The sequence below is a fragment of the Pelobates fuscus genome, chromosome 8 (genome assembly GCF_036172605.1).
Source record: "Pelobates fuscus isolate aPelFus1 chromosome 8, aPelFus1.pri, whole genome shotgun sequence".
Taxonomy (NCBI): Eukaryota; Metazoa; Chordata; class Amphibia; order Anura; family Pelobatidae; genus Pelobates; species Pelobates fuscus.
The window spans coordinates 72,990,706-73,062,794 of record NC_086324.1 but is presented as its reverse complement, the minus strand read 5'-3'; the positions used below and the strand labels follow the sequence as shown (position 1 = coordinate 73,062,794).

At 43.4% G+C, this 72,089-nt stretch overlaps 1 long non-coding RNA gene across 1 annotated transcript; it reads right to left on the bottom strand.

The window, feature by feature from the left end:
• Nucleotides 1–46,586: 46,586 nt before the first annotated feature.
• LOC134571609 (uncharacterized) lies at nt 46,587–60,691 on the bottom strand. The gene is made up of 3 exons (XR_010085206.1): nt 60,615–60,691; nt 56,214–56,243; nt 46,587–46,792 (listed from the first exon to the last, which is right to left on the bottom strand). It is a non-coding gene; the product is annotated as an uncharacterized LOC134571609 (long non-coding RNA).
• Nucleotides 60,692–72,089: the final 11,398 nt, after the last annotated feature.

The following is a 72,089-nucleotide window of genomic DNA, read 5'->3' as shown; positions in this document are numbered from 1 at the left end:
AATAAGGGGGGGACCTAATGTCTTCCCCCTGGCCCCCACCCCTGAGCGGCGGGTGGGGGCCCTAAATTGGAATAGGGGGGACCTAATGTCCTCCCCCCTGGCCCCCACTCCTGAGCGGCGGGTGGGGGCCCTAAATACTAATAGGGGGGGGACCTAATGTCCTCCCCCCAGCCCCCAACCCTGAGCGGCGGGTGGGGGCCCTAAATACTAAAAAAGGGGGGGACCTAAGGTCCTCCCCCTGGCACCCACCCCTGAGCGGTGGGTGGGGGCCCTAAATACTAATAAGGGGGGACCTAAGGTCCTCCCCCCTGGCCCCCACCACTGAGAGGTGGGTGGGGGCCCTAAATACTAATAAGGGGGGACCTAGTTTCCTCCCCCCTGGTCCCCACCCATGAGCGGCGGGTGGGGGCCCTATAAAAAATGTCCCCCCCAGGTGACTAGGGGTCCCCAAACCCCTATTCACCTCCTCTCTCCCCCCCAAAAAATTATCCCCCTACCTACCCCCCTCACCCTAAAAATAATGAGGGGGGGACCTTTAACTAAGAACCTGTAAAAAAAAAAAAAAAAAAAACAACTTACCATTCAATGTTTTCTTTCTTCTAAAATCTTCAGGCTGCACAATTTCTTAATAGTACACTCCTTGGAAGTCAAAAGTCAAATTTCTAATGAGACAGGAAGGGGTGCTGCCCCTACATACTTGTAAAGTCTTAATAAGACAAACGTGGGGAGGCTGGCAGCAATGTAACATAGCTGTGTGATACAAAATTCATATACAAACACAAAGATAAAGCACCGCGCTTACAGCAGCAGTAGCTTAGTATCCAACAGCTTAAAATACATAGTAAAACCAAGAAAACGTTTCTCATTAGATAAATTTGCCTTTTAGCTGATACCAGCAAGGTGATTTGTATGTGTTATAGAGTATGTAGGGGTTTATAAAACACCCCTTCATGTCTCATTAGAGACGTTAAAACTTTGTCTGATACCAGCAAAGTTTATTGAATGTTTGAAGCCCTATAAAGGGTTTATAAAATACCCCTTCCTGTCTCACTGGAGATTCTTGGCTGATATCAGCATATCTAATGGCCAGTGGTGTATCCTGGTTTTGTGCTGCCCTAGGCAGGACAGAACTCAGGCGCCGCCCCTCCCCCCCCCGCGCCACCCCCACCCAACCTTTCCCCCCGCCCCGCATTCTATATACACACACACACACATTCACTGACAGATACGCATACACTAGCTAACAGAAACACACACTCGCTAACAGAAACACACACACACTAACAGACACACTCACACTCAGTAACAGACAAACACACTCACTAACAGACACACACACACTAACAGACACACACTCACTAGCAGACACACACACTCACAGGCAAACACACACTAACAGACACACACACACTAACAGACACACACACACACACAAACAGACACACACACTAACAGACACAGACACTAACAGACACAGACACTAACAGACACAAACAGACACAGACACACACTCACCCACCCACATAAACACATTTTTTAAAATTTATTTTTAACACATTTTTTTACAATTTATTTTTAACACATTTTTTTTTATTTATTTTTAACACATTTTTTAAATGTATTATTAACACGTTTTTTGTAAAATTTCTTTTTAACACTTTTTTGTTAAATTAAACACCCCCCCCCCAGCCTCCTTACCTTTGGGAATGCTGGGGTGGGGGGGGGTCTCTTCCTCCCTGGTGGTCCAGTGGCTGCTGGGCGATCGGGCGGCACGGCGAGGGAGCACTTCCCCTGAGCTGTCTGCTCAGCTCCCTCGCGCGCCTCAGAGTGAGGCTGGGAGCCGGAATATGACGTCATATTCCGGCTCCGCCTCCCAGCCCCACTCTGCGGCTGGCGAGGGAGCTGAGCAGACAGCTCAGGGGAAGTGCTCCCTCGCCGTGCCGCCCGCCAGCGCCGCCCGACCGCCGGCATGTCTGTTAGCCGCAAGGCTAACAAGACATTTGCCTTGGGCATTTGGGGGCGGCTTTTTTTGCCGCCCCCTGGAAAATGCCGCCCAAGGCAAATGCCTTGTTTGCCTCGCGGCTAATACGCCCCTGCTAATGGCTAGTGTAGGAACTCACCTATTGAGGCTTGCCTTGACGTGGCTGGTGAGCTTATATATTCAAATGGCCATTGGAATAAAACTAAAGAGCCTCCATTTTGTTTAAATGCACATGGGGATTTAGGCCAGAGCGCAGGTAACGTTTTCTTGGTTTTACACTTTGCTTTCTATCCCTTACACAAAAACACACTGCTTCCACTACACAAACAGATATCCCTATACACTACATTCCATAAGCACACCCATTAGATCCACTACATTAACACATAACATCCCCAAACACTCCACTCCATGTGAGCAAACTCATGGGTGGAACATGTAGGACTTATGGGTGGGCCTATGGGCATACTCACAGTCAGGCCCTGGGGCAGTGGCGTACACATGACCCATGGTGCCCCGGTGCGAAAATTGATCCGTGGGCCCCCCCAACCCCCTGCGCTTACTCTGGCGGGCCAGGGCCGCAACACATTGCGGCGGGCACCTGGTCGCAGGGGTTGCAGGGCTGCGAACTCTGCGACCGCGGTATGTACGCCAGTGCATGCAGATGCACACACACTTAAAGGACCACTACAGACACCCAGATCACATCAGCTCAATGAAGTGGTCTGGGTGTCAGGCCCCTCTAGTTTTAACCCTGTAGCTGAAAACATTGAAGTTTCAGAGAAACTGCTATGTTTCACTGTGGGTTAATCCAGCCTCTATTGGCTGTCTCACTGACAGCCGCTAGAGGCGCTTCCGCGATTCTAACACTGAACGTCCATAGAAAAGCATTGAGTAATGCTTTCCTATGGGCGGTTTGAATGCGTGCGCGGCTCTTGCCGCGCATGCGCATTCGGAGCTGAGAGGCAGAGGGATCCCCTGCGCCAAGGGAGTCCGGCGCTGGAGAAAGGTAAGTGCTGAAGACACACACACACACTCACGAACAGACGCATACACACTAGCTAACAGACACACACATTTACTGACAGAGACACACTCAGCAACAGACATACATACACACTCACTTACAAAACATACACTCTCACTGACAAACACACACTCACTAACAGACATCAAACAGACTCACTAACACACACACAAACACACTCAGTAACAGACACACACAGTAACACACTCACTGACACTCACTAGCAGACACACACTCAACAGACACACTCACTCAATGACACTAGCAGACACACTCACACTAACACTCACACACACACAAACACACTCAGTAACAGACACACACAGTAACACACTCACTAGCAGTCACACACTCAACAGACACACTCACTCACTGACACTAGCAGACACACACACTAACACTCACACTAACACACACACAAACACACAAACACAAACACACAAACACACTCAGTAACAGACACACACAGTAACACACTCACTGACACTCACTAGCAGTCACAAACACACACTCACACACACTCACACTAACACACACGTTTTTGTTTTTTTTATTTAATCCCCCCAGCCTCCTTACCTTTTGGAGTGCTGAGGGGATTCCCTGGGGTCCAGTGGTGCTGCTGGGCCCCCTGGGGGGCAGTCAGGCTGGCGGGCGCGCGAGGGAGCACTCTCCCCTGAGTGCTTCCTCTTCAGCTCCCTTGCGCGCCGCGTACTGATACCGGCGCCGGAAGATGACGTCATCTTCCGGCTCCGGTATCAGTGCGGTGCGCGAGGGAGCTGAAAAGGAAGCACTTAGGGGAGAGTGCTCCCTCGCGTGCCCGCAGGGCCAGCCTCGGGGGGCCCGGAGGTGGCCGGCTCTAGGGCCCCCCAGGAGAAGAGGCTGGCCCAGTGGCTACATACCGGGTCGCAGGGGCGGCCGGGCCCCCTGGGGGCCGGGCCCGGTCGCAGCCGCGACCCCTGCGACCCTGGTATGTACGCCACTGCCCTGGGGCCCAGACCTTGAGCTTTGTAAGGGGCCCCAAAAAATAGAGCTGCTTCCCGTTTTTCCAGAACATCGAATTTTGTGACCACAGTTACAAACAGCCTCCAGAGATCCTGTTCTACACCAGACCAGTGGAGCCAAACTGCAGCTAGAGCCCATCACCATCCTCATCTGGTTGTAAGTAGGCAATCTAGTATATTATTATACATTAATCTCTAATTTACCTCAAATTAAAGGGACGCTATAGTCCCCAGAACCACTACAGCTTAATGAAGTGGTTCTGGTGTCTATAGCCTGTCTCCGCAGGCTTTTTAATGTAAACACACACTGTGTGCAGCCCTGGCGTTAGTTCATATGGCAGCTCATATGGGTGGGGCATTGTGATGTCACATGGGGGGGCAAATTTTTATTTTGCCTAGGGCGGCAAAAATCCTTAGAGCTCTCCCCTGTCCTTTAGTGGTTTTTCCTCAAACCCCACCCTCCCCTACTGGTCTCTTTTAAACCACCCATGTTCTCCTCACCCCCTCCCTGTGTTAACCTAATCTCCCCTTCTCCTCACCCCCTACCCTCCTATGTTCTTCTCACTCCCCCCTCCCTGTGTTCTTCTAATGTCCCCCTCCCTGTGTTCTCATTTCCCCTTCTCCACGTCCCCCCTCCCTGTGTTCTCCTCACCCCCCTCCTGTGTTCTTCTCACTCCCCCATGTTCTTCTCACCCCCCCTCCCTGTGTTCTTCTCACTCCCTCTGTTTTCTACTCACCCCCACCATCCCTGTGTTCTTCTCACTCCCCCTGTGTTCTTCTCACCCCCACCATCCCTGTGTTCTTCTCACTCCCCCCTCCCAGTGTTCTTCTCACTCCCCCCTCCCTGTGTTCTTCTCACCCCCTCCCTGTGTTCTTCTCACCTCCTCCCTGTGTTCTTCTCACCCCCCTCCCTGTGTTCTTCTCACCCCCCTACCTGTGTTCTTCTCACCCCCCTCCCTGTGTTCTTCTCACCCCCCTCCCTGTGTTCTTCTCACCCCCCTCCCTGTGTTCTTCTCACCCCCCCTCCCTGTGTTCTTCTCACCCCCCCTCCCTGTGTTCTTCTCACCCCCCCCGTGTTCTTCTCACCCCCTCCCTGTGTTCTTCTCACCCCCTCCCTGTGTTCTTCTCACCCCCTCCCTGTGTTCTTCTCACCCCCCCGTGTTCTTCTCACCCCCTCCCTGTGTTCTTCTCACCCCTCCCTGTGTTCTTCTTACTCCCCCCGTGTTCTTCTTACACCCCCTCCCTGTGTTCTACTTACTCCCCCGTGTTCTTCCTACTCCCCCTCCCTGTGTTCTTCTTACACCTCCTCCCACTATGTTCTTCTTACCTTCCCCATGTTCTTCTTACTACTCCCCCATGTTCTTCTTACTCCTCCCCCCTCCCTTCTTACCCCCTCCCCCTACCTCCATATGTTCTTCTTACTACTCCCCCATGTTCTTTTTACTCCTCCCCCCTGTGTCCTTCTTACTCCCCCCATGTGTCCTTTTTACTCCCCTCCCCCCATGTTCTTCTCACCTCCCCTTCCCTGTGTAGCGTGGGTAGCCAAGCTCCTCTCCGATCCACGGGACAGGAGCTTCTGTTTCCTGTACCCAGCCGGACTGACAGGAAGTGCACACTAAGAGCTACACAGGGAAGGGGAGGTGAGGAGAGAGGCAGTGCTGCAGCCGTCTGAGGCTCTCTATAGAGCGCTCAGGCGGCTTCAGCATTTAAAGGGCCAGCGATGGGGGCACTGGGCACCCCCTCCTATATGGCGCCCTAGGCGCCTGTCTAGTTCGCCTTATAGGAAGCACCGGCCCTGCATGTGATTTTGGTTATAGAAAGGGAATTATTTTACAAAGAATAGTTTTTGATACTCAATGAAATGAAGCACACTTTTGTAGAGCTTAAGTCAAAAACTGTATTTATGTTGAAGTAATCTTAGTGTACGAAGAGGGTTACAATGTAATTAAAATGTTTTTAGAGTTCCTACAGATTTTGGGGGGGTTATATTGATTATGGTTGTAAATGGAGGCTCTATTCTATAAATGTTTTAAAGGATAAATGTGATTAGGATTATTATTATTCTTTTATTGAAAGGGAGTAAATGTCTAGTTATCACATTGACTGTATTATTGTCTATTATTGCCAATTGCCCAAATGAAGCTCACTAAAATTAACTACTTACGCTGTTTGGACTGACTATCAATATTCTCACATAATTACAGTTTACAGTTTGATACAGTTTGTCTTTTCAATGCTTTCTTTAGAACTCTGCTGCCACATGCTGGCCTTTTAAATTCTTACATTTTTTCAACATTATGTTGCAAATTAGTTCTGTCTAGCCTTTGACATTGCAGGCGAAGTTATCTGTAAGCGCACATACAAGTAGACATGAATATTTTCTTTAACCCCTTCCCGACCGCGGACGTATCAGGTATGTCCGGCAAAAAACAGTCCTTAAGGACCTCTGACGTACCTGATACCTCCGCGGCTATTTTGAGCGCTGTAAGCGTTCTTGATCGCTTCCAGCTGCTCTGATAGTATTGCAGCGATGCCTCAATGTTGAGGCATCGTGCAATACTGTTCATTTCTGCCGGACACCCGGAGAGCACTGGGTGATCGCTCCCCCCGGTTGCTCCACGTAGCGCCCGTCAGTTAAGCAGAGCATCGGAAGCCATCGGGCAGGCTTCCAATGCTCTGCATGTGCTGAGTGCCTCGAGGGGTCGAGGCACTCAGCGAAGAAATATATAAATATTTTTTAAAATGAATAAAATAATAGATATTATGCCCCCCTCCCTCCTCCAGTCATGTGGCTCCCAAGATGGTGCTGCCTTTCTAAAGGGCTTCTGGGGGTGCCTTTAGGGTTTCTAAAGGGCTTCTGCGGGTGTTCCTAGCCTGCCTCATCATAGGGGCAGGCTAGGGTCATCCAATTACAGCTTGCCCCAATAACAATTTTTTTCTAAGTATGATCCCCATTTGTCTGATCAGGTCAATATTAGTAAATATTGACACTGATCACTGTGGATCTCCCTCCCTCTCTTTACTTGTGTTTTAGTGAGAAAGGGAGAGAGATCTGTCTTTTAGCTAGAGAGATTTTGAGAGATTTTGAAATTTAGGTAGCTTTAGGTAGGGATTTGTAAAATTGTGAGACCCAAAGGCTCTTTTCAGAGCCATTAACCCCTATCTTGCCAGTGCTCACTATAATCACTGGCTCTCACACAGCAGCACTTTTTTGCTGTCTGTGCATTTTTTTAGGGGTTAATTTCTTTGTGATTTTTTTTTTTTTTGTGAGACCCAAAAGCTCTTTTCAGAGCTATTAACCCCCCTCCTGCCAGTGATCACTTATTTAGCTGTTTGTGCATTTTTTAAGGGTTAATTTGTTTGGTGTGTTTTTTATGTGACAGATTACTAAGTAAAGTGATTGTGATCATGTCACAGGGGTCACAGAGGTCGTATAGCGCTGAGCAGGTGTATGCCATCCTTGCGCTAGAGTCTGAAGCGTCTATGTCAGACTCCTACCCTGATTTTAACCCTGCCAGGTGCTCAGATACAGTGGCTGCTGCTAGTGTTGTATCTGTGCCTGCTAGTCCCCCTCCCAGAAGGATAGGTGCTGCTCCAGCTGGCAGTACTGCTAAGGAGTGGATAGTGCCTCATCGCCAGAGGCCAATTATCCCACCCTTCACTGCAAATCCTGGCATCAATTTGGATGTCGCAGGATTTAGCCCTTAGCAGTTTATGGAGGTGTTTCTGGGCGATGATGTATTGGGGAACATTATCTCCCAAACTAATTTATATGCCGGAGAGGGGGGTGCTGGTGAGAGGGAGAGGGGGGTGCTGGTGAGAGGGAGAGGGGGTGCTGGTGAGAGGGAGAGGGGGGGTGCTGGTGAGAGGGAGAGCGGGGGTGCTGGTGAGAGGGAGATGGGGGGGTGCTGGTGAGAGGGAGAGGGGGGGGTGCTGGTGAGAGGGAGAGGCGGGTGATGGTGAGAGGGAGAGGCGGGTGATGGTGAGAGGGAGAGGCAGGTGATGGTGAGAGGGAGAGGCAGGTGATGGTGAGAGGGAGAGGCAGGTGATGGTGAGAGGGAGAGGGAGAGGGGGTGATGGTGAGAGGGGGTGATGGTGAGAGGGGGTGATGGTGAGAGGGGTTGGTGGTGAGAGGGGGTGGTGGTGAGAGGGGTTGGTGGTGAGAGGGGGAGGTGGGTGATGAGAGGGAGGGAGAGGGGGTGATGGTGACAAGGAGAGGGAGGTGATGGTGTGGGGGGTGATTGTGAGAGGGAGATGGAGGGGAATTGATGTGAGAGGGAGGGGGGTGATGTGAGAGGGAGGGGGCTTATGGTGAGGGTGGGGGGCTTATGGTGAGGGTGGGGGGCTTATGGTGAGGGAGAGGGCTGATGGTGAGGAAGGGGGGTTGATGGTGACAGGGGGGGAGGTGATGTGAGAGGGAGGGGGTGATGTGAGAGGGAGGGGTGATGTGAGAGGGAGAGGAGTGATGTGATGGGGTGATGAAGAGAGGGAGAGGGGGTGATGTAAGTGGGAGGGGGTGATGATGAGAGGGAGGGGGAGATGTGAGGGGGTGGATGATTAGAGGGGGTGATGATGAGAGGGAGATAGTGTTGTGAGGGAGGTGATGGTGAGAGAGAGAGGGAGTGATGGTGTGAGGGAGAGGGGTGATGTGAGGGAGGGGGTTGATGCTGAGGGGTGATGCTGAGGGAAGGGGGTCTGATGGGGAGAGGGGGGAGACAACCTGCCTTGATTTATTCCCTGGTGGTCCAATGGGCTCCCTGGTGAGCCGGTGGCAATCATTTCCGGTCTGCAGCTCCGCAGAGCTGCAGACCATGTATCTTGCGGGACCATCAGAGTGTTGCCGTGGTCACTGCGGAGCTGCAGACCAGTGTCAGATGGCTGGCAGGGCAGCCAGGAGGAGCCTCGCACCCGGCGGCATACCGGGCAAGTCGCCGCATCCCCTCCTGGTGTCGGGTGACCAAGGACCCGATACAATCTGCCTACAGGTGGTTTAGGCGGCCGCGAGGCCCCAGCCAGCGCAAGGAATACAGGGAGTGCAGAATTATTAGGCAAAAGAGTATTTTGACCACATCATCCTCTTTATGCATGTTGTCTTACTCCAAGCTGTACAGGCTCGAAAGCCTACTACCAATTAAGCATATTAGGTGATGTGCATCTCTGTAATGAGAAGGGGTGTGGTCTAATGACATCAACACCCTATATCAGGTGTGCATAATCATTAGGCAACTTCCTTTCCTTTGGCAAAATGGGTCAAAAGAAGGACTTGACAGGCTCAGAAAAGTCAAAAATAGTGAGATATCTTGCAGAGGGATGCAGCACTCTTAAAATTGCAAAGCTTCTGAAGCGTGATCATCGAACAATCAAGCGTTTCATTCAAAATAGTCAACAGGGTTGCATGAAGCGTGTGGAGAAACCAAGGCGCAAAATAACTGCCCATGAACTGAGAAAAGTCAAGCGTGCAGCTGCCAAGATGCCACCAGTTTGGCCATATTTCAGAGCTGCAACATCACTGGAGTGCCCAAAAGCACAAGGTGTGCAATACTCAGAGACATGGCCAAGGTAAGAAAGGCTGAAAGACGACCACCACTGAACAAGACACACAAGCTGAAACGTCAAGACTGGGCCAAGAAATATCTCAAGACTGATTTTTCTAAGGTTTTATGGACTGATGAAATGAGAGTGAGTCTTGATGGGCCAGATGGATGGGCCCGTGGCTGGATTGGTAAAGGGCAGAGAGCTCCAGTCCGACTCAGACGCCAGCAAGGTGGAGGTGGAGTACTGGTTTGGGCTGGTATCATCAAAGATGAGCTTGTGGGGCCTTTTCGGGTTGAGGATGGAGTCAAGCTCAACTCCCAGTCCTACTGCCAGTTTCTGGAAGACACCTTCTTCAAGCAGTGGTACAGGAAGAAGTCTGCATCCTTCAAGAAAAACATGATTTTCATGCAGGACAATGCTCCATCACACGCGTCCAAGTACTCCACAGCGTGGCTGGCAAGAAAGGGTATAAAAGAAGAAAATGACATGGCCTCCTTGTTCACCTGATCTGAACCCCATTGAGAACCTGTGGTCCATCATCAAATGTGAGAAAACAGTCCACCTCTCTGAACAGTGTCTGGGAGGCCGTGGTTGCTGCTGCACGCAATGTTGATGGTGAACAGATCAAAACACTGACAGAATCCATGGATGGCAGGCTTTTGAGTGTCCTTGCAAAGAAAGGTGGCTATATTGGTCACTGATTTGTTTTTGAATGTCAGAAATGTATATTTGTGAATGTTGAGATGTTATATTGGTTTCACTGGTAAAAATAAATAATTGAAATGGGTATATATTTGTTTTTTGTTAAGTTGCCTAATAATTATGCACAGTAATAGTCACCTGCACACACAGATATCCCCCTAAAATAGCTATAACTAAAAACAAACTAAAAACTACTTCCAAAAATATTCAGCTTTGATATTAGAGTTTTTTGGGTTCATTGAGAACATGGTTGTTGTTCAATAATAAAATTAATCCTCAAGAATACAACTTGCCTAATAATTCTGCACTCCCTGTATATGCGTGGATGAATCCCTGATGAAGTATAAGGGAAGGCTGGGATTCAAGCAGTATATTCCTTCCAAGCGCTCTAGGTATGGTGTAAAGGTGTATAAGCTCTGTGATAGTGAGACTGGGTATACTAAGGCCCTCTGGGTGTACGAGGGAAAAAATAGCCACCTTGACCCTCCAGGTTGCCCAGAGCAAATGGGAACCAGTGGCAAGATTGTCTGGGACCTGATTTTCCCCGTGATGAACAAAGGGTACCACTTGTATACTGACAATTTTTATACAAGTGTCCCTTTGTTCAAGCTACTGTACTGTTTTGATACAGTAGCTTGAGGTACAATCAAAAGGAACCGCGCAGGTTTCCCAGGACAACTTGCACGCACCTGGCTACGAGGGGGGGAGACCTCTGCTTTGCGCCAAGAGGAGCTGTTGGCAGTTAAGGGCAGAGATGAAGGAGGTGTACCTTCTTACCACCATCCACACTGAGAGGACTGTGGAGGTCTCTGTACGTGGCAGAGATGAGAGCACAAGGAAGCCAGTGTGCATCAAAGCCTATAACCGGCATATGGGTGGGGTTGATCTGGCAGATCAGCTGCTGCAGCCCTACCTAATTATACGCAAGACAAGGATCTGGTACAAAAAGGTTGCAATCTACCTAATGCAGATTGCAACCCACAACACGTTTTTGTTGGTCAAAAAAGCAAACCCCGGGATGCAACTGAGTTTTTTACATTTTCAGCTCCAGATCATTTCGGGGATTTTGTACAGTGATGCACCTGCTTCCTGGGCGGTGATGGGAGAGAGCAGAGTTGGGGCTACACATTTTATTTGTAAAATTCCCCCTACTGCGGCAAAGCAGAATCCCCCAAAAAGATGCAGATTCTGTTTTAAGAGGGGGGAGAGAAAAGATACTGTATATCAGTGGCGTACTAAGGGGGGGGGGCGGGGGGCGGCCCGCCCCGGGTGCCACTGACTAGGGGGGTGCCATGACTTCCAGTGTCATGTGTCACCCCCCATCATTACGCTGCGCACAGCCGCAGCACCTTTGCGGCCTTCCTTCTTTATGAGGAGGAGGGGGAGGAGCGTTGCGGGCCGCGGCGTCGCGCAACGTGATGACGACGTGCGCAGCGCCGTCAGTCCGCCTTCACAGATCTTCAGCGGAAGGATCCATTTCCGGGCGGTGAGGCACCCAGTGGTCGGACTCGGCGGGCAAGCAAGGCATCATCAAACTGTAAGTATAAAGTAGTTATTTTATGCCTGGGGCTGAATTAATTAAAGGGGGGGTGTATTAACTAGAGGGGGGTGTATTAATTAAAGGGAGGGTGGATTAATTAAAGGGAGGGTGGATTAATTAGAGGGGGTGGATTAATTAGAGGGGTGTATTAATTAGAGGGGGGTGGATTAATTAAAGGGAGGGTGGATTCATTAGAGGGGGTGGATTAATTAGAGGGGGTGGATTCATTAGAGGGGGTGAATTAAAGGGAGGGTGGATTAATTAAAGGGAGGTGGATTAATTGGGGGGTGGATTAATTAGGGGGGTGGATTAATTAGAGGGAGGGTGGATTAATTAGAGGGGGTGGATTAATTAGAGGGGGTGGGTTAATTAAAGAGGGGTTGTGGATTAATTAAAGACGGGGTGGATTAATTAAAGGGGATGTGAATTAATTAAAGGGGATGTGGATTAATTAAAGGGGGTGCAGCATGGGGGAAGTTTATTTAGAGTGGGTATGTTTAATTAAAGGGGGGTGCAGGTTTCTTTTTATTAAGGGGGTTGCAGTATTTTATTTATTAAGGGAGGATGTGCACTGCAGATTTTTGTTTTTTTATTAAGGGGGTGTGCAGGGTTTTTATTAAGGGGGGTGTGCATGTTTTTTTGTTAGGGGGGTTGTGAAAGTTTTTGTTTTTTATTAAGGGGGTGTGCAGGGTTTTTATTAAGGGTTTGCAGGATTTTTTTTAATTAAGGGGGGTTGTGCAGGTTTTTGGTTTTTTTAAGGGGGTGTGCAGCCTTTTTTTTTTTTTTAATTAAGGGGGATGTGCAGGGTTTTTTATGTGTAGGGAGTGTATGAAATTTATGTGATCAGTGTGCAGGGTTTTTATATGAAGGGCGAAGGGCAGGGGTTTTCTAGAAGGGGCGAGACCAGGGGCTTTGTAGAAAGGGGCAGGGGAGGGGTTTTCTAGAAGTTTCTCACCAGCCCCTTTCTACAAAAGCAGTGGTCTTCCCCCTTCTACAAAAATGGCGCATTTATACAAAACCCCTGCCCTGGCCCCCTTCTACAAAACCTCTGCCCTAGCCGCTACATCTTTTGAACTCAAATCCCTTTCCTATGCTATTTCTAAGGATCAGCTCAATAAAGTGGTATGGGTGCCAGGTCCCTCTAGTTTTAACCCTGCAGCTGAAAACATATGTTTCACTGAGGGTTAATCCAGCCTCTAGTGGCTGTCTCACTGACAGCCGCTAGAGGCGCTTCCGCAATTCTCACTGTAAAACTCACCGTGAGAAGACGCTGGACGTCCATAGGAAAGCATTGAGTAATGCTTTCCTATGGGCAGTTTGAATGCACATGCGGCTCTTACCGCGCATGCGCATTCGGATCTAACGTCGACAGGGGGAGGAGAGGTCACAAGCGCCGAGGGAGCCCGACGTTGGAGAAAGGTAAGTGGCTGAATGGGTTTTAAGGGGTGACCTCTTCTCCCCCGCGACGTCAGCTCCCGAGTGGAGCCGAATGCACATGCGCGGCAAGAGCTGCGCGCACATTCAAACAGTCCATAGGAAAGCAAAAAATTGTGGGTGTTTTCTTAAATTTTTATTATGGGGGGAGGGGGGTGCCACACTCAGGGTCCGCCCCGGGTGCCAAATGCTCTAGGTACGCCCCTGCTGTATATCATTGTCCTGGTTGCCCTGGACAGCTTCGACTCTGCATTGGGGGCTGCTTCAAATGATACCATACTAGTCCATTTAAATTTTTTTTAACATTTCCTTTTTTTTGTGTGTTTTTTTGTTTTGTTACATTTACCCTGTGCATGGGGGGCATGGGTGTACTAAGGAGGCCTTGCAGAAAACAACCTGGAGTGTTTTCTTGCAATAACAAACAACATGCTCTCCTAAATCACAGTCAAAAAGCAAGGTGTGTGTAAAAATGAAAATTGAACAATTATCACCACACACTTTCTCCAATTTTTTGACTAAAATGATTGCATCAAAGGCATCAAAACACTCCATATATAATACCATTGGGGTATCAACTTGTTAAATATATGCACGCTCATGGCATGAAAATAAATTGGGATATCTGAAAAGGCCCCCAAAAAGAAGATATGAAACATTTGAAAAACACATGTCAGACGTTTGGCTTTGCACCAGGGCCGGACTGGGAACAGAAAGCAGCCCTGGAAAAAAAAAATATTCCAGCCTTATAATTCATCGTGCCACAGAGTGTTTATGTTTTTTATCTCAATGTGCTTTGGGAGCTGTTATATTGTTTCTTACCCACAGTCCCTCACTCCATATGATCCATGGGTATTACAGTGCTGTAATACCCACCCTCCAGGCTGACACACACAAGCTCACTACAGACAAGCTTACTGATACACACAAGCTCACTACAGACAAGCTCGCTGACACACACAAGCTAACTCAAGTCAAGGTCACTGATACACACAAGCTCACTAAAAACAAGCTCAATGACACACACACAAGCTCAGTACAGACAAGCTCAATGACACACAGACAAGCACGCTACAGACATGCTCACTGACACAAATACAGTCAAGCTTATTTGACACACACAAGCTCACTACAGACATGCTCACTGACATACACAATGTCCCTATAATCTCACTAACACACACTCAATCACAGTACAGTACATGCTCACTGACACTCACACAGGCTCACACACACATAAGCTCACTACAAGCTTACTGACACACACATAAGCTCACTACAAACGCACTGAAACACACAAGCTCACTACAGACATGCTCACTACAAGCTCACTGACACACACACGTAAGCTCACTACAAGCTCACTGACACACACAGGCTCACATACACATAAGCTCACTACAGACATGCTCACTGACACATACAGGCTCACACACACATAAGCTCACTAAAAACTCACTGACACACACAAGCTCACTACAGACATGCTCACTACAAACAAACTCACTACATGCTCACTGACGCACACAAGCTCACTATAGACAAGCTCTCTAAAACACACAAAAGCATAATACATACAAGCTCACTGCAAGCACACTGACACAAACAAGCTCACTATAAGCTCAGTGACACACACTCAAGCACAGTACAGACATGCTCACTGACACACAAAAGCATAATACATACAAGCTCACTACAAACTCACTGACACACACAAGCTCACTACAGACACGCTCACTACAAGCTCCCTAAAGCACACACACATAAACTCACTGACACACACATTATTTATTTATTTATTTATTATTGCCATTTATATAGCGCCAACAGATTCCGTAGCGCTTTACAATATTATGAGAGGGGGATTTAACTATAAATAGGACAGTTACAAATAAACTTACAGGAACAATAGGTTGAAGAGGACCCTGCTCAAACGAGCTTACATTCTATAGGAGGTGGGGTGTAAAACACATTAGGACAGGAAACATGCTCACTACAAGCTCACTGACACACACAACCTCACTACAGACATGCTCACTACATGCTCACTGACATACACAATGTCACTAAGCTCACTGACACACACTCAAGCGCAGTAGACATGCTCACTACAAGCTCACTGACACACACATAAGCTATTGGTTGACATTATTTTTCACATGTTCTCTAGGGAAAAATAAATGTGACATTAAATTTAAGGACGATAACTATCCCAGAAAATTGTGAACTACATCTGAACCTTTTATCTAATATTAAAAAAGGACTATTCACTAAGGTGTTTATTGGTGATTTTAAGACCACAATAGCAAAGTTGGGGGAAAAAATTCCAATTCTATTAAAAAATATATATATTTTTTTTTACAACTTGGATATTTGTCCTAAGTATTGACAGACAATTCATCAGCACAACTCACTTTTTATTAAATAAGCCCCTTAATATTTATATCATAGGTAACATGCGTCCAACGGGTGATTCGAAAATAATGATTAACTTTTTAGGTTTTTCTACATCTATTAGTGTCTTAAAGGAACACTCCAAGCATCCTAACCACTACAACCTGCTGGGACTATTGCTAAGTTGGAAAATTTGTCTACATCATCTAATACCATAAACAAATGCTTTTTAACAACTACAGACCTCTGTAGTGGTTATGGTGCCAGGAGAGCCCTGCTGCCATTCATCACTAAGGTGTCAAACTTTTTTAGCATGGATTGACATTTATCTAGGTTTTACTGGGCGCCTATCCCGCAACTGTTACATCTGGTATTCTACAGCAGGAGAAGCCATATTTCACTGCTTAGAACAAACTATGACTGGAGTCATAAGCTGAGAGTATCAGTGCTGTCCTCAATCTGCATGGTAGCATGCTGTAGTAGTTGTGGTATTTGAATAGTTTTTATCAATTTAGAATTTCAGTTTACGGTTTACTATAAACTGGTGCTTACTGTATATACTCCACAAAGTTTTATTATTTAAACCAGGGCTGCCCAATAGGTAGATCCCCAGACGTTGTAGTTCTACAACATCTGGGGATTTACATTTTAGGCAGCCCTGATTTAAACAGTGGATTGTCTGAAATTCACAAGTGTCCCTTTAAATTTAAAGTCTGTGTTAAATTCCTGTCAATTATCAGTTTAATGAAAAACCCTGCCAGTGTTTTCCATAGGGAATAATTCACACACATAAGCTCACTACAAGCTCTATACATACATACACACACACACACACACACAACAAACTCACTGACACACACTGGATCACTACAAGCTCTATACACACACACTGGATCACTACAAGCTCTATACACAAACACACACTGGATCACTACAAGCTCTATACACACACACACTGGATCACTACAAGCTCTATACACACACACACACACACACACACACTGGATCACTACAAGCTCTATACACACACACACACTATCAATCATGGGCTGCTTAGTGGATATATAATTACCTGTAACTTCACTGGAGCTGGACTTTGAGTGCAGTGTGAGCTTCCACTTCCTGTGTGAAAGGTCACCAGGGAGAGGCTGGGGGCGGAGCTCGCGGGCTGGATCTGCAGACTGTCCCTGCAGAGCTGGAGAGAAGCTGATTTTGTGAGTGAGTGAGTGAGACATGCAGGTGCTCTCTCACTGCTCTCTGCTGCAAACCAGCTGTCACCTGTTTCTGTTACCGGCCTCTGGCAGCCTCACTGCGGCCATCCAGCAAACTTTCTGCCCAAGGCTCCAGCCCCAAACAAGAAGGTCAGAGGAGGAAAAAATGAGTAATGTGCAGCACTGCCGGCCCCAGGAGCACCGGCCCACCGGGGAATTTCCCGGTATCCCGGTGGGCCAGTCCGGCCCTGCTTTGCACACCCCAAACAACCCAACAAACCTATGCATAGGTGGTATTGTGGTGGAATCTCGGTAAAAATAAATTTAGTAGGCCGAGATTACCACGTGGCATGTGTACGTGCATATGCTGACGTATCGATCAGTTGGTTGCACGAGGCAAGATACGATCAGTAGTGTACGGAGCATGTGCAAGAATACAGGATGTAGTATTCCCCTCCTCCATTGTGCTGGACAAGCCATGCGGTCAAACAGGAAGTTAATTCTTATTTGTATTGATTGGTTAAGAGAATGTGCGGGTGGAGCTTAATATGGGAGGAGTTATGTGCCTATATAAGGAGCCTGCACTATTGTCCGGGGCTCAGAATTTGTGGTATTTTGGTGACGCTAGTCCCTCTGAGTCCCGATCGGTGATCCAATAAAGAATCTCTTCCTTCCTGAAGAAACCTGTGTCCATCTCTCTGTGCTTCGCTTCCGTCAGTTTCTCCGGTATCATTTGGTGCATTGGCCGGGAAGCTCATCGTTCAACGGTAGCTGAGAGGCAGAGGCGTGAGACGGTCTATCTTTGCCCACGTTCTCTACGGCTGCACCCCTGAACTTCTGCGTGGACCTCCCTTCGTCTCGGCGCCACTGGTCTGTTGTCCAGGAGATCATCGGCCTCTACGTGAGAAGTGCTGGGGTGTCCCCGTCGATGAGTGTGAACTCAGGTTCAGGAACGAGGAGGTAAGACAACTGCTGTTTTAGACGGCAGGACCCACTAGGGGTATACCAATTGTGCGGTAGGCCCAAAGGGGTTTGAATCTGTGTATCTGCCCCCTCTGTCGGAGGGAAGGAGCGAAGGCGCACCGCTCGATCGAACGCTCTTTAGTCAGACCGTTTGATTTTGTTAGTCAGGCGGGGTCCTGGTGTAAATAGCCCTAGCCGGACACCGGTGTCTTGTCTAGACTAGCGTTCTAGGGTGTATATTACGTTCGCTAGGTCGGAGGGACCGGGAGACTAAGCGGCGCCTGTGTAAATTCGGTTCGCTAGCTCTCAACCTATCTGGGCTAAGTGGGAAGGCGTGTAAATTTGGAACCCACTAGACTTTTGATAGTGCGACTAAGAGGCGCCTGTGTAAATTCGGTTCTCTAGCTCGCTATATGTGGTGATTGGGCAGTGTGGCTAACCAAAACGGGTGTATATAGTTTTAGGTAGTCCATTCAAGGTACTGGCCAATAGTTTAGTTGGGAATTGTAAATGTGATAAAGATTGTTTAGTAAAGTGTATATCTTGTTAGATAGCGCGAGCTCAGCCGTCTAGCGAGTGTATATAAGTACTAATCATTGTCGTCCATTGCATGTTTAACACCATAACCACTAATAATTGTATTGTGACCTTAACTTGTGCTTTGACCTATGCTAACCGTACTGTAACCGCTATTTGTAAAAGACGATGTTACTGGGGTGTGTTATAGACGGGTAATTCGTATATAGAGAATTATAGCGTGGGTGACTGTATAGTTACGCCAAAGGGCATAATATTGATTATCTAGTGACTGGTGTAACAGCTGTGTGTGTACGGGAATTCCCTGAGTGTTTATTGTGTTATTGTGTACGTTTCACTTGGTAACTGTACCACGTGGTGCTGTTGCCAGAGGAAACGGGTGTGACTGTTGAATAGTACGCGTGTATAGTATTCGTTGTCGACGACGTTCCATTGTTAAGTATGGGTGCGTCGCAGTCAACGATTCCGGATCCCTTAGGTTGTATGGTGAAGAATTTTAAAAAGGGATTCAAAACTTGTGATTTTGGGGTTAAAATGTCTCCTGTACGTTTGGTCACTTTGTGTACTAGGGAGTGGCCTACTTTGGTTGCGGCATGGCCGCCACGTGGCAGTTTGGATCCAACTCTGGTACAGCGCTTACACGTGGCTGTATCGGGTAGGCCTGAACTTTACGGCCAGTTTCCTTATATTGATTGTTGGAGACAGGCCGTAAATGACTCGCCAAAATGGCTCCAGACATGCCACGAGGAGCAATGTCGCCTCATGGTAGCTAGGACTTGTTTGTCCACTAGGACTGGTGTTAGGCCCATTTTGGACACGCCCCCTGAGTCCGAGATCCCTTTGCCGCCCCCTTACTTTCCGTTAAGAGGAAGTGACGCAAATGCAGGAAGTCCTGCAACCCTCCCCTCATTACCCTCATCCACTTCCGCTTCCTCCTCCAGTACAGAATCCACCCCCTCTCGTACTAAATCTCCCCTTCCGGAATCAGAACCAACCCCCATTAAAAACGAATATCCTGATTTGGCGCCACTTCAGACTTCCGGTCAAGCTTCATCTAGCTCGGCTCGAAGTGTTTTATTTACAACCTTTTCCCAAAACCAAGCTCCCACATCCCCATACCCTATTTCTCCCCGACTGGAACCTATGACTGACGCCCCTCCACGTAGCCCCATACAGACCCGACAGTTGACCGGTGCCCAACAATTAAAACACTATCAGATGCCTCTTCGTCTGAATCCTGGGCCAGCCTATATCGATGCCGCAGGCCAAATGGCACATGCTGACCCAGTCTTTGTATATGTCCCATTCACGACAACCGATCTCTTAAATTGGAAGACCCACAATTCCTCGTATACTGAGAAACCACAAGCTATGACTGATCTGTTCACCTCAATAGTACAGACACATAACCCGACATGGGCTGATTGCCAGCAGTTATTAATGACTTTATTCAACAATGAGGAAAGGACAAGAATAAATCAAGCGGCTATTAAAGCGCTAGAGGATAAAGCCCGTACTTTGAACCAAGCTAATCCAGCAGCATGGGCCGCAACACATTATCCCAATACCGATCCCGACTGGAATGTAAACGGTGCTGATATGGTTCAACTCAGAGCCTATAGAGACGCTATAATTGCTGGCATGAAAGCCGGAGGAAAGAAAGCCATTAACATGTCGAAGACAGTTGAGGTGATGCAGAAAAGTGATGAAGCGCCCAGTGTCTTTTATGACCGATTATTGGAGGCATACCGCTTGTATACCCCCTTTAATCCGGAAGACGCAGATAATTCCCGAATGGTGAACTCCGCCTTTGTCAGCCAAGCTTACGGAGATATTAAGCGCAAGCTACAAAAGTTAGAAGGGTTTGCAGGTATGTCAATCACCCAACTAATGGAGGTAGCGAATAAGGTTTATATGAATAGGGAAACAGAAAGTAAGAAAGAGGAAGAGCGCAAGATGCGTAAAAAGGCTGATATGCTAGCGGTAGCGATCGCAGGCGTAGATAGACGGGGCCCAGATAGAGGCGATAGTAGATGGAATAGGGAGCCTTTGAGTAGGAATCAATGCGCGTATTGCAAGGAAGAAGGGCATTGGAGGAACGAATGTCCGCAAAGAGAGCAGTACGAGAGAGACCTACCCAGGGCAGGTTACGGAAACTTTAGAGGCAGAGCGAGAGGTAGAGGAGGCCCCGGAGGGAGTAATGGTAATAGAGGGAATAATGGGAACAGAGGAAGTGTTAGGGAAGACAGGTATATTCCAGCAGCGCAAAGGTCCCGCGATAGAGAAGGTAGGGACTTTGTAGGATTGGCTGACACGGTCATGGAGGACTATTGATACCGACCGGGCTCCATCCCCCTTGGTCGAGCGGAGCCTATGGTCGATGTATCAATAGGGGGAAAAAGGAGTGCGTTCATGATCGACACTGGTGCTGAACATTCAGTGGTGACTAATCTAGTTGCTCCTCCATCTGGAAGGACTATTACTGTGATAGGAGCAACTGGAAGAAGTGCTGAAAAACCGGTTCTTAAAAGTCGACTCTGTACATTGGGAGGCCACGTAGTAAAACATCAATTCCTTTATATGCCTGAATGTCCAGTCCAATTGCTGGGACGTGATATGCTATCTAAGTTACAAGCGCAGATTACGTTCCTACCAAATGGAACAACATCTTTAAAGTTTAATGGACCTTCAGGTATCATGACATTATCCGTACCAAAGGAAGAAGAGTGGCGACTTTATACAGTGTTGACTAGCCAAAACCCTAGGAGTGATGAGACATTATTTAACATACCAGGAGTTTGGGCAGAGAACAACCCACCAGGACTGGCCCGCAATATTCCACCTATAAAAATTGAACTAAAACTTGGGGTTTATCCAGTGAGCCTAAGACAATACCACATCCCGCAGAAGGCTAAGAAGAACATCCAATCCTATCTGGATAAGTTCATACGGTATGGTATCCTAAAATTCTGTACTTCCCCCTGGAACACCCCATTGCTGCCTGTTCAAAAGCCCGGTACAGATGAGTATCGACCTGTGCAGGACTTGAGAGCAGTCAATGATGCGGTTGTTAGTATACATCCAGTTGTACCCAATCCATATAACCTGCTTGCTTTAATTCCGGGCGGGGCTACCTACTTTACAGTCTTAGACCTCAAAGATGCCTTCTTTTGCCTCCGAATTGCCGCAGAAAGTCAATGTATTTTCGCTTTCCAATGGGAGAATGCTGTAACGGGCTCAAAACGCCAAATGACTTGGACAAGACTGCCCCAAGGGTTTAAAAATTCACCTACCCTATTTGGTTCAGCCCTAAGTCAAGATCTACTGGATTTCGAGTCCATCCCAGGAGAGTGTGTATTGTTACAATATGTAGATGACTTGTTGATAGCAGCAGTTACAAAAGAAATCTGTCAGCAAGCAACGCACGATCTACTACACATTCTATGGAAGGCAGGATACAAGGTGTCTAGAAAGAAGGCTCAGTTGTGTTTGCCAACTTTCAAATATCTGGGATTCCATATCTCTGAAGGTCAAAGAATTATGGGGCCAGAGAGAAAAGAAGCTGTCTGCCAAATACCAATACCCAAGAATAGAAGACAAGTGCGAGAATTCTTGGGGGCAGCAGGCTTCTGTAGGATATGGATTCCCAGCTACGCGATACTGGCAAAACCTCTGTACGCAGCTATCAAAGGTACAGAGCACGACCCCTTCTTATGGACCCAAGAACAGCAAACGGCATTTGAAGATGTGAAGAAGGCTTTGATGAGTGCCCCAGCATTAGGTCTACCTGATCACACACGACCATTCTACCTGTATGTACATGAGCAAAGAAGAATGGCTGTGGGAGTATTGACACAGTACTTGGGATCATGGCAAAGACCTGTTGCCTACATGTCTAAACAATTGGATGCAGTGGCCAGCGGACTTCCACCTTGTCTAAGAGCCGTAGCTGCAGCCGCCCTGCTAGTAGCTGAAGCCGATAAACTCACTCTGGGTCAAGAACTTTATGTACGAGTCCCACATGCAGTACAGACGTTGTTGGATTACAAAGGAAATCATTGGTTTAGTAACAGCCGTATGACCAAGTATCAAGCAATGTTGTGTGAAAACCCAAGAGTGCATTTAGAGACTGTAAATACCTTAAATCCAGCTACCCTTTTGCCACAACCTACTGAAAGTCAACATGATTGTTTGGAAGTAATGGATGAAGTATTCTCAAGTAGACCAGATCTTCGTGATTTTCCCATCCAGAACCCTGATGTTCAATATTATACCGACGGCAGTAGTTATGTGAAAGAAGGGATCCGCTATGCAGGATATGCAGTAACAACAATAGACAAGGTGATAGAAGCTCGGCCACTGGCGAAAGGAACATCAGCACAAAAGGCAGAATTGATAGCACTGACACGAGCGTTACAATTGGCTGAAGGTTTAAGAGTGAACATCTACACGGACTCCAAATATGCGTTTCTAACCACTCATGCCCACGGAGCTTTGTATAAAGAAAGAGGACTACTGAATTCAGAAGGCAAAGGAATCAAATACGCAGCTGAAATCCTACAACTATTGGAAGCAGTGTGGGAGCCGAAAGAAGTCGGTATCATACATTGTCGAGCGCATCTGAGAGGAGATGGTGATGTAACTAAGGGAAATCGGATGGCAGATAGTGCAGCTAAGCGTGCTGCTGAATCAGGAAGACAGGAGTATGTGGGGCATATAGCTGCTCTTATACCAACTCCACTGTCCCAATGGACTCCAGTTTATACAGCTCAAGAAGAGGAGTGGTTAAAGACTGAACCAGGAAAGTATTTGGAGAACAAGTGGTATCAGCTAGAAGATGGAAGAATAGTCATACCAGCATCACTAGCGGTAGAAATTGTCCAAAATTATCATAACGGGACACATTCTGGGAGAGACAGCACAGAAGAATCTCTCAGAAAACATTTCTACATACCAAGATTGTCCAACTTGACTCAGGCCATTGTACGAAGATGTGTAACGTGTGCTAAAAATAATGCAAGACAAGGACCAGTAAAGCCACCAGGAGTCCAGTTTATGGGGGGACTCCCCATGTCCGATTTACAAATTGACTTTACAGTGATGCCTAAATCGGGTGGACATCGTTACCTGCTGGTAATTGTGTGCACCTATTCAGGCTGGGTAGAAGCATGTCCTACTCGTACAGAGAAAGCAGGAGAAGTTCCTGCTACGAGAAATAATACCCCGATATGGACTACCCTATTCTATAGGATCGGACAATGGTCCAGCTTTTGTTCATCAGTGCCTACAACAACTGACTCATATGCTTGGTATAAAGTGGAGGCTTCATACAGCATATAGACCCCAGAGTTCTGGTAAGGTAGAGAGAATGAATAGAACTATTAAGAACCAGTTGGCTAAAATGTGTCAGGAAACCCAACTTAAGTGGAACGTTCTCTTACCCATAGCTCTATTGCGAATCCGCAGTACCCCTACCAGAAGGATGGGCCTCTCTCCTTTTGAAATCATGTATGGGCGACCACCTCCCGTACTTGGTAACTTAAGGGGGGATTTGAGTCAGTTGGGAGAAGGAATTACCTGGCAGCAGGTTGTAGAGTTGGGTAAGACTATGGAGGAGGTACAGAAATGGGTACAAGATAGATTACCTGTGAATATTTATCCCCCTGTTCATAGTTATCATCCAGGAGATCAAGTGTGGATTAAAGAGTGGAATAATGTACCGTTAGGGCCCAAGTGGAGAGGCCCTTATGTTGTTCTTTTGTCTACCCCTACAGCGATAAAAGTAGCCGAAGTGACTCCGTGGATACATCACTCCAGGGTTAAACCAGCAGCAGTCGATTCTTGGCAAGTTACAGCAGATCCAGAGAATCCCTGCAAGATCCGGTTAAAACGCACTACTCAGTCGGAGTAACGAGGAACTATTGTGGATTACAAATTTTATTGTTACAGGGATTTGGTGCGTGAGTGAGAAGGCCATAATAAAGCCTGTCCGCCCACCGACGTATAGTTTATAAGCCAGGAAAAGTCTCGAAGGGACTCCTGTGAAGACGAGCAGAACTCCATTCCCTGCAGCCCTTACATCCTGGAAGCTGAGGTGCCTTCGCACGGACGAAGACTGAGGATGACGGCGAAAGATGTGTTTTTGATAGTGTTTATTTATGTGTGTTTTTATATTCAGGAAGGTAGAGGTACCGACACTCCTAGCTGTGAGGTATGCATTAAGACTACGAGAACAGGTAACCATATTTCCCAAACCCTAATTTGGCATTCACAGTACGAGTGTAAAGGAGATGTATCGAGATGTAGATACCTAAATATAGACTATAGTGTGTGCCATTTAGGAGTAGGAGAACCTAAGTGCTTCAGTCCGGAGTATCAACCTCGTACAATTTGGTTGACTCTCAGGAATGGAGATCCTCAGGGGACCCTAATTAATAAAACGGTGTTAGAATCCGTACATTCTTCGGGTGTTCTGCTATTTGATGCGTGTAAAGCGATATCGAGTGGTAGAAAGCCGTGGAATGTATGTGGGGATCTTAGATGGGAGAGGACGTATGGGTCTAATGATAAATATATTTGTCCCAGTAGTAAAAATAAATATGTGAGTCCTAGATGCCCAAATAAAGACTATAACTTTTGCCCATATTGGTCTTGTGTGGGGTGGGCGACTTGGGGACAGACAGTAGACAAAGACATGATAGTGACTAAGTTGCCGACTAGCCCATATTGTAAGTCTATGGAATGTAATCCCATCCATATACTTATAAATAACCCCGATAAGTTCTTAGACAAATATGGCAATTTATTTGGGTTTCAAATATACGGGACGGGTTTAGATCCTGGGACAGTATTGTTTATAGGGATAGAGACTGATACGGTATCCTCCCAAACTCATCAAGTATACCATTCCTTTTATGAAGAGATGAGTATAGATAATAAGATCCCCCATAATGCTAAAAACCTGTTTATTGATTTAGCCGAAAGTATTGCCAGTAGTCTTAATGTTACCAACTGCTATGTGTGTGGAGGTACTAACATGGGAGACCAATGGCCTTGGGAAGCAAAGGAGGTAATGTCCGGTTCTGAGGCAGTTGACCAACTAATATCTACACAAGCCGATTATCATATGAGTGTTAGAGGTAAATCTGAGTGGAGATTAAAGACCTCCATCATAGGTTATGTTTGCATAGCAAGGAAAGGAATAATGTATAACACTTCTGTAGGAGAATTAACTTGTCTAGGGCAAAAAGCTTATGATGATGATACAAAGAATACAACTTGGTGGTCGGCTTCAAATGTCTCAGAACCATCTAACCCGTTTGCTAGATACGCCAATTTAAAGGATGTGTGGTTTGATTTATCCATCACATCTACCTGGAGAGCCCCAGTAAATTTGTACTGGATCTGTGGTAAGAAAGCCTATTCGGAGTTGCCACAGGACTGGGAAGGGGCATGTGTGTTGGGTATGCTCAAACCATCCTTCTTCTTGTTACCGATTGAAACAGGTGAGACTTTAGGTGTTAAAGTGTATGATGTGAATCATAGGAAGAAAAGGGGACCCATAGAGATAGGCGCCTGGGAAGATGATGAATGGCCTCCCCAGCGTATCATAGATTATTATGGGCCAGCCACGTGGGCAGAAGATGGTACCTTTGGTTATAGAACCCCTATTTATATGCTCAACCGAATTATAAGATTACAGGCGGTGGTTGAGATTATCACTAACGAAACATCACAAGCGCTCAATCTTCTAGCGAAGCATAACACCAGGATGAGGACAGCAGTCTACCAAAATAGATTAGCCTTGGATTACCTTTTGGCAGTAGAGGGAGGTGTATGTGGGAAGTTTAACCTGAGCAATTGCTGTCTTCAAATAGATGACGAAGGGCAAGCAATAGCTGAGCTTACTAGCCATATGGTTAAACTAGCGCATGTGCCTACTCAGGTATGGAAAGGGTATAATCCAAGTAGTTGGTTTGGTAGCTGGTATGAGTGGTTTGGAGGGCTTAAGGCAGTGGTAGGTGGAGTCCTACTGATTTTAATGTTGTGTCTTCTCCTGCAGTGTCTTATACCCTTAGTAGTTAGGTCTGTGCAAAGCCTAATAGAAAATATAGCAGAGAGGAAGGCTGCTGCACAGATAATGGCGATTTATAAGTATAAGGCTCTAGATCAGGGAGAACCAATGCAGGAAGATGAGTGTTAAAAGATTCACATCATAAGATAAGTCTGGTCTGGTTCAAGGTAACTTGCGGTGTATGCAAACCAAGGTTAAGTGATGCCTCAAGTAATTGTGAAATATCAAGAGGCATCAAAGGGGGGAATGTGGTGGAATCTCGGTAAAAATAAATTTAGTAGGCCGAGATTACCACGTGGCATGTGTACGTGCATATGCTGACGTATCGATCAGTTGGTTGCACGAGGCAAGATACGATCAGTAGTGTACGGAGCATGTGCAAGAATACAGGATGTAGTATTCCCCTCCTCCATTGTGCTGGACAAGCCATGCGGTCAAACAGGAAGTTAATTCTTATTTGTATTGATTGGTTAAGAGAATGTGCGGGTGGAGCTTAATATGGGAGGAGTTATGTGCCTATATAAGGAGCCTGCACTATTGTCCGGGGCTCAGAATTTGTGGTATTTTGGTGACGCTAGTCCCTCTGAGTCCCGATCGGTGATCCAATAAAGAATCTCTTCCTTCCTGAAGAAACCTGTGTCCATCTCTCTGTGCTTCGCTTCCGTCAGTTTCTCCGGTATCAGTATCACTGTACTGAGATATTTCTGAACACATATTGGGGTGTTCTTTGGCAGTAACACCTAACAGGAGTGGATAATCCATGCCTAAAGTAGAAAGTGTGTGAAAAATAACACAATAAATTACTACCCAAACGTTTGACAGAGACTGGTGGTAGAATTAGTGCATGGAAAGTGTTAAAATACTACCATTTGAAATACCCTAGGGTGCCTACTTTTCAAAAACATATGGATTGATGGGGGTAAATTACATTGGCCAGCTTTAAAAATGTCCCAAATGGTGCATGATGACTAACTGTGAAAATTCCAAGTTGGAAAATCGGAATGCGCTCCCTCCAAATAAGGTATTTTAGCCCCCAGAGAACCCGACACACCTATACATGGGTGATATCACTGTACTTAGGAGATGTTGCTGAACACATATAGGGGTGTTCTTTGGCAGTAACCCTTAAAGTTCTCTGTACATGTATTCTTCAATTGCTATGTGTCTCAAAGAAATCACCAATTGTTTTGGTAAAATGGTTGCATGAAAAGATTCAAAGTACCCCAAGTTTAATACCTTATGTTGTCGTCTTTTAAAAAATATAAACATGTGAAGGGTTATTCAAGGATTCCTGACAGATATCAGTATTACAATGTAACTTGTGTTCATTTTGAAAAACATTGGTTTGGATATAGCAAAGTGCTACTTGTGCTTATAGCCCTATAACTTTCCAAAAAAAGCTAAGAACATGCTAACATTGGGCTTATCTAAACTAAGGACAAAATGTAGAAACTATTTAGCATGGGTATTTTTTGGCAGTTGTAGATGCGCAACAGATTTTGGGGGTCAAAGTTCGAAAAAGTGGTTTTTTTTCAATATTTTCATCATATTTTCATGTTTTATAGTAAATTATATCATATGATGAAAATAATGGTATCTTTAGAAAGACCATTTAATGGCGAGAAAAACGGTATATAATATGTGTGGGTACAGTAAATGAGTACGAGGAAAATTACAGCTAAACACAAACACTGCAGAAATGTAAGAGAGCCCTGGTCCTTAACGGTAAGAAAATTGAAAAAACGGCCTGGACACTAAGGGGTTAAACAGATAATTATAGTTACACAACAATGTCCCTCTGCTTTAAGTACTAATGGGTGACTTAACCCTCCCTTGTCACTCTCTTCTCCCCTGCTTGTCCCTCTCTTCTCCCCCCTCCCTTGTCACTCTCGTCTCCCCCGTTGTCACTCTCTTCTCCCCTCCCCACTCTCATTCCCCCTCCCAACCCCGTCAATTCCCCTCCATGTCAATTTCTTTCCCCCACCCTGTCGATTTCTTTCCCCTCCCTTTCAATTTATTCCCCCCACCCTCCCTTTCAATTTATTCCCAACCCCCCTGTCCATTTATTCCCACTCCCTCCCTGTCCATTTATTCCCCCCTCCCTGTCCATTTATTCGCCCCCTCCATGTCCATTTTATCCCACCCCCTCCCTGTCCATTTTATCCCACCCCCTCCCTGTCCATTTTATCCCACCCCACGTCCATTTTAACCCACCCCCTGTCCATTTATCCCCCCGTCCATTTATCCCCCACTCCCTGTCCATTTATGCCCCCTCCCTGTCCATTTATGCCCCCTCCCTGTCCATTTATGCCCCCCTCCCTGTCCATTTATTCACCCCCTCCCTGTCCATTTATTCCCACCCGCTACGTGTCCATTTATTCCCACCCACCTCCCTGTCCATTTATTCCCCCTCCCTGTCCATTTATTTCCCCCTCCCTGTCCATTTATCCCCCCCTCCCTGTCCATTTATTCCCCCCTCCCTGTCCATTTATTCCCACCCCCCTCCCTTTCAATTTATCTCCCCCCTCCCCTACCTATGTTGTAGCGTGGCCGAGCTCTGTATGGTCCGCGGGTACAGGGAGCTTTTGTTTCCTGTACCCGGCCGGACTAAAAGGAAGTGAACACTCAGTGTTCACTTCCTGTTAGTCCGGTCGGGTACAGGAGACAGATGCTCCCTGTACCCACGGACCATACAGCGCTCGGCCACGCTGCAGTGAGGGAGGGACAGGAGGGAGCGCTGAGTGCTTCCCTCCTGTCAGCCCCTCTCCTCATGCTGCGCCCGGGCGGTGCGCCCTCATGGACGCACCAGCCTGGGCAGAGCTGCAGCCGCCTGAGGCTCTCTGGAGAGTGCTCGGGCGGCTGCAGCATGAGGGGGGCCGGCGCTCCTGGCGGCGCCCCATCCCAAGGCGCGCCCTAGGCAGCTGCCTATTCAGCCTTACAGGTAGCGCCGGCCCTGCTTAGCACTGATCCATACTGCAGACTTAGGAGCATTTATCTCATAGGATCTAGTTAACTTTTCTGACATTCACCCTTGACAGTTTCTTAGTACACATTCTTACTTTATACTTGGGAATATCAGCCGTGCAATATCCCTGCCTTTTTGCCCTCTTACCGCTGCATCTGTATCCTTACTTACACAGCGATACAAAGTATCTAAGTTTTTGCTAAATTAAGTGAACTGCTACTAGTACAGTATCTCTACACTGAGATACAGAGAATGAATATCACATCTAAATACAGCATTTTTGTTACCATTACAGGTTTTTTTTCACATTGCTATAATTGTGAAAAACAGCAAGGACTGTCTTCTTGGATTGATTTTAACTTTACCTTTTTTTTTTCTTCTATTTATCCCCTCTATTTTTAACGCCTTCAGAACTGGCCTGTTTTTGCGATGTTGTACGTTAAGGACCAGGGCTCTTTTAACACTTTTGTGGTTTTTGTGTTTAGCTGTAATTTTCCTTTCTCTCATTTACTGTTCCCATACAAATTATATATTGTTTTTTTCAGGACAAAAAGGGCTTTCTTTACATACCATTATTTGTATCATGTCATATTATTTACTTTAAAAAATAAATAAAATATGGTGAACAATTTAAAAAAACACGTTTTTTTACTTTTGCGTGAAAATTATTTTACTTACTAAAGCTAATGAAAAAAACTGGTAAATAGATTCAAAATTTTGTCCTGAGTTTAAAAACACCCAGGGTTTATGTGCTTTTTTTTTTTTGCAAGTTATAGGGCTATAAGTACAAATAGGAAATTGCTGTTTAAAAATATATATTTTTAAAATGTGTCAATAGTGACATTGCAACACTATTATCTGTCATAAATCTCTGAATCACATGTACATATTTTTTTTAAAGTAGACAACCCAGGGTATTCAATATGGGGTATGTCCAGTCTTTTTTAGTAGCCACTTAGTCACAAACACTGGCCAAAGTTAGCATTCATATTTGTTTGTGTGTGAAAAAAGTAAAAAACTAAATTGTACGCTAATTTTGGCCAGTGCTTGTGACTAAGTGGCTACTAAAAAAGACTGGACATACCCCATTTGCAATACCCTGGGTTGTCTTCTTTTGCAAATGGTATGCCATCATGGGGGTAATTCTCATTCCTGGGCTACCATACGCTCTCAAACAAAACATAATCAATCTGGCAATGTAAAATATTTGACCCTGTAACTTTAAAAAAACACAATAAAACCTGTACATGGGGGGTACGGTTATACTCGGGAGACTTTGCTGAGCACAAATATTAGTGTTTAAATACAGTCAAACGTACAGTCACAACAATTATATCATCAGTAAAAGTGCTGTTTGTGTGTGAAAAATGCAAAAAAAGTCACTTTCACTGACAATATCATCGCTGTGATATGTTTTACTGTTTTGAATCACTAATATGTGTGTTCAGTGAAGTCTCCCGAGTAAAACAGTACCCCCCTATGTACAGGATTTTAGGGTATCATAGAAAGTTACAGGGTAAAATACAGTGCTAGCAAATTAAATTCTTTAGACTTTCGGCCTGGGTTGTCAGGCAGGTCCCTCAAATTGCAATAAATAAAATTACCTAATTATGTAAAAATATTACATAAATACGCACGTAGAATTTAAATATACATGCATATTTATATATTTGAAGTCTATGTGTATATTTATATAATTATTTATGTAATTTTGTAAATGGACATATGTATATTTTGTATTTTTATTTATTTATATATACATAGATATATATACAATTTCATTCTAAGTGTATTTTAAAATAAATATATATGTATTAATATCAAAATACAGTTAGAATAACATTTCATATAGATTTTTTTAATTTAATTTAATTTATTATTTGTATTTTATAATAATATATATATACAATATATATAGTTATTATATATATTATATATACGTGTGTAATTTAATTCTAAGTGTATTTTATATTAATATACGCATATATTAATATAAAAATACACTTAGTATGACATTATATATATATATATATATATATGATATATAGACATATATTATATAGATATAATATATGTCTATATATCATACATATATATATATATATATATATATATATATACACATATATAATTAGATTTTTTTTTATTAACATTTTTTATTTTTTTTTATTTTACACTTGCAGGGAGACTGCCTGTCAGCACAGGCAGTCCTCCTGCAGGCAGACACTAGGACACCTATTGTGACCATGTGACCGCTCTGTTGAGCGATCACATGGCCCCCGGGGTCCTAATTCGCTGCGGGGAGACTGTCTGGGCTGCAGGCAGTCTCCCCACACCGGGAGCAACGCCAATCGCCGCCGGGGGAATGACGGCGATCAGGTAAGTACATATTACCGTTGTGATGGTTCAGGACCGTCACCGGTCCTCAACGGTAAAATACAGATGACGGTCCTGAACCGTCCACGGTCGCGAAGGGGTTAACGGTCCAATACAAGTTATATTTTATACCCCTCTCATGAAGAGATGACATACTTATAGGTAGAAACGTTTTGTTTTTCTGTTTTTTGTTTCCATGACATTAAATTACTTTAAAACTTTTTGGGGTTGGCTTAGCTCTCTTGGCTACAAGCTTTTCATTTTCTAGTTTAGCCCATTTAATCACCCTTTTGCAAACCCTATTGTCCTGCTTATATTTGTTATAGGATGCTCTTGACACATCTGGTTTAAATGTTTTGTATGCCCTTTTTTATTGTTTGTTACTTGACTGATTCTTTTTTCTATGGTCACATTGGTTTTCAATTTGTTTCCCAATGGTATGTTTTGAGAAATGTACTTTTCTATAATTTGTTTAACCCCTTAAGGACCAAACTTCTGGAATAAAAGGGAATCATGACATGTCACACATGTCATGTGTCCTTAAGGGGTTAAAGACCTCCCATCTATGCTTTTGCCAGTTAAGAGTTCCTCAAGAGTTCAGTTAAAATTAACTGAAATAAAAAAAAAAAATTACATGAGTTACAAAAAAGCTAGCTTGAATAGGATAAGGGTATCCCTTATCCTATTCAAGTTAGCTTTTTTGTAACTCATATAATTTTTCTTCAGTTAATGTCAATTGGTATCAATATAGTGTCCTATCTCTGAGCCACAGCCCCACGGTCAAGAAATGGTTTAAAAAAACATTTATTTTACTTACCTGATTCTAGCACTGAGGTCCCTGGGCATTGACTTGGTCTCCTCCTCCCGCAACATCACTGGAATGGGTTAACCTAATGCGCATGCACGGCAAGTGCCACACCATTAGGCCTTCTCCATAGGAAAACATGAAATCAATGCTTTCCTAAGGGGATTTTTAAGATGCTGGACATCCTCATGCAAGTTAGTTTCATGGAGTAAAACTGTGTGTGAATCGAGGAAGGTCCTCTAGTGACTGTCTGGAAGAGGCTGAGACTGTGTCTAAAACTGCACTGTTTTACATTTCAGTGTTAAGGTGTCATGGGCAAGACACCCAGACCCTTCAATAAGATGAAGTGGTCTGGGTGCCCATAGTATCCCTTGAAGGTAATGTGCCTTAATATGACTAGAGTTACAAAATATCTCCAAAGAGATGAAAACCAGAATGCTCTGAACATTAATTTAGCTGCAAAAAAAATGCAAGTGAGTATTTCAGGTAGGGCAAGCCTGCTGCAAGTTAGGAGGAATTGATGCTTGAGGGGTGTCATGGTGTGCCAGGAGAAGTAGGCATGCTACGCTCACTTGCCAGGTGCCACGTGGACCTCAGCATCACGGAAGTCAGGTAGGCACCGAGCTCTCCTCTCGGCTCGCTCTTCAGCGGTACACCATGAGTGCAAGGCATGCCACTCTCTCTCCTCGCCCGCGGTGGGTTGAAGGTGCAGGGGAAGGGAGGCGCACCCTGTCTGCCCTTAGGCCTGCCTCCCTTCCAGTGGGCATGCTTGGTGGTATGTGTTGTTCCCCCCAACATTGCTCCAGCATCCCCTCAGGGTGTCTGAAATGGGGTGAGGACAAAGGGGGGCATGCACTTATATAGGCCAAGCAACCTTTCCTCGTTGGAGGGCTCCCATTCCTTGTACTTTTTGTTTTTTTTACCAAGAGCACCCTGTGTTCTTTGCTCAGTTATCTTGTAAATGCACAGAGGTTGAAAGCCTCCTTCCCATGATTGCCTGCACCTGCCTTGGTTAACCTTTGCCTGCCTGATCATGTTCTGGACCATCTGGTTAACCTTTGCCTTCGTGTTTAACAAGTCAAAGACTTTATATATTTGCTGTGCTGATCATACCGAGACTACCTAACAAAATGCCTTTTGTTTTGCTGGTCCTGACCCCACACTATATGGTTTTGTCCTTGGACTTTCCAGTTTATGCTATTTGTTTAAACCATAAAGACTTAAGTTAAGTGATTTGTTTTTTCCTATTTTATACAAACTGTGTCCATTAATTCCAAACCCTTGATAAGGGGATTGAGGACAAAGGTAAGTAAACTTGACACCATTTCAGTATTCCTATCTACAATTTGCAGGATATGAGGTCCTATTAATCACTCATCATTCTATGCCAATGTGTACCTGCAGCAGTCCAATTAACCTACAGCCTTCTCTATTTCTCTCCATCCTACCTGCATGCTTCTCTCTTATGGATAAATCTGTACACATAGGTTTGACCAAAAAAAAAAGATATATTTTGTAAAGAAAAATTGCCATTCTACTTTGTGGATGAAGGAAGCAGCAAAGAAGTAATTACTGGTATAATATGTTGCTATTTTATCCACATCCATATATTTAATGTTGCAGGATAACGAATGATCACATGCCCGCTGGTACTTCTTCCTTAGATTGCTTTTAGGCATTGATGCTCGCAGGGCCGGGTTTATGTCATGAGCACCTGTAGGCACAGATTTCTCAAGTGCTCTACTTGCTCAAATTATTCCATTCACCTTGTTTGCCATTTAGCTGTTGCATAGTTACATAATATTATAGGCTGAAAAAATAATTAAGTCCAGAAATTCCAACATTTTACACATATCATTGTTTTATACTTCATCCAAAAGAAGACAAAAAAAAAAACATTTTCAGGTCATTAGCAGCAAATTGTCATCATCTAAACCTCAAAAGACATAAACCTGATTCATTAGTATTCCTTTTCCATTGTTCTCATTTTACGAGATGTCAAAAGTTCACAAATAGTGATGAAGAAAGAATTAGTGAATTGTACAGCTCTACAATGGCTTGAAAATTAATAGTATTGAAAAAAGCAATAATAAATAAATCTCAAAAATGTTTATTAGATATGTTTCCCTTAGTCAATATACATTGCATTTTGTAGTTTATTTCATATGTAAACATACACATAAAAACAATATGGATACCTGTACAGTTATATCCATGCAATTAATTTTCCACACATTTAAAAAATAAGTGGTAAGAGTTTATCATCTTGCATCATGTCTATAACGATTATGTAAAAAGGAGTAACCGGTACTGTTATAGTGTATAAATGGACAGCAATGAGAGGTGGAAAGAGGCCTTTCTGCTGCATTTTTGGTCAGAATCTGATCTGGATTCGCCAGAAGGCAGCTGTTGTACATAGAAGAAAATGAGAAAAGTATTAGAAGAAATTATAACATTCTTATAACATAAGAAATTCATTATCATTATTATTTAGTTTATGAAGTATCAATATATCTGGCACTACTGCAATTAAATGCCCTAATTTTTCTGTTCAACAATGTTTCAAGTACTTTTCATGTATAAGTTTTATACGTGTGTACAGGGTCAAATATGACTGAATGATTTGCAAGACATACTTCGCCTTTGGGACACTATTGCAGCCCAGAACATGATGGCAAACCATTTGTAGAAGTAGACAACTGAGGGTATTTTGAGTTGGTTGTTAAAGCCACTTTATCACAAATGCTGGTCACATTTAGTAATGATATTTTAATTTGTGTTTTTTCACACACACACGATTTCCATTTTTCAGAGCATTTCATAATCCACGTATGTTTTAGTTCAATAAGGTCCCAGTATTTTTTTTAATTAGCATCTCATACATATAGCATTACTGGTTTTCAGGACATTTACAGGGCAAAATATATTACATGCCCTTTCAAACTTGGACATTTTACAAATTGATTTTCTGGGCCTAAGTTGCCTTTAATTATTGCAGCCTAGCAAAAAACATTCACCATTATGACATACCATTTTCAAAAGTAGACAACACAGGGGATTGAGAATGTATGGGTATTTTGAATTGATTGGTGTAGCCACGTTATCATGACCTTTTAACAGCTTGCCTTAACGTAACTAGGCATGGGCCAAGATCAAGGGATTCAGGACAAGCCAAAGTCATGCATTCAGGACAAATACATTAAGTCACATACACAGTCATTTGATTCAATAGTTTAGATTAGTATGACAGACTCTCAAACAGCCTGTAATGAATAGGCCAGCTAGAGATGGCCAGAAAGAGCAGTAGTAGCTAGAGACCATCTCAACTTTTTTTTGGTAACAGACTCACTTTCTCCGAGTAGACTTTTCTTCAGACTGAGGGGGAGGATCCTTGAAGGAAATTGCTTACCACAAAGTCTCTGAACATTCTCTGATTCCCTGTTTCAAAATGTGGAAGGCTTGGGGACTGGTTAAATTCAATATCTGCTAAAAGCTTTATTGTAAATTCTTGTATAGCTTCTCTGTGCTGGTTTTGGACTTGCTGTGAACCAAGTATAGTTGTATGCATTAATTAGCCAAATATTTTCCACACCATGTATTCTGTGTTTATATTCCCTCGCACATAGACCTGCTCTCTTGCGCATGCTCGCTAGTGCATCCTCACTTACCGACCAATTTGTTTTACGACCAGGTCGTAAGAACAGAACCTGGTCGGTAAGTGAGGAGTGCCTGTATTAAGCGAGATAACTGAATGGCTCTTAAAGGGGTTCTGTCACCTCAAATTGTTCCCCTATTGTTCCTCTTCTCTTCCTCTGTAATTTTCCTGTGCCTGGCAAATCTTGACACAGGGTGGAGTTTAAGGCAAGCTAAACTTCTGTAATATTTGCATATGTATAATGAAAGAGAGAGGAACACTGCCGTAGAAAATTGATGATTGATTATTTAAAACATAACTTTTAATAGTGAACAAAATCAAAGGTGATATTAAAAACGAATTACTCTCTAAAGACCTCAATATACAAGAAGGAAATATAGAGAAATGAAAAATAGAGAGATAAAAGGAACATACAGATGTGACCATTGCAAGGCCTGTCAGTTTATCACTCCTTCTCAATCCACCACATCAACGCAGTCTCATATTACCATCAAAACCAATGCTCTGGTGAACTGTAGCACCACTCGAGAAAAAAACGGGTTGCAAGAGTATTCTGAGAACGGACAGCAGCTGAAATAGCCTGCCCTTCGGTGGGTCCCCGCTCAGAACTCAAGCTGGTTTTAGCTCATCTTGTGCCATTACAGAGAGAACATATCTGAAGCATATCAGACTGGTCCCACCCATACGGGCAGTCCAGATCCGAAACGCCAGCAAGTTCTCTCTGCACGAGAGATACAGCAACCCCAGACGATCGTTTCAGCTTTGTTAGGCATCATCAGTGAGGCATAGCTGATATCTCTCTAGGCACCGTGAGCAAGGGGTCCACGTCTGGATTACCCTTTAAACTTATGGTAGCACCACTCGAGTAATATACTTGATTACATGCAAATGCGGTATTCAGTATATTGGAAAGACCTTCCAACCATTCCGCCAGAGGATTCTCCAACACATCAATTCTATAAAGAACATTACAACCCCTACATCTGTAGCAAGACACTTTACAAACTTTCATCAAGGAAATGTTGATAACCTAAGGTTTCAAGCCATAGAGAAATTGGCACCTAATCCTAGAAAAAGAAATTTCAATCAACAGTTACTTCAAAAGGAATCACAATGGATCTATTCATTCAGGACCTTGACCCCACAGGGACTCAATGAGGAGTTTAATTATACTCCTTTTATACATTGATAAAATCAGTCATCATATTATTTACTTCTCTTAATATCACAACTTTTATAATCAGTCATATAATTAGCACATCATAATAATTTCTTATGATAAGCATATTCCTATACATTCAAACTATTACCCTTTCATACTAACCAATTCAGTGATTTTCATCATCACATATGTAGTTACTCGTTTTGGCAACCATATTTCATATTACATAGAATTAAATATAAGCGCTCTTTCAATTTAATTTTATTCTATTTCAATTATGTATTCATATATATATATACATATATATATATATATATATATATATATATATTAAAAAAAACTCCTTTCTTTTGCTCTATTATTTTTTGGATCTTTTCCAAGGTAGTTTTATATTCCACTCACTACTGTATAATAATTTGTTTGGTATTTTTAATTTATCCTAATTCTTATTACAAGTTACCATTGACTCTGGATATATATATATTACATTACTACCAACTACTGCATAATAATTGATTCTCAATTACTGATTATGAGTTATTAATGACTTTGGGTATATCTGTTTCACTAACTATTGTATAAGAATTGGTTCTGTATCTTTAATTCACTTTAAAATGCTTATTTTAGCTATTAATTGACTCTGGGTATATCTATTCTAGTATATAGAATTTTTCAATAGGGCTGAATAATCACTACAACAATATTTAATTTCCCTTTAGTATTCGTCATATTGAATAATAACAGCAACTAATGTATTCTATAGAAACCGTCAGCTACACTCAACATTTTTGCAAAATAAAGCTTTATGTCCCTTGCTGACTACCGTCCATCATCAGCAATAACCTATGATGTCATTTTTTCAACCACCAATCATCAATCTGAGCGCCTTATTTAAATCCCTGCCGAAAGTGATTTAGCTCCCCTTGAAAAGCCGCCCTATCGGCGAAACGCGCGTCGGGAGATCTCGATTTCTGTTTAACTATTGGATATATTAGTGTCTAAAGCATTGCCTGTATTTACAGGAATGCCATAGAATATATTGTCCGAACTTATATACAGGGAGTGCAGAATTATTAGGCAAGTTGTATTTTTGAGGATTAATTTTATTATTGAACAACAACCATGTTCTCAATGAACCCAAAAAACTCATTAATATCAAAGATGAATATTTTTGGAAGTAGTTTTTAGTTTGTTTTTAGTTTTAGCTATTTTAGGGGGATATCTGTGTGTGCAGGTGACTATTACTGTGCATAATTATTAGGCAACTTAACAAAAAACAAATATATACCCATTTCAATTATTTATTTTTACCAGTGAAACCAATATAACATCTCAACATTCACAAATATACATTTCTGACATTCAAAAACAAAACAAAAACAAATCAGTGACCAATATAGCCACCTTTCTTTGCAAGGACACTCAAAAGCCTGCCATCCATGGATTCTGTCAGTGTTTTGATCTGTTCACCATCAACATTGCGTGCAGCAGCAACCACAGCCTCCCAGACACTGTTCAGAGAGGTGTACTGTTTTCCCTCCTTGTAAATCTCACATTTGATGATGGACCACAGGTTCTCAATGGGGTTCAGATCAGGTGAACGAGGAGGCCATGTCATTAGATTTTCTTCTTTTATACCCTTTCTTGCCAGCCACGCTGTGGAGTACTTGGACGCGTGTGATGGAGCATTGTCCTGCATGAAAATCATGTTTTTCTTGAAGGATGCAGACTTCTTCCTGTACCACTGCTTGAAGAAGGTGTCTTCCAGAAACTGGCAGTAGGACTGGGAGTTGAGCTTGACTCCATCCTCAACCCGAAAAGGCCCCACAAGCTCATCTTTGATGATACCAGCCCAAACCAGTACTCCACCTCCACCTTGCTGGCGTCTGAGTCGGACTGGAGCTCTCTGCCCTTTACCAATCCAGCCACGGGCCCATCCATCTGGCCCATCAAGACTCACTCTCATTTCATCAGTCCATAAAACCTTAGAAAAATCAGTCTTGAGATATTTCTTGGCCCAGTCTTGACGTTTCAGCTTGTGTGTCTTGTTCAGTGGTGGTCGTCTTTCAGCCTTTCTTACCTTGGCAATGTCTCTGAGTATTGCACACCTTGTGCTTTTGGGCACTCCAGTGATGTTGCAGCTCTGAAATATGGCCAAACTGGTGGCAAGTGGCATCTTGGCAGCTGCACGCTTGACTTTTCTCAGTTCATGGGCAGTTATTTTGCGCCTTGGTTTTTCCACACGCTTCTTGCGACCCTGTTGACTATTTTGAATGAAACGCTTGATTTTTCGATGATCACGCTTCAGAAGCTTTGCAATTTTAAGAGTGCTGCATCCCTCTGCAAGATATCTCACTATTTTTGACTTTTCTGAGCCTGTCAAGTCCTTCTTTTGACCCATTTTGCCAAAGGAAAGGAAGTTGCCTAATAATTATGCACACCTGATATAGGGTGTTGATGTCATTAGACCACACCCCTTCTCATTACAGAGATGCATATCACCTAATATGCTTAATTGGTAGTAGGCTTTCGAGCCTATACAGCTTGGAGTAAGACAACATGCATAAAGAGGATGATGTGGTCAAAATACTAATTTGCCTAATAATTCTGCACTCCCTGTAGTTGTATTGACACTTTGATATATATAGTGTCATACTTTTTGAGACTGTTTAAGCATTACAACAATTGATACTTTGCAACATCAGTTTGTATTCTGTGTTACATTTTTGCAGTGTCCTAACAATACACTCTATTCAGAGTTGGACATGTATTACTAATCATTATTCCTTACTATATCTGTCATACATTATATCTCTCTATGTTTCATCCCTCTATATTTCCTTCTTGTATATTGAGGTCTTTAGAGAGTAATTAGTTTTTAATACCACCTTTGATTTTGTTCACTATTAAAAGTTATGTTTTAAATAATTAATCATCAATTTTCTACGGCAGTGTTCCTCTCTCTTTCATTATATTCTATTTAGGGTTAACCCCTTCACTGCCTCATTAACTTTCCACACACTAGGCTTCCACTCTGTTCAATTTTCTTAAATTTGCATATGTATATTCCAACCAATCACATAGCAGTATTCAAGCTGTGGGATGATTGTTTACCCTACCTGGTTTCAGCGGAGTCAGTTTGAATAATGCAGCCTTTCTGTGTGTTACAGTTATTTTCACCCCTCTGCTGTATTCAACAAACTGACACCTACAATTGGTATCCGAGCTTTACTGGTACATACGCTTCATTAACACGACAACAAAATATTACAACTTCCCTTGTTAAGTTTGTCAAACTAGCAAAGGAATTGGAGCTTGCCTTAAGCTCCACTCTTTGTCAAAATTTGTCAGATGTAGGGAAAATACATGTGACAAAGTAGTCCCTATTTTTGTCTTATGTTTTTAAAGAGAAACAGATCAGAAATGAAGGAGAGAAAAACAGATTCTGAGAGACAAAGAGAAGAGGAAACGATAGGAGAAAGCCAGGTTTGAGGTGACAGAGCCACTTTAAGGCTATGCAGTATCTCGGCACCTATTCAAGGCCTCTCTACTGTAGGATCGACTCCTGGCAGTCAAAACGTATCCTTCCACACTTCTTAAGGGGATAAAATGAGCAAAATGTTATTATAAAATGGAACCTCCAAGATCCAACACACATTTTATATAGTTGATCGGTTTTAAAGATTGTGCTGTATTCTGTCTACCCATTTTGCATAGTTAGTGAACCTCTAGCATGAAAGCATAGGTGAAACCAGAACAGAGGATGAACATGGTAGCATATACCAGTATTTTGAGTGACCAAGCTTAATGCAGTGGCAAGTTAAACAGTCTGCCACAGAACAGACTAAGGCCAAGGGAGAACAGAAAGCACAATAGTGAGGACCAAGGTCAGGAGATCAGGACAGTCAATCAACAAGCTATGGCAAAACTAGTAAAACTATAGATAAATAATAGTGCTCTTGGGTATTCAGGAACCACAACATGGCAAGGAACTGGTATTAATCCATGACATATATATACCATTGAGTGAAAGACTATTGGTCAGCGTCACATATGTGATGGCAAAACATCTGTTGCTGATGTTGCTTTACAGACGCATAATGCATAGACTCTAAAAGTGGATGAAGCCTTTTCTGGGTATAATATGCAACCTGGATGGAGTGGCCTACAGCAGAAGGAACGTTTGAATAAAGCACAGCATTAATTTGCTGAGCAGAACAGTGCCCTGATAGAGCATGAACTGCAAGATGCTCTCCTATTAACACAACAGCATATATCAGAAAGCACAACAAATGTTTCTTGTTGTAGTTCAGTTAACAGCTTTCATAGGTAGAGATCTGATAGCTGAAGGGGATTGACAATAAACTGATAGCAACCAGAAAATATCGGCTTGTTTATATTGGATAAAAGTAACTACAACTGGAGGCAGTACAAGATCTACACAAATTTCAGCTCAATGGATATATGTGAGATATTATAACCAGTGGTGTATCCTGTTTTTTTGCTGCCCTAGGCTCTCTGCTCAGCTCCCTCGCGCGCCGCCCGCAAAGTGATGCTGGGAGCCGGAATATGACATCATATTCCGGCTCCCGGCATAACTCTCGAGCGCACGAGGGAGCTGAGCAGAACGCTCAGGAAAAAGTCCTCCCTCGCCAGCGCCGCCCGACAGCCCGCCTAGACTGTTAGCCGCAAGGCTAACAAGGCATTTGCCCTGGGCATTAGGGGGTGGCTTTTTTTGCCGCCCCCTGGAAAATGCTGCCCAAGGCAAATGCCTTGTTTCAGGGGCGGACTGACAGGTCGGGCAGATCGGTCATGGACCGAGGGCCCGAGGCAGTCAGGGGGCCCGGCAGCAAAGCCAAGCTTCTGCTGTGGAGATCAGAGATCTCCACAGTCAGAAGGAAGGTTGCAGGGGCCCATGGTGATACAGGGGGCCCCAGCGACCTGTCACCCTGCACTCCCATCCCCCCATTCAGCATGAGACCTGGCAGCTTACCTGCTCTCACTGCCAGGTCTCCCCCTCTCTCTCTCCCTGTAGCTGGTGCTCAGAGCTCCGTGTGAGGATGGGAGGGGGCAGGAAGTGACATCACTTCACCTGCTCCCCTCTCACACGGAGCACTCACAGCATGGATGGAGGGTGAGAACGGCAGATCCTCCCAAGCTGGAAGCAGGAAAAATACTCAGGCTGGTACAGGTAAGCAGGCTATGGGTGAAGTGGTTACACAGGGCTGAGGCACAAAGGGGTTTGGTAGAGATGAGGGATAGATGTGGTGAGACACCTCAATGATTTGTTTTTTGTTTATTTATTGTTTTAACATATTTTGGTTGGTTCACTTTTTATTTGTTTTAATTTCTTCATATTTTTGTCTAATATTTATTGATGTGTGTGTTTTTATCTTCAATTGAGAACTCATGGGATTTTTTTTAAATTGTTTTTAGTTTAACTAAGGTGCCATTACCATATTGCTTGCCTGCTTACATCATTTATTTTGTACAACTCCCTATATATTACTTATTTTGCTGTTTAAGCGAGTTCCCTATGCTAGGAATATGTAAATGTGTCCAAAATTTAAGAAAGATGAAATAAAAAAAATAAAAATAATAATTATCAAATTGTTTAAAAAAAATTAAAGGGAAACTATAGTGCCAGGAAAGCAAAGTTGTTTTCCTGGCACTATAGCTCCCTGTATTGCCCTCCCCGCATTCCTCCCTCCTGTAGTGCAGAAGGGGTTAAAAACTGATTCCAGTTCCGTTGCCCCTCTGTGGTGGTACAGGCTCCACCTCCGCTCCTTCAAGACCTAATGCGCATGCACAGCAATGGCCGTGTTTACATTAGTACTCCCCCCCCCCCCATAGGAAAGCATGCATAATGCTTGACACTGAACGTCCTCATGCATAACGTGAGGACGTCCAGCATCAGTTAGATCAGTGGTTCACAACCTTTTCCACTTGAGTTCCCCTTGGTAGCCCATTTCCATAAATTGTACCCCTCAAATTAGTGAAATGTTTGTTATTAATATAGTTGCTGTTAGTTCAAATTCATGTTTTTCTCTGCCTCAGACTCCTCTGCTTTCTGCCCCAGACTCCCTCTGCTTCTACTCTGACCCAGGGTCTCCCTGCCTGCACCGCCGCTATTACCTATTTTTTTTTATTTGCGTACCCAGGGCTACAATCTAGTGCCCCTGGGGGTATGCAAATAAAGAAAAAAGACAATGGCGGCGGTGCAGGCAGGGATGGGCTGCCGAGAGTACTCAAATGAAAAAAGTTTGTGAACCACTAACCTAACTGATGCTGGACGTCCTCACGCTATGCATAAGGACACCCAGCATCATGTAAAACCCCATACATGACACCCAGCGTCATGTAAAACCTCATAAATGACATCCAGCGTCATGTAAAATCTCATAGGAAAGCATCTACCTTTTGGGCACCCAGCTGTAGCGAATGTGAGAAAAAAAGTATCCAAAATTCTGTCTGGCCTTGTGGCAAAACAGGATAGTAATTCCTTTAGGGGAAGTACTAATGTGAGCGTATGCGTACCACGGGTTGAGAACCCCTGAGTTAGGTGATCAAAATTCGCCTAATCACCTGGAAGTCACTCAAGTGGATGTCTTGTAGACAGCCACTAGAGGTGGAGTTAACCCTCAAAGGTAATTATTACAGTTTATTAAAAACTGCAATAATTACCATTGCAAGGTTAAGGGACAGTGCACCCAGACCACTTCAATGAGCTGTAGTGGTCTGGGTGACTATAGTGTCCCTTTAAGTGAGATGAAAGACAAATGTGGGTAATTTGGAAAGGAGAAGTAAGAGGTGCAGAGGGGGACAGAAATGGGTGAAAAGTGTTGTTAGAGAGTCACAAGAAGACGTTAATGGGAAGACACACATACAGATTGGTGAAGATTGAGAGAGATAGAAACTTATAAGAAGGTGGAGAGTCAAAAAACAACAACAAAAATGCTTTCAGCATATAAATATGCCTCATTACACATGCTGACACTGACTTAATATGATTCACATACACACAAATACACCTCTCATTCACACACTCTGACCCAGGTTTTAGATGCACCCCTCATTCACACATACACAGACAGATGTCTGATACATACCCTCATTCACACTCTTGCACTCTGCACACATACAAATACAGTACAGCATTCACATACACACTGTTCAAGCATACTGCATTCACGCACTGACAATCCATACAAATCTATACTGGCATTCATATGCAGACTTTCCACACTAATACACACTGGCATTCATACACCAACATTCCCCTGTGTTCGCACACAAGTCCTCCACAAAATACACCCTTGCATTCACATTCAACGTTCCATACAAACACACTCCTGCTTTTACAAACATCTGCTATACTTACTCATAGAACAATGCATTTACACATTTACTACATGCAAGTAAACATCGGCATTTCATAATCTCTGGTACTACACAAATTATGCTGTAGGATTTACACACATTAGCATTACACACACACATGTACTCCACAAAATACACCCTTGCATTCACATTTAACATTCTATTCAAACACACTCCTGCTTTTACAAACATCTGCTATACTTACTCATAGAACAATGCATTTACACATTTACTACATGCAAGTAAACGTCGGCATTTCATAATCTCTGGTACTACACAAATTATGCTGTAGGATTTACACACACACACACATGTACTCCTGCTTTGACACATAGAATAATAATATTAAATTGTAAAAGGACACAGGGTTATTTATTAAAGCAAGAATTTTCTGAAATTCAAACTGGATTTCAAATTGAATGCCTAAATAATCAAAGTGAACAACAAAATTGGCCTGGAGAATTTTTCTAATACAACTATTTAGGCCTATAATTTAAAATTCACTTTCCCCAGCAATTCTTGCTTGAGAGAATAAACCTGACCGAGTTTTTTTGAAAGATATATTTAACATTTACTTAAAGGAATACAAATGTGTATTTCTTACACTTTATTTTTGAAAGCATAGTTTAAAAGGCCAGCCCCCTGTCAGAGGAGTAAAAAGTGTTTTAACTCAACTTTATTCCTGTGCTGCGCCGGTTTTGTCAGATGTGATGATCTCAGCCAATCCAATGCTTTCTCATAGAAAAGCATTGGGAGGCAATTGCACATGCGCGGCAAAAGGCCTGCTGCACTAATCAGCATCTCCTCATAGAGATGCATTGGATCAATGCAACTCTGTGGGAAGCGTTTAAGTCTCCATGCAGTGTGTAGGGACGTTGAACATCAGTGCCTACCACTAGAGGTGTTCCTAGGTAGTAATGTAAACAATGCCTTTTCTCTGAAAAGCCAGCAAGGATTGGCTGTGGACACCAGAACAACTACATTAAGCTGTAGTTTTTCTTGTGATTATAGGTCCCTTTTAATACTTAATATTTGTTCTTTGTAGGGCCCATGATACGATTTTGCCCGGGGGCCCAGAAGGCTGTCAGTCCGTCCCTGCCTTGTTTGCCTCGTGGCTAATACGTCCCTGATTATAACCAAATGAGAGGCTTCTGATTGGTGGAGCCTCTTCCTGGTCCAGGCAAAGCTCACTGCTGGCGCTTACCTGGGGAAAACCTTCTCTCTGTTCAATTTATAGTAAACAGGCACTACACTACAGATGGTCTCTGACCAACCACAGCCCTGCTAATGCAAATATTACACACTTCCTTCTAGCCATATCAATTCAAATCAGAATGGGAGCTGGGATGGGATAAAAAAGGTCAGCTGAAACTCTCAGCCAATCACAGCCACCCATTGCTGCTCAAATCAATGATTTCTCATTAGCTCAAGCAGCACAGAGGGGATAGAAATGCTGGGGACTCTCATTTAGGAATGGAAGAATGGTGCCCGTGGATCACAACCACTATAAACACTTCAATGAAATATAGCTGTTACAGTACATGTGTTCTAAAAGGAAAGTCTGTAGTTTATCACTTGTCATGTATTCAAAGGTAATTTTACACCTGCCACTCATGCCATACAGCCCTGATATTGCAGTTAGTTACTAAATGTTTTTATTGCCAACCTTAGCAAGTATCTGGCAAGAGAAAAGGTTACTTGAACCAAAATGTCCTTTATATACAATGCAATAATAAAGATTGCAGTGAGCCTGATTTTTAATATTATATTATGATATACGTTGATATGGTTTATGTAACTGTTTACAAATTAAATATACTTGCCTTTGTATGGCGATTTTACCACCAGTTATGGTGGTGGTGATGGTGATGATGACGGTGATGAGGTCCATAATGATAACAGGGAAAGCCAGATGGACAGGCAGGACTACATACACATACATAGCCAGCTGGAGGAGGTGGTGCTTGATATCCTGGGTAAGCATAGGGTACAGGAGCCACTACATAGGTCCCTGGTGGAGGGACATAGGCTGGGGGTGGTCCATAATAGGTACCTGATGGAACAAAAGGCTGAATAATAAGAATCCAGTAGGCGATTCCTCACTATCAAAAGTCATAAATGTGTGTATGTCTTGTAGATTTCATATTGTTTAGTTTTTAAACACTCTGACCACTAACTATGCTGAATATGTATCACACCTTGACTTTGAAAAAAAAATATGATTACACTTAGTGTTGGCTTGTCCATGTGATCCCCACCAGTTTTATGTGGAAAGAAGATGATTGACAGTAGTTTATAACCACTAAGATTCTTTTCTAATGGGAGTGGGCAAAACAATATGAGAAAATAAATTAGAACAGCCTACTCCAGACATTGCCCATGTGTCATTCCAAATAATATAAAAAATGAACTGAAACCTATTAACCCCTTAAGGACTGGACTGTTTTTGCGATGTTGTACATTTGCGACCAGGCCTCTTTTTACACTTTTGTGGTGTTTGTGTTTAGCTGTAATTTTCCGCTCTCTCATTTACTGTTCCTATACAAATTATATATTGTTTTTTTCCAGACAAAAAAGGCTTTCTTTACATACCATTATTTATATAATCTCAGGTAATTTCATGTAAAAAACAAACAAATATGATGAAAATTTTTAAAAAAATACATGTTTTTTTTTACTTTTACTTGAAAAACCTTTTACTTATCTACAAAAGCGAATAAAAAAAAACTGCTAAATAGATTCAAAATTTTGTCCTGAGTTTTAAAATACCAGTGTTTACATGCTTTTTTGCTTTTTTTTTTTGCAAGTTATAGGGTAGGATATTGCGGTTTCAAAACATACATTTTTTTCAAATTTATCAATAGTGACATTGTAACACTATTATCTGTCAAAAGTCTCTGAATAACTCCCCACATGTACATATTTCTTTAAAGTAGACAACCCAGGGTATTCAATATAGGGTATGTCCAGTCTTTTTTAGTAGCCACCTAGTCGCAAACACTGGCCAAAGTTAGCGTTCATATTTGTTTTCTGTGTGAAAAAAGTAAAAAACTAAATTGAACGCTAATTTTGGCCAGTGTTTGTGACTAAGTGGCTGCTAAAAAAGACTGGACATACCCCTTTTTGTGACTAAGTGGCTGCTAAAAAAGACTGGACATACCCCTTTTGCAAATGGTATGCCATCATGGGGGTAATTCTCATTCCTGGGCTACCATACGCTCTCAAAGGCAACGTAACCAACCTGGCCATTTTCAATGTAAAAATATTTGACCCATATATTTGACCCTGTAACTTTCAAAAATGCTATAAAATCTGTACATGGGGGGTACTGTTATACTCTGGAGACTTTCCTGAACACAAATATTAGTGTTTCAAAACAGGAAAACATATCACAACAATTGTATCATCAGTAAAAGTGCTTTTTGTGTGTGAAAAATGCAGAAAAAAGTCACTTTCACTGACAATATCATCGCTGTGATAGGTTTTATTGTATTGAATCACTAATATTTGTATTCAGTGAAGTCTCCCGAGTAAAACGGTACCCCCCTTGTACAGGTTTTAGGGTGTCATAGAAAGTTACAGGGTAAAATTAAATTCTCTTGAATTTTGGCCTGGGTTGGCAGGCAGGTCCCTCAAATTGCAATTAATAAAATTACTTAATTATATAAAAATATTACATAAATATGCACGTAGAATTTAAATATATATGCATATTTATATATTTGAAGTCTACGTGTATATTTACATAATTATGTTCATTTGTATATGGACATATGTATATTTCGTATTATTTTTATTTATTTATACATACATAGATATATATACAATTTAATTCTAAGTGTATTTTGATATATATATATATATATATATATATATATATTTTAATATCAAAATACAGTTAGAATAAAATTTCATGTAGATATGTAATTTAAAAAAAAAAATATTATTATTTTAATTTTTTTAATTTACTTATTATTTGTATTTTATAATAATATATACAATATATATAGATATTATATATAGACGTGTATTTTTATATTAATATATGTACATATTAATATAAAAATACACTTAGTATGACATTATATATATATGATATATAGGCATATATTATATTATATAAGTATAATGTATGTCTATATAACATATATATACACACATATATAATAATTTTTATTTTTATTAACATGTACCTTTTTTTATTTTTTCTGATTTTACACTTGCAGGGAGACTGCCTGTCAGCACAGACAGTCCCCCTGCAGGCAGACACATAGACACCTATTGTGGCCATGTGATCGCCCTGTTGAGCGATCACATGGCCCCAGGGGCCCTAATCCGCCATGGGGAGACTGTCTGGGCTGCAGGCAGTCTCCCCACACCGGGAGCACCGCCGATCGCCGCCGGGGGAATGACGGCGATCGGGTAAGTACATTGCACCGTTAGGACGGTTCAGCACCGTCATCGGTCGGCAATGCAAAAATGCCGATGACGGTCCTGAACCGTCCTCGGTCGCTAAGGGGTTAAAGAGGAACTGTTTTTTTGTTTTAAGTAAAGCATACTGAGGTCCTAATAGTATGCAGACGAGCTCCTGTTGAATATAGTATCCTTTATCAACATCTTGATAGTTTAGCCTTATACCTAGCTAGCTAAAGGGGAGTTTCAGAAAAACACACATTCCCACATACTGTAAGATCATAAACTGAGTGTTAACTTTGTAGTATGTAGCTTCCAGTGCTGAGTGGCTCTGTAGCTGAGATCTGAGACACCCGTGCTGTGGCTAGTTGGAAAGCTGGAAATCTCCACATTGTTAAAACAGTAGGATATTAATATATTCCGTATGGCCTTGTAGTTGTCAAATGATCAATCCACAGTGATAATATTGGGTCAGGAGTAGCGGACGTGTGGCATAGCAACAACAACATTTGCTTGAAAGATAACATTTTCAAACTTACTCATTTACAGCACTATTTCCACTGAAGATGAGATCAGAAAAGGATGTGAGAAAGACTCAGATTAAGCTAGAGAGAGAGATTTAGGCAGAGCGAGCGTGGCATTATACAGAGACATTGTATGGGTATCCTGACATCTATTTGTCTACGTGCTGTGCCATAAGTACTTATGGCTGTTGGGCAACATATGAATATATTTGTGTACGGGATTATGGAAGGGGCGCACATTAAAGTGTGTATAGTTTTTATAAATAAGAGTCGGTTGAGGTGTGCCGAAACCGACGCGAGGTTAGGCCTGCAAAAGAGGGCCCACCCAGATATAATGATATATAAAGAGGGTGTGGTGGGAGGGAATTTCCGAAATCGTCGAGGACAGGTAAGTAAGGGGTTTGCTGGGTTTAAATAGGCTTAAAATCCCTCCCACAACTTCAGGCATACGCCTTCTATTTGTGTACGGGATTATGGAAGGGGCGCACATTAAAGTGTGTATAGTTTTTATAAATAAGAGTCGGTTGAGGTGTGCCGAAACCGACGCGAGGTTAGGCCTGCAAAAGAGGGCCAAAAAGTATGTAACATTTATTTACCATAACAACATCATTTAGACATATTATAGAAAGCGAGCCTGATTTCCTTCTCTGGATTTGGAATGTACCGATTGCCTTGCCGAGGATTTCTAGCGTCCCATCCCGTCCATAACATGAGTTGGAACTTGACAACTTGAGGCTGCAGTGGCGGCCCCAATACGGAATGAATGTCCCGAGAAGGAATTGGATTGAGGCCAAGACTAATTAACAATGAGCGAATGTATAGCATGAATAGTTTGAGAGATGTGGCAAAAAATCGTACAAGCAACCATTTACATTGGAACGCACATATTATCTTGAACCATATACAATACTTACCCATATTGCAAGCGGTAGAGTACGTTTGCTTAGTATTAGTAGACAAAACTTACCTGCGGAAACTCATACTTAAGGCTTGAATTAGACCTTCTTAGACCTGTAGAGGATTTCTGGACTGCGTGTTCTTTTAGCTTAACCGTTACGTTTAAGCAAGGTCCGACTTCAGGACTCCGGAAGTGGCTAAGGCGGGGGGTACTGCAGGAGACTCGAGATGACAGGGTTAGTGTTAAATAAAGATAGTACGTTACCTGGAGCCATTTCTTGTAGCATGCTGTGAGGAGGGAGGAAACGTAATATGTTTTAATTATGCAAACTCATATGCCCATTTAATATCTCGTGTGGTAGAGCTGCTAGCCAACGGGAACTAATAGGCGAAGATAAGGACTATCCCATAAGAATTGAGGTTGTGCCATCAGCCCTGTGTTTGAGAGAGGCCCTACCTATGATTTGGGCCATGTGGACTTGTACTAACTATGCGCAGCAGGGTGTTAATCTCTAGTGGATGGGATGTAGTTAACCCTACACTTGTGATTAACTGCAATGAACCACAGCAAAAAAGGACTGTAACAGGCACTGAATTAAACTAACTGTTAACTGTTGATGCGAACCGAATAATAGAACGCAAGCCGTGAGTCACCGTAGGGAAATGTGGGCACAAGAGAGGAACCTGAAAGGAGCTTTGATTGTAGTTTGAATTTAAAGATGATATGTGTTTGAATAGTAAGTACCCTATAATAGTAGCTTGGTAGGCTTGGGATCGTAAATGTTTGTATTATATGATGCTTATGGTGATACTTCTTAAACCGAAATATGTAGCATGACCGAAAGTACGTCCTGATGGACTTCTTGAACTTAAATAAAGTGAAACGAGTGCAACGTTAAATGCGCGATGAATGAATCGAATGCGCATGGAGGACCCTGTGAATTTCAAGCGTGCAGACAAGTCCCTATTAGTTGTTTAAGGATTTGAATGGTATTCGTTTGGTCGTAATGAAGGCAGAGTGATGCCTCGATGTCAGATATGAAACCAGTGGGAATTCTGTTTACCCGGACTTAGATAAATTGCTAATGCTTATCCTGCATCGCTTGTATATCTGACGTTGACGTGATAATAAGTGATAGTATGAGTCAACATGTGGTAATTTAGAACTCAACGTACAAAACGTCCCTCAATGGGTTGCAATGTAATAAATAGTATATCTGTAATACATGAATCTGGAAGTAGTCGCTGTATGTACGCAAGTGTCTTGCGGAGCTGACGATGGTCCAATACAAGGCCTGACCTGCACAACACGAAACGTAAAAGGTAACGTGAGACCCAACATACGTTTTTAACTGAATATATGTAAGACAAATGCCTGAAACAAAATGTTGGATGAACCGCTGGCCTCGGTTTCTACTAGCTTGACCTGGGCACGTGGTATGATAGGATCGCCAGCGAGAGACAAGTCGGGGTAATATATACGTTTGGGTATCTTGTACTGCAATATCTAAGTATCTAGCAGACCCTCAGCCCGTAAGTGATGACGTATCGTAAGCTTAGGATTAGCCTTGTATGATAGTTCTGCCATACTGTTTGAACTGTGAGAGTATTTAATCCACAATCGAAACTAAAGCGGGAAATAAAGCGCTAGGATACCTGATTTGGTTATTGGATATAAAACATAGTGATTATGCGTGATGGGTCTGTAGTATGCCGCCCCTCCCACAGCTTACTAGGAGAGCGAGTGTGAGTGTGTGTGTGTGTGTGCTGGCTGACTAGCTAGTGCCGCAATGCGGCGAAACGATTACTCTAGGTTGGTGACAGGTGAGGCCCTGCTATTTGCCAAGCGGCTTGAGAGGCTCTATCTATGCGTTGGCGCGAGGGGGTAGCGTGGCCACTGAACGTTGTGGCGGGGTGTCGGCCTCTCGGTGAAAGTTAAACATAAGATAGAATGGGAGTGACAGATGAGGCCCTCTCTATGCCACGATGCGAGGCGGCTAGCTATGAATTGGCCCGAGGGGCGTAGTACCTCAAAGCATGAGGATGGGTGTTGGCCTCGCGGGACCACTAACCTATGGCAAAGAAGCCAGGGGGAATAATAACTAGTGGACACCTAGGTACCTGACAGCCAGCTGTCGCTAACTAAGAGGGAAGGTCAGTTAGTGAAAGAGGACATACCGTGGAACGAAATGTGGGTGGTAATGAGTTAGGATCGTACCGCTTGACCGAAACTGGAGTGCCCTGTGAGCATGTCGGGGTCCAGATGGTCAGGACGTATGAACTAGAATGTGTGTATGATTGTATGTATGGCCCTCGGGGCTCGTGGTGCCGTATCGTGGCCTTGTTATGTAATACGAGTTTTTTTTTTTTTTTTTTTTTTTTTTTACGCGAATAGTAATGACATGATGTGTCTGTAATGCAGCTTAGGTAGAGGAAACGCACAACTAACATAAAAATGCCGTACTTACGGATGAAACGAACCTTGTCATAACGAGAGAGAGGGGAACAGATACACGTATCGAGTGAAATCCCTAGCCATGTAGCCATTGGGTATTCATTATGCAGTATACCTATATACTAGCCGTTTATTTATTTAGGACGGAAATATCGTAAACAAGCATACCATGAAATAGACTGAACATCAACTGGTTAATGAAGCTTCAAGAAATAATGAAAAGTGTACCTGACGAATAACCATGTACGAGTGCTTGTTGTACCCATCATGTAATGCATAAAACCAGGTACTAGAGCAGCGGTAATGAATGAGAGCTAGCCTGAAATATCTATATCCACGTCCTTCTTAGAAAGGAATCTTACTAACCAGACTGAGACGGGAACCCTACGTACTGTAGCAAGGTATGTCAATGACCATTTATTTCCTTAAGTCTGAAAAAAACCGAAATAGACTGACTAACACTAAACAGTCATGTAGCAGAGTGGATGCAATGATCAAGCTGGTTTCAGAGGAAGAATGTTTATTTGTTATCCAGTGTAACATGTTAAGTTACGACAGTGACAAATGACTGTTGAGCTCTCCTATAATAGGGAACCTTCCTGATGCAAAAGCTGTCAAATATGCTCAGGCATGTGGATTTCATAGTGAACAATTGTTTGCATTAGCCAAATAAACTACCGAGCACAGTTTGGGTAATCCAGGTGACATGTGCGTGAAGAAATGTCTGTATTTATGGGACTCTGTTGTCCACACTGGTAAATCGATGTCAGGTTTCTCGGTCTCATTCTGTCTCCCGTTCCATTGAATAAGGTTTCAAAATCTATTAAACTTTATATAAAATGTAACCGTCATGCAAAATACATGATGTCACCTTTGGGCAGGGGGAGCGGGGTATCATCCCCGGGATTTATATTTTGGTGCAAACCTATGTGTATGAGCGCCACAGTGAAGTAGCTCTCACACCAATTAGCCGTCAGGTGGCAGAGCATTCACCACTTGCAGCCTGGAAAAGAGACCTGTGCTATTACGAGTTTTTTTTTTTTTTTTTTTTTTTTTAAGCACAAAACCTTAAAAACTTAAAGTTCATACCCATGAAACAAGATTAATTATGCAATGGCTGTAGTTGACACTAGCATTGGATAGACTGGGCTTCAGTAAAAAGCCGAAATCCATAAGAAAGCAGTCCGAGACGGAATGTACGAAAATTATACGTATGGCTCAAGCAGACAAAAGCTGACGTTGATAATTTCTAATGAGTCAGAAGAAGGTTGCGTGCTTAGGGATATTTGCAAATGTATTGCCCAATTGCACCCAGACCTGTGACTTTAATTGACTAGACAAAGCTCCGTGAATCAGTAATTTAGCTTACAACGTGAAACTACTTGAATGCTTCAACAAACATTGACACCTACCATTCACTACCAGACTCTGTCTAAGTGGAAGTCTCCATATAATCATAGGCTTTACTTTGGTTAAGGAAAATATGAACTTGATTACCTACTTTAGCTACAAATTACTTGACTGTCAGGTGAAAGATTCTATAGATGAGGCAAATTGCTAAGTCTTTAAGCCACATGAGCATCCTGTCGACAGGGCGGATCTGACACGGCAACAGACTGAAATTAAACACATGGTATGATTTGATTCTGCGAGCCTAGTTTCTAAGAATAGATTGGTCCTATTGAAATATCTGCCATCACGTCTGGTGGCTTCGTCCAAGAAGTTTGCGTTTGCCGAAAAGTACTCACGATTGGAACATGCTGAACGCTGACGAACGTGTACTCGTGTCGAGGCGGAAATGACGTCAGAGGTCTGCGCTACCCGGAAGAGGAATTTCCGAAATCGTCGAGGACAGGTAAGTAAGGGGTTTGCTGGGTTTAAATAGGCTTAAAATCCCTCCCACAACTTCAGGCATACGCCTTCTATATATCTGATTAATATGTGCTTGATTAAGTCTGTGTGTATGGGAGGTCAGGAATTATCTTCAAAGGGAGTTTCTGTTTAGATAGTTGGAAAGATACAGCACCTGAAAGGCACCGATCACATTTACATATCAACTGGTTTTCAAAGGAGTCTCTATCTAGGAAAACACACCTTAGGTTAGAGGCAAAGGAATGGCTGGGAGAGTTAACACTTAGATAAAATAACAGGATAGACAACATTTTGGGCATTGGGAAAGTAAATCACATATCAATTGAGCTGAGGAATTGGCTATTTACAACATGGGAACCAATTCCTTTAAAAATAGAAGATTCTGACATCACATGAGAGTAGGGTTGGTAAGACACAGATGCTGCACATAACATCTCACAGCACATACACAATGTAGCAGATATTATTAGATAGATGGAATGTGTGAGTGTTATGAATGTATTGTAACTCTGTAATACTATAACTTTGTAACATTCTTCTTCTTTGATATTTAACTGGGCAGATTCTAAGTAAAGATTTCTCTCTGGTAAGAACTATGGTGTTGGCTGTTTATTTGTAATATCGGGTAGAATACCTTAGTAGTGCTAGTCATATATTTATCTGGACGAGGGGATAAAGATACATGTTAGTTCTTGGAAGAGGTGACACAGGGATATTACATGCACTATTAATACACAACGCAGAGTGGATTTCTCTCAAAAGGATACCAATTGGAAGTATTGGTGGTGAGAGAAGAATTGTGTGTAAAATGTTGCCAATTCTCTCTATTGTCATTTATGGGCTTTCGTTACTGATGATGCCCCTAATGTGTTACAAAATAAGAGATGAAGGATATCAGATTGGTCTTAAATGTGTGGCATGCGTTATGGAGAAAATGGATTGAAATGGAAGTATAGTGGATGTAGAAGCATGTGATATAGTCTATGGTGGAGGTGCCTAAAGGTATATCCCCAGATGTTTTAAAATTACAGCTTCCATGATGCTTTGTCATTCTAAAGCATTATAAAAAGGTATGCAAAGCATTGTGGAGGTTATAGTTCTACAACATCTGAAGATCTACCTTTTGGGCACCCTTGGCATATGGAAAATATGGTACCCTATGATATGTGAAATCAAGAGATTGTGGCGTCAGGAGTCACTGTATGATAAGCATTTGACTTGTATTTATTTTAGCTGCTTGACTATAAGATAAGTAAAGTCTACATGGTCAAAGCAGGGCAGATCCAGTGAATGAGATGTAAGCTAGCACTTACCTTGGTTTGGATTCCACATGATGAAGAGTTCTGGAGAAAAAAAAATATATAAACGTGTTAGGATATAGATTTATATTTGTCAATAAGTAGACAGACAGAATGAAATAGAAAATAATTATCAGATGGGCAGTCCACGACCCACCTGAAAGGTCTGTAGTCCACTCTGTCACATCACAACAAGTTCTTCTTGCTGTAGTGGTTATGGCATCAGGAGTGTCCTGCACTTCCTCAATGAAAGAAGTCAGATGTTTTTAGAATGGTTTAACTCCTTACTTACATCACTTATTGCCTCACTGCACCTAATGGAGAATTGGAAGCTCTCGGAGTTAAGCCCACCAGTGCTTAGCTCATTGACTGAGATCGATTAGCTGCAGTTCTCAGCCAATGAGCTAGCTCTGCATTGCAAGACTTAGTTATGAGAGTTAGCAGAAATTACTGTTTAGGAGTTTCCCGCCTTCCATAAAAAGTAATGGAGGTGCGAGTGCCATACAGAGGACCCCAAGTAAGTAGTCAAACTGTTAGCAAATGGTTTGACTACATACAATTGGGGACAACAGGGCACTCCTAGAACCATAAACATCACAACGAACTATAGCAGGTTATGGTGCTGTTTATTTTCTGTTACATATGTGTTTTTTGCCCTACTAGAACAAAAGTTTCAAGTTTCTTATATTTGAATCAAACAAACAAAAAAAGTAAATTATAAACCTCTCTTGCTGCAACATTAATAAAATGTTACAATCTTGCAATCAAAAGATTTCACAAAGCAAAAAACATAGCATAAGTCCTAAAACAAAATAGATCTCCAATTCAATAAAGCTTATTGAATTGTGAATATTTTGTCTAGTAACCTCTATATAGGCATAAAGGAGCTACCTCCAACCTCCACAAACAGGTTTCCAAGAAAGACATTTTAGTTAAGCAACCACCCACAGTTTGTTTGTTAGCACATTTCATTATGTAAGATCCAACATTATTTTTAATAACTGCAATTAATCATACAATGGATCACATTATAATAGTGGCTAATGCTACCCTCTGCAAATATATAATTATTCTGATAAACTGCAATGTTGGCATTATAGATTATACCCTCCTATACTCCCATTATTTGCCCTGTCCGTGCTGGAAAAGGTGCATTCAGCAGATTGGCTGTGATAAAGCTGCCGAGTATCCTGGTATCGTGGGAAATGACCAACATACATAAATAACTTGTTTAATAGTCTGAAACTAAAGCAGCCAGTGAAAACCAGAATTTCGCACAAGATTTTTCCAGTTTGGCTATTTTGGCTTAAAATTTGAAACTGACTTTAAATTAGTTTTGTATTTGCAACAATTCAATCTTTAGAAATCAGCCCTGTCCCATGTTTCTACTGTATGTTTGAAGTGATACTCATATCTCTATCCATCTGGATTTGCCTGTCAGCAGATTGGAGACTGAGGAAGAGGAGCAGCAACATAGGTTCTAGATGCTATCTATCAATCATATATCTATCTATCTAAAAAAAATGAAAATGGAGGCGGACCGGAACATAACTTTTTTAACAGTGGTGTAGCCTTAAATGTACATGTCAAATGCATGTTACAGGTGTGCCACCAATTCCCATTTTCTGTGTATATTTGGAATCCTGACCAGATTCCTTTTTGGTTGACCGACCACCTGCCCTTCCACTCAAGGTGCCCCTTCCATTTCCTGGAAGCAGTTTAAGCAGTACATTTTGCAGTTAGCCTGTTCATTTCCCATGTGGAAATTAGTGTAGAATCCATCAATATTGGGGTACTGTGATGTAGTGGAGGGCTTAACACGATATGGCCATATGGTGTATCTGAATCCCCATGTTTGTTTGCCAAGATAAGTGATTTAAAGTACCTTGTAAACTATATATTTTTGAGTGTGTGTGTGTGTGTGTGTGTGTGCGCGTGCTTTTTCTTATTTTGTTTTGTTGTTTTTTTATCTGTTAATAAGCGTAATAGTTTATGCATGTTAATGTGTTTAAGGATATTTTATGTCGGTATTTCTATTGTGGTTCAGTTTTGTAACTTTAACTCTGCACTAAATTCCTTTCAATACCTGTAACTAATGGTGCAAAGCATAACATGAGACAAAACATTATTTATACATACATCTATAAATATATAAATACAAGCACAGCACATAACTAATGGTTGTTGTTGTCAGTAAGCATTGTTATGGAACATATGGAACATGACGTCATTTTACCTTTGTTATATATGATTATCTTGTAGATTGGGTGCTGTTAGGTGCGGCTATTTTGTGCTAATGGGACTTGTGACTCATGTGAAGATATGTGGACACAGTAGCATGATTAAAAATCACAAGACGTCTTCCATATCATTAGGGCTGCATGACTAAATATAAAGCACACCTGATTTTACTCCATTTATAGAACAATATACAATACAGAACGACAGATACATATCTACTTAGAGAGTGTTTATATATAAGCTTATAAATGACGGACAACTAGGTACATTCCATATTTAATCAAACACACTTCTTTGGAACATATTTACTAGTCATTAGTTATTAATTAAGGCTAAAACAAACCAATATGAAAAAATCAACAACTTTTCCAACTTGGCTATTTTGTACTACATGTTGCAAGTTAGTTGCCAATTTACTAAAATAATACATATTAAGCATTTTGTTTATATATGCACATTCACTGTATGTATATCTACAAATCATAAAAGAGAATCAAAAACACATTTAACAAATTTGTATTTCAACTTTTTAATTAGCTAATTAGGCCAAAATATGTTAAGGGTTATGAGTTCAACCTAGGTCAGTGTTTTTTTCACTCGAGTACCCATTGGCAGCCCATTTTCATAAATTGTACCAATTATCAAAATGTTTGTAATTGATATAGTTGCATTTATTTCAAATGTATACGTTTTTCTCTGTCCCGTATGCCCCTTTTCTCTGCAATAGGCTCTCCTTGCTTCTCCTCTGACCCAAGCTCTCCCTGCTACTCCTCTGCCACAGACACACAAACAAACACTGAAACACATATAGATACAAATACACACACACACACACAAATGCATGCAAACATTGACATACATGCAGATACACACACCGACATACATACAGGTACAAATGTACAGACACAATGATGCACAAACATACAGATAAAAACACTGACATGCATACACAGACACACAACAACATACATACAGATACAAACACTGACACACATGCAGATACACAGACACACACAATGGCACAAAGATACATACCCTGACACAGATACATACACTGATACACATGCAGATACACAGACACACAGATACCCCCACTGACACACACATATACAAACAATGACACACAAATACACACTGACACAAATGCAGATACCACACACTGGCATACAGATACACACATATACACAATGACACACACATGCAGATATACACACACTGTGTGTGAGGGGTGTTGTGTCTGTGTGTGTGAGTAATGCTCTCTGTGTGTGTGTATGTGCAAGGAGTGCTGTATTGCTGAGGGGTGCTGTGTGTATGTGTGTGCATGAGTGGTGCTATTTGTGTGTATGTGTGTGTGTGAGGGGTGCTGTGTGTGTGTGATGGGTATGGGGTGTGTGTGGGGGGGCAATTCATATATGTATTTTTATTATTAAAAACGCATTTTTTTTTAAATGTGTTAAATAGGTTTATGTCCCCTCTCCTTACCTTTTCCTCGGGGAGAGGGGACATTGCCCTGCTGGTCCGGTGGTGATGAGCAGCTCGATCCTGCCTATAGCTACTCTGGCTGCAGGCAGAGTTCAGTCCTCCCGCGAGATCCTCTAAGCGTTGCCGTGGTAACCCGCGGCAACGCTCCGAATTGCCGAACTCGAGGGAGGACCTTTCCGCCTCCCAGCTCCTCCTAACCCCTCTCTCCCCCACAGGCTGCCTGTCAGCACACAGCAGAGCCGGCGCTAGTATAGCGCTGGCTCTGCATGGGCCAGCAGGGGAGATCCTGTGATTTTCCACTGTTGTCCCATAACCATCGCGGCAAACTGGGTTCCCAACCCATATGCTCGCCATTACAGAAATGATTTTGCGTACCCCCTGGGGCACTGAATTGTACCCCTTGGGGTATGCGTACCACAGGTTGGGAACCCCTGACCTAGGGTCATAGGTAATGAGATTGTTAAAACATGAAAATATCTACAGTCTCTTTCTGTCCAATTGTATGTAAGGATAGCGAAAGACAGAAATATATGTTTTCATCCCATTCATGCAATGTCTGTATTACATTTGATTGGAGATGTGGAATATACATTTGTAAAACCTTGCAATTGGCACAGTACCGTAAATCCACGAGTTGCAGTCTAAAATAGAGTGAAGCAAATAATGCACATGAATGGAATTCTGTATACATACCGCACACTGGAGCCCTGCAGAAGAGATGTTATGCACTTGAAGTAGCTGACCACATTGATATTTAAGGAGGTGTATCAGTAGGTAACACTGTGTTGGGATAAATACAAAGGCGGGGAAAAGGGTTGAGCAAATATCTGGATTTCTTGTTCTTCAAGTGTGATTTGTTTTTAACACATACTCAGAAAACTGACAAAGCAAGGCGTAGACACTGAAAGCAGAAACATTATTATGATAATTATTAATATTGCACAATCAGTTCATGGTGAAACAGCACAGACTGTGCACAGTTCCTCCTTGGACATACCAGTAGTATTTAGAGAGAGTTATTCAGGGCAGAATTTACAGGGTTAATCTAATGGTATCAAATCATTCTACAATAATCTCTAAATTTCATAATCCCTAAGTTTGTGTTTGTTTTATGCTAAATATGATAATTTAACTGTTATCTAAAAGGGACTAGAGCGCATTATCAGAGGAGGTCCCAGCATTAGTCTAGTTAGGCATCTATGTAAGACCTCATGCACAGTGGGGCTTCCCGGGAGCTAAGCACGAGTGCATCATCAGATTCGTTCATGCTATACAATGGGTACTAGTATAGGCATGCGCAGCCTATTGCATAAAGGTGTGCACCTTAAAGCAAAGTGTGTATATACACACACACACACACATACACTATGCATGTGTGTGAGGGTGCAGTGTGTGGGTGCTGTGTGTGTGTGTGGGCGCTGTTATTGTGGGCACTGTGTGTGTGAGGGTGCTGTTTGTGTGTGTTTGTGAGGGTGGTGTGTGTGAGGGTGGTGTGTGTGTGTGTGTGTGTGTGTGTGAGGGCACTGTGTGTGTGTGAGGATGTGTATTGAGAGAGACAGGGATAGGAAGCTACATCTTATCCCTGCTTCTCTCTCTTGACTGAATCCGCAGGGGAGCAGCACATGCAGCCTGCAGATCGGGTAAGTGAGGGATGGGGGGGCAGCCTACAGATCAGGTAAGTGAGGGAGTGGGGAGGTGAGAGACAGAGTATAGATCAGGTAAGTGAGGCATGGGGGAGAGAGAGCCTATAGATCAGGGAAGTGAGGCATGGGGGGCAGTCTATAGATCAGGGAAGTGAGGCATGGGGGGAGAGAGCCTATAGATCAGGTAAGTGAGGCATGGGTAAGTGAGTCTATAGATCAGGGACTGTTTAGTCTGTTGTCTATAACTATTCCCCAATCAGGTAAGTGAGGCATGGGGGGGCAACCTATAGATCAGGGAAGTGAGGCATGGAGGGACAACCTACAGGTCAGGGAAGTGAGGGAGTGGGAAGGTGAGAGACAGCCTATAGATCAGGTAAGTGAGGGATGGGGGTGCAGCATACAGATCAGGTAAGTGAGAGATGGGGGATCCACCTACAGATCAGGTAAGTGAGGGATGGGGGGTTGAGGCAGCCTATAGATCAGGTAAGTGAGAGATGTGGGGAGGCAGTCTAGATGAAGGGTCAGCAATGAGCAGGAAGGTAAAGAAAGAGAAGAAGCAGAAAGGAGAAGGAACAGAAATGAGCAGGAAGTGACATCAAGGAGTAGAAAGGGGCAGCAAGGAGCTGGAAGGGACCGCAGGGAGCACAAAGGTAAAGTAGGAGAAGGAGCACAAAGGGACAGAAATGAGCAGGAAGGGGCAGCAAGAAGCAACAAGGGGCAGCAAGGGCCAGCAAGAAGCAGCAAGGGCCAGCAAGAAGCAGCAAGGGCCAGCAAGAAGCAGGAAGGGGCAGCAAGGAGCAGGATGAGGCAGCAAGGAGCAGGACAAGGCAGGAAAGGGGCAGCATAAGCAGGAAGGGTCAGCAAGGAGTAGGAAGGGTCAGCAAGGAGCAGAAAGTGTCAGCAAGGAGAAGGAAGGATCAGCAAAAATCTGGAAGGTAAAGCAGCACAAAGGTAAAGTAGAAGTTGAAGAAAGGGTCAGCAAGGAGCTGGAAAGGCAGCAAGGAGCAGGAAGGGACAGAAGGAGCACAAAGGTAAAGTAGCAGAAGGAACAGAAATGAGCAGGAAGGGACATCAAGGAGCAGAACGGGCCTGCAAGGAGCAGGGAGCGTCTGCAAAGAGCAGAAAGGGACAGAAGGAGCACAAAGGTAAAGGAGCAGAAAGAATCAGAAGGAGCACAAATGTAAAGTAGGAGAAGGAGCAGAAAAGGGTAGCAAGGAGCAAAAAGGGACAGCAAGGAGCACAATGGTAAAGTAGGAGAAGGAGTAGAAAGGGTCTGCAAGGAGCAGAAAGGGATCAGAAAGAGAAAGGAGCAGAAAGGTGCAAAATAAGCAGAAAGTAGCAGAGCGGTAAAGGAGCCAAGGATAGGGGTGTTGCTGATTGGCTAGAGCGGTCAGCTGGAACTCTAAGCCAATCAGCTCCCCATTCATAAAAAAGTCAAACATTTTTATTATTATTATGAACCAGGAACTAGCAATTGACTTAGAGCGTCAACTGACCACTCTAGCCAATCTGCAGCACCCATGTCTCACGTCAATCTCCACTTCCTGACACTCCGTTTCAGAAGCCGAATACCACTGAGCCCCCTGGAGCTGCAGGAAGCCTTTGGGGTTAAACCATTTGAGAGCGGTTTGACCCCTTAAAGGAAAGAGAGCACCCAGGGGCTTCCTGTCATCACAATGTCATTAATATTATGCCCACCCCCATGGAAAAGTTCCTGTGGACGGCCATGTGCGTCCATTGATTCCAAACCCTTGATAAGGGGATTGAGGACAAAGGTAAGTAAACTTAACACCATTTCAGTATTCCTATCTACAATTGCCATTCTACTTTGTGGATGAAGGAAGAAGCAAAGTAGTAATTACTGGTCTAATATGTTGCCATTTTATCCACATCCATATATTTAATGTTGCAGGATAACAAATGATCACATTTCCGCTGGTACTTCTTCCTTAGATTGCTTTCAGGCACTGATGCTCGCAAGGCCGGGTTTATGTCATGAGCACTGTGGCAAAACTAGCCACTTACAACTGTAATTGTTATTAATGTATTGCTGTCACTTTAAGCATGAATAACCAAGCATATACCGATTGCTGTATTTATACCGAACAAGAGCATTTGTATGCTGGCGGCATGAAGCCACCAGCATTCATACAGTAGTTTCACGAAGAGTGAATTTCAACACTGTTCGTGAAACGAACAAACTACCGAATGGGAGACCACACAAAGGAGGTTGTGTGGCTCCCATTAAATATTGAAACATTGTTGCCATCGGTAATTAGAGAGATTCAAGGTGGCCGCCACGCGGCGGTCGGCCATCTTGGATCCTTTCTTAGCCCAGCGGTATTTGGTCGGCACGAATACCGCTGGACTTCTAAGCCGTTCGGGAGCCCTGGTCCTTCGGTAGTTTGTTCCCCTACTGTCAATCAGTACTTTGAATATAACTTGGAAATAATGTGTATTTTGTGCGGCGTTCGGTTAGATGTGCTGGGATCTGAGCGGTACTTTCACGAAATGTGCGCTCAGCTATCTACCGAACGTCCATTCGTTCAAATATCCTGAATAATGTAAAAGTTATGCATTTTCACGTAAAATATTGGTTCTGCTGCACGGAGGGATAATCCACTTAACTGTATATTCTAGTGGGAGTATCCCTCTCGTGCAGCAGTGCATGATGGGAGAAATGTCCAGGTTGTTAAGTTCCCCATGTAGTCCCCTACTGTACAACCCCTGTAATTTCAGTAGGGAAACCCATTGCATGGGGAATCCCATAAATACTGTGACCTGTGATTAAAAGCTCAGTTGACTCCCAGCCTATGTGTTGTCTAGTTCTTGGGAAGGAAGGATTCTTACAAAGCTACTGGGATTATTGTATGCTGTATTTATTTACCTGGATTATTTTATGCTGTTCCTGTTACCCAGCGGAGATATCGTGGATTATACTACTTCTCCGCTACAAGTGGTGGCAAGCGACGGGATTTAAACTACACAGTAAAGCAACGGTCGGCAGAAATTAAAACAAATAGAGGAGAAGAAACAGCAATGCGTGAGTTAGACCATTGGGATGAAACCGGAGCCCGGGAACACGTGGAAACCCACGAACGGCCGGTGAATGGGAACGAATTATGCACTTTTGAAACGAAGCACATTAACAGTGTAGCGGAGAGCTGATTTCTCACAGCTTAACTCCACCAATATATCCAGAGGATGCAGGAACAAGTAATAAATCCCAGAGAATATCCAGCACAGTCAGCAATAAAATCCAATAGTATCCCATCACCTTTCCCAATCACTGGACGACACACAGTATCAGGAGTCGAACTAACTTTTTTTTTTTCTTTGTTTTTTCTTTGTTTTTTTTGTTTTTTAAATTCTTTATTTTTATTTGTGCATAGCGTGAACAAGCGTATTCGCACTGCCACAACAGCTGGGGCAAGCATATATGTAGACAAACGATAACAGTAGTATGGCAGCAGAAAAAAAAACATTGCACTTTTTTTTTATATATATATATATATATATATATATAAATAGGAGTAAGTCGTTATTAGATGTATCATGTACATAGAAATCAAAGTAGTTAAGTCGAGTTTCGCTAAATGAGTTATGTTTGTTTAAACATACTGGTCGTGGTATCCTATCGCTGTTAAATAAAATGCAGATTACTATCTAGTCTATGAGTATGCCTTATTGATGTCAGGTTATGCTGGTATAGACTGTTTGCGTGTCGTGATAGTCTACGTGGAGGAGTACTAGTCGCTTCCGTCTGGAGCGTTTAGTAGCGTATATGGGGAACATGCTAAGCCCTAATTGTGCGAAACAAAATAAAGTGAGCGTAAAAATCTGGAGTGAAAACAAAAAGCAAACGTGAAAATATGTGAGGCATTGTAGCTGCGTTACAAGCACCGGAACCCAATAGAGAGAGTGTTCGGGTCATAGGAGATTTAAGTCGTGTTTCGTGTCGCCATGCTGGAGTCAAAACTAGACACAATATTAAAAAATATATATATATGCCTATGGGTCTAGTCCGTCAACAATAAAAGAAAACCAGTGATGTTTACCAGCTGATACATTGCAGCACCTAAGAGATTAATGTGTTAAGGATTAGTGTTGCCATAGGTTTGACATAGCTGTGTATGATTATTCAGTTATAAAACATGGAAAGTATGCTAGGTTAGCAGTTATCTGTAACAGGTACAGTCGTGGTAATTATCTAGCATTGCTTGGTAGTGATTCGGTTAAAGGCCTAAAGCATATGGTTAACACAGAACAAGTGAAACATTGATAAAGCGTCTCATGAGTGTCTGCCAGTTAACTTGCATGGAGACATAGGAAAAAAAGAAACAAAAGGGTCTCTACGGTATTAGCAGGGCCGTGGGCTGTGGGCTTCTCCGTGAGTCAGTCCATGGTGTGTTAGCCGATGCCCGATATGGAGGCGTTGTGTGCCTGTTTGTGACGGAGGTCAGGCCATGCTGGTGGTATACTCTGGGTCCTCCAGCACGATAAATGGGTGTATCTCTGCTTGGAGCGGTCCAGGCGAGCCCTCGGCCCAGAAGACTGGTGGGAGGCTGGCAAGGCTGTGGGCTGTAAAGCAGTGGGCCCTGGAGGGGAGAGTACCCATCTCGCTTGTGTTCCTCTGGTTCGTGGCTTGAGTTTGAGTGGCTGTTCTTTGCGAGCTGCTCTCAGCCGGTGTGATGGGTATTTCCCGCCTCGCGGCCATTTTGGGCTCTTCATCCGTGCCAGGATTTCAGGTGTCTGTCTTCTGTTTCGTCGCTTGTTTGGTGGCGCCGGTGAAGGTGAGTGCTTGTTTGGGTGCTGTTGAGCCTGGAGCTGCAGCTTCTCCTCCAGTTTACTCCAAAATGTTGTGAAGGCTCTGGTCAGTCTGACCTCTATGTCTGCCCACATTGCTGTAGTGTCTGGGTTCCTCGTGGCGTCCGCCATATTGGCTGGGTCGGCAGAAGAGCTCTTTGTTATAATCGCTCTGTTCCTCGTGTGGTGTGGGTCAGAGTAGTCCCCCAGAGTTAGACCGGGATTACCCCCACCGGTCCAGAGGGGGGGGGGGGTTGCAGGGTACCTGCTCTACATGATGTGCATCTGTGCCTCTTGGGGCTGGGAGGTCGGCCATCTCTCCCGCCCAACGGTCAGCAGGCCGCATGGTTCCGAGTGTCAGGAGTCGAATTAACTCTTAATGGCAACATTCCTAATTTTATGATATTCTCCCATGCAAGGGAGGGATTCACATCAATTACACATTACACCAATCATATAGACGTTACTTCCCACACATCTCCTCCCCTTAGCTTCACAGATAATACAATTATAATACACATATTTTTTCCCACTTTCTAGATGTACCTCAAATATGTGTGATCAGGGCTGCCATCAGAAATTTTGGGGCCCCTGACAAAGCACAAGGTCTGCCCCCCCCCCCCCCCCCCGACCCCTCCCTCCCGGGCCCGCCCACGCCCTACCTAGTCCGCTGACAATGATGCGGGACTGAATGTGGTGTGTATAGTGTAAGTGAATTAGAATGTGTGTAATGGATGTAGTGTTTGTGTGTATTAGATACTGTTTGTGCAGTGAATGCAGAGTGTGTTAGTGTAGCAGATGCAGTGTGTATAGTGAACGCAGAGTGTGTTTGAGTAGTGGATGTAGTGTGTGTACAGTGATGTAGTGTGTGTTTGTGTAGTGGATGTAGTGTTTGTATGTACTAGATGAAATGTGTTTAGTGGATGCAGTGTCTGTAGTTGATGTAGTGTGTGTATTAGACGCAGTGTCTGTGTATAGTGAATGCAGAGTGTTTCAATTTGTGGTGGATGTAGTGTGTGTACTGTGAATACAGGATGTTTGTGTAGTGGATGCTGTGTGTACAGTTAATGCAGAGTGTGTGTCGTATAGTGAATCCAGAGTGTGTGCATAGTTTAGTGAATGCAGAGTGTGTGCATAGTTTAGTGAATGCAGAGTGTGTGCATAGTTTAGTGAATGCAGAGTGTGTGCATAGTTTAGTGAATGCAGAGTGTGTGCATAGTTTAGTGAATGCAGAGTGTGTGCATAGTTTAGTGAATGCAGAGTGTGTGTTAGTGTGTAATGAATGCAGAGTGTGTGTTAGTGTGTAGTGAATGCAGAGTGTGTCAGTGTAATGAATGTAGTGTGTGTGTTAGTGCAGCGAATGCAGAGTGTTTGTAAATGTGTAGTGAATGCAGAGTTTGTGTTAGTGTAGTGAATGCAGAGTGTTAATGTGTAGTGAATGCAGAGAGTGTTTGAGTAGTGGATGTAGTGTGTGTACAGTGATGTAGTGTGTGTTTGTGTAGTGGATGTAGTGTTTGTATGTACTAGATGAAATGTGTTTAGTGGATGCAGTGTCTGTAGTGGATGTAGTGTGTGTATTAGACACAGTGTCTGTGTATAGTGAATGCAGAATGTTTCAATTTGTGGTGGATGTAGTGTGTGTACTGTGAATACAGGATGTTTGTGTAGTGGATGCTGTGTGTACAGGTGATGCAGAGTGTATGTTAGTGTAGTGAATGCAGAGTGTGTGTCAGTATAGTGAATCCAGAGTGTGTGCATAGTTTAGTGAATGCAGAGTGTGTGTTAGTGTGTAATAAATGCATTAGGGTGTAGTGAATGCAGAGTGTGTCAGTGTAATGAATGTAGTGTGTGTGTAAATTTGTAGTGAATGTAGAGTGTGTGTTAATGTGTAGTGAATGCAGAGAGTGTCTTAGTGTAGTGAATGCAGAGAGTGTCTTAGTGTAGTGAATGCAGAGAGTGTCTTAGTGTAGTGAATGCAGAGAGTGTCTTAGTGTAGTGAATGCAGAGAGTGTCTTAGTGTAGTGAATGCAGAGAGTGTGTTAGTGTAGTGAATGCAGAGAGTGTGTTAGTGTAGTGAATGCAGAGAGTGTGTTAGTGTAGTGAATGCAGAGAGTGTGTTAATGTGTAGTGAATGCAGAGAGTGTGTTAATGTGTAGTGAATGCAGAGTGTGTGTTAATGTGTAGCGGATGCAGAGTGTGTGTTAGTGTGTAGCGGATGCAGAGTGTGTGTTAGTGTAGTGAATGCAGAGAGTGTGTTAGTGTGTAGCGGATGCAGAGTCTGTGTTAGTGTAGTGAATGCAGAGAGTGTGTTAGTGTGTAGCGGATGCACAGTGTGTGTTAGTGTAGTGAATGCAGAGTGTGTGTTAGTGTAGTGAATGCAGAGTGTGGTAATGTGTAGCGAATGCAGAGTGTGTGTCAGTATAGTGGATGCAGTGAGTGTGTTGTGTATGCAGAGTGCATGTTTTATTAGTGAATGCAGTGTGTGTATTGTATTAGTGTATGCACTGTGTGTATTAGTGTATGCAGTGTGTGTGTTTGTGTATGCAGTGTGTGTTGTGTCAGTGTATGCAGTGTGTTGTGTTAGTGTATGCAGTGTGTGTTGTGTTAGTGTATGCAGTGTGTTGTGTCAGTGTATGCAGAGTGTGTGTTGTGTCAGTGTATGCAGTGTGTGTGTTGTGTCAGTGTATGCAGTGTGTGTGTGTGTGTTGTGTTAGTGTATGCGGTGTGTGTGTTGTGTTAGTGTATGCGGTGTGTGTGTTTTGTCAGTGTATGCGGTGTGTGTTGTGTCAGTGTATGCGGTGTGTGTTGTGTTAGTGTATGCGGTGTGTGTGTTGTGTCAGTGTATGCAGAGTGTGTGTTGTGTTAGTGTATGCGGTGAGTGTGTTGTGTCAATGTATGCAAAGTGTGGGTTGTGTAAGTGTATGCAGTGTGTGTTGTGTTAGTGTATGCAGTGTGTGTTGTGTTAGTGTATGCAGTGTGTGTGTTGTGTCAGTGTATGTAGTGTGTGTTGTGTTAGTGTATGTAGTGTGTGTGTGTGTGTGTTGTGTCAGTGTATGCAGTGTGTGTGTTGTGTCAGTGTATGCAGTGTGTGTGTTGTGTCAGTGTATGCAGTGTGTGTGTTTTGTCAGTGTGTGTGTGTGTGTGTTGTGTCAGTGTATGCAGTGTGTGTGTTTTGTCAGTGTATGTAGTGTGTGTGTGTGTGTTATGTCAGTGTATGTAGTGTGTGTGTGTGTGTGTTGTGTCAGTGTATGTAGTGTGTGTGTGTAAATTTGTAATGAGGAGGGGGAGGGGGGGTCATTTTAACATTAAAAAAAAAATTGATTAATTAAATTGTTTCTCCCCCTCCCTGCTTACCTGTGTCTAGGGAGGGGGGAGATTCCATCCCCGGTGGTCCGGTGGCATGGTGGGGCCCCCCGGCTCCCTGTTACCGCAGAGGGTGCCCAGGCCTCCAGCTTCTCCTCTTCTCTCCTCCAATAACTCTCGCGAGAGTTATTAGCAGGGAGGAGAAGAGAAGAGGCTGGAGGCCTGGGCCCCCTCTGCGGCAACAGGGAGCCGGCGGCCCGCGGCTGCACACATAGATCGCGATATTCGCGATCTATGTATGCAGAGAGGGAAAGTGGGGCCCGGGACTGCCAGAGCAGTCCGGGCCCCCCAGGGCCGCCGGGCCCGTGACAACTGTCACGGTTGTCACCCCCTGATGGCGGCCCTGTGTGTGATATACCTTTAAAATCACCCAGATCAGACCAGGGGTTCGGGAATTATAGGAAGGTAAAGTTTTGACCGACCGCATGGGTAAAGATGCCGAAAATAGTTCCATGAGATCTGGCCCTGCGGTCGGTATCTATTCGTGCCCCAAAAGTCCCGAAAGGCTATACAACACATAATGGAGTCGGTAACCGGATGAATCCCCTAGTTTGTGGGATTCATCCTACCGAACGACGGGCAGTTTGTGGGTTTCTTTCTGTAGTTTCTGCCGCCCTGGAGGTCTTAGCGGTGTTCGGCTAGTCGAATGTCCGTTTTGAATTCCAGACACTCGACGACCAAACACCGCTGTTCGTGGGTTTAAGATGGCCGCCGACACGTGTTCGGCTGTCGAAATGGCGGCCACCCAGGGAATATAGCAGCGTGTTCATATGAACAAAGGGAATAGGAGAAGCGATCAGGGAGGTAAATTACATGAATATTGTACATCAGGGTGGTCTGGTTGTACGGTACTTTGTTCGTATACCGAACAAGTATGGCCATAGATGGTGCAATGTAAATCTGTGTACTCCAGGCATGAAAAACCTCTGCAGTGCCAACAGTAAATCAAGAGATGGGACAGCCAAAAAGGGGTTCTGCTACAAACAGAATTACTGGAGGCAAGAGGAGCAATAGCTAGCAACAAGGCAAAGGCTATCCTGATTGCAGAGCTAATGGAAGGAGACAGAGCAGCAGCTGCTGAGGCACATCCAATTGAGGAGGAACGAAATGAATTCGCGAAAGAATTCAGGAGTAGGATGGCTCTATTTCCAAACCCACCATCTGACGAGATGGTCAACAGGGTCTTCGCAGACGTGCAGGAATACATAAAGCCGGAGAAACAGCCACGACACCTGTCAACATTACGCCAGGGAAAGCTAAAATCCCATATCAAGCCTTTAAGAGCTATACAGAACCTGACGGTGGTGTAGATGACTACCTGTAGGATTTTGAGAGGTTGTGCCAACTACACGACATCAGCGAGGTGGATTGGGTACCTCTACTAGCAGAGAGACTATCAGGTCGCGCAGCAGAGGCGTACCGGGGCGTACCAGATGAGTACAGTAGAGACTATGGCAAAGTGAAACAAGCCTTTTTAGCCCGGTATGCGATTACCCCAGAGGCATACTGCTTAGAGTTTCGGGACATTAAAAAAACAACGAGAGACACCCACGTAGAGTGGGCGCACCACCTGCAGCGAGCTGCAAAGGGATGGTTGGAAGCCACCCAAGTTAACACGCTGGAGGGACTGTTCCAGTTAATGGTCATGGAACAGTTTTTCGACGGGATACCTTCCCACCTACAGAATTGGGTAAGGGACCCAAAGCCACAAAGAGGCTGCCAAGCTGGCGGACGAGTTCCTAGATACCCGCAGGGACCAGCGCACCCAAAACCGACCAGTATATAACCCTACACCAACGATACCAGCTGTGACCTCCACCATCCAGCCACGACCTGGGGTAAGCCAAAATACCTACACCCCCAGGTACACTGCACGTCCTCCAATTCGTTGCCACACCTGCAACCAGCAAGGGCATATCCAACGAGACTGTCCACGCAATCGACCCAGGCCCAGCTGGAATAATACAGCACCGAGCAACCGAGCAGCCGTACACTGTGTGCAAACAGAACAGTATGGATCACCCGAGACCGTCACTCCAAGGGAAGAACTGCTGCGGACGCTGCATGAGGTGAACCCCATCCAGGCCGCCTCAGATTACCGGCAAGGACATCGACAGGGGGGGAAAAAGGTACAAGGACTGCAACCCTAGTTATATGGGCAACCATTTACATTACTCACAGATCACAACCCGTTGGTGTGGCTGAACAGGGTGTCAGGAGACAATGCCATGTAGTGATGTCGCGAACATAAAATTTTCGGTTTGGGGGGGCGGGGCCTGACCATCATGGCCGCCGGACGTGTTTGCTGCGAGCTCCCTGCAACTGCCGCGGAATACCACACTACTCATCGGAATGC